The sequence below is a fragment of the Rutidosis leptorrhynchoides genome, chromosome 3, assembly GCF_046630445.1.
Source record: "Rutidosis leptorrhynchoides isolate AG116_Rl617_1_P2 chromosome 3, CSIRO_AGI_Rlap_v1, whole genome shotgun sequence".
In the NCBI taxonomy this organism is placed as follows: domain Eukaryota; kingdom Viridiplantae; phylum Streptophyta; class Magnoliopsida; order Asterales; family Asteraceae; genus Rutidosis; species Rutidosis leptorrhynchoides.
In genome coordinates, this window is record NC_092335.1 from 606,866,018 (window position 1) to 606,938,106 (window position 72,089).

At 32.0% G+C, this 72,089-nt stretch overlaps 1 protein-coding gene across 1 annotated transcript; it reads left to right on the plus strand.

The window, feature by feature from the left end:
• Positions 1-29,667: 29,667 nt before the first annotated feature.
• Positions 29,668-31,665, plus strand: LOC139898858 (uncharacterized). Its single transcript, XM_071881659.1, has 3 exons — positions 29,668-30,195; positions 30,517-30,732; positions 30,889-31,665. Exons 1-3 carry the CDS (start codon positions 29,808-29,810, stop codon positions 31,404-31,406), a joined length of 1,122 nt encoding a protein of 373 aa, XP_071737760.1. The 5' UTR covers positions 29,668-29,807; the 3' UTR covers positions 31,407-31,665.
• The last annotated feature ends 40,424 nt before the right edge of the window (positions 31,666-72,089 follow it).

Consider the following 72,089-nt stretch of genomic DNA (forward strand, 5'->3'; position numbering starts at 1 on the left):
CCGTCTCTATCTTCCCCGGATCCACTTGAATGCCGTCTTTGTTCACAATGTGGCCAAGGAATTGAACTTCCCTTAGCCAAAATTCACATTTGGAGAACTTAGCATACAACTTCTCCCTTCGTAACGTCTTCAAAACTTCGCACAAATGGCGTTCATGTTCGTTCATACTTTTTGAGTAGACAAGTATGTCGTCAATGAACACAATTACCGACTTGTCCAACATAGGTTGGCACACTAGGTTCATAAGATCCATGAATGCTGCCGGTGCATTCGTAAGACCAAAAGGCATAACTACAAACTCAAAATGCCCATAACACGTTCGAAAAGCCGTTTTCTCAATATCTTCCTCACGGACCCGCATTTGATGATAGCCGGACCGTAGGTCAATCTTTGAGAAATACGTCGCACCTTGGAGTTGATCAAACAAATCATCAATCCGAGGCAATGGATAACGATTCTTGATCGCCACCTTATTCAACTCCCGATAATCGATGCACATCCGCATACTACCATCCTTCTTTTTCACGAATAAAACCGGAGCGCCCCATGGCGAAGCACTCGGTCGAATAAAACCCTTCTCAAGCAACTCTTGGGTTTGATTTAACAACTCTTGCATTTCCTTTGGTGCTAAACGATAAGGAGTTTTAGCAATGGTAGTAGCTCCCGGAACCAACTCAATGCGAAATTCAACTTGTCTTTCCGCCGGAACACCCGGTAACTTGTCCGGAAAAACGTCTTCGAATTCACTAACCACCGAAATTTCACGAATGGGTGGTGGCTCATCACGAGTATCAACAACATGGGCAAGAAAAGCCATGCCACCACTAACAAGAAAACGACGTGCCCTTGCAAAAGAACATATCGGCATAAGTCTTCTTCGTTTATCGCCGTGAATAATTAACTCTCCCCCACTTGGGGTCTTCACACGGATAAATTTCTCATGGCATGCAATATTGGCTCTATTTCGATCGAGCCAATCTATACCAACAACGATATCAAAGTCGCCCAAAGTCATCGGGATGAGATCAATTTTAAAGTTTTCCGCACCAAAAACAACGTCACAATTCTTACACACATCAACCACTAGCACCGTCTTGCCGTCTGCTATTTTGACTTCTACCGGACGACTTAACTTAGCTAACGGTCTATCAAGTTTAGGCACAATTTTTGGAGACACAAACGACAAATTTGCACCGCTATCAAAAAGAATCCTTGCCGGATTAGAATTAACCAAGAAAGTACCTGAGACAACTTCGTTGGATTGCTTGGCTTCGTCGTTAGTCATCAAATAGTTTCGCCCTCGAGCTGTACCCGCTGCCTTCTCTAGCCTTTTAACATTATCGTTGTTCAAATCGGGACACTCTGACTTTCGGTGTCCTTCTTTGTTGCAATTAAAACAAGTGAGCTTGTTTGTTGAAGATGGCTTCGGACAATCTCGAGCCATATGTCCACGTACCCCACAATTGTAGCAAGTAGGGACAAAGTTCCTAAAACCACCGGTAGCGCCCTTCTTCACACTATTGACACTTTCGGAACCCTTCTTGTTCTTGTTCTTTTTATTTGAAAAATTCGAATGACTCGAACCTTCAAACTTTCTTTTTGAAAAAGTGAAATCGCTTTTTCTTGGAACCTCCGGCTCAAAACCCCGAGCCAACTCGAATAGCTCTTCAAAAGTCTTATCCATTCCCCGACTAATCTTACCCTTGAACTCGTCATTCAAGGTACGGTAGAAATCTTTCATTAGCTTGTGATCGTCACCAACATACTCCGGGCAAAAACGAGTCTTTGCCAAAAAGGTAGACTTGAGAGTAACCAAGTCCATTGAAACTTGTTGCAAATGATGCAACTCGTCCCAGATTCTATTAAGGTCGGAAGAAGTTCGGTATTCTTGGAAGAATTCCTTCTTAAACTCCTCCCATGTCAAGCTCATGCATTATTCTTCACCATATAAATTGATTTTATCGTCCCACCACAACTTGCCTTCTTCACATAGCATGCTAGACCCATATCTCGTCTTCTTCTCGGGAGGACACTCCGCGGTACAGAACGCTCCCTCGATATCAGAAATCCAACAAGTGCTTTTCAATGGATCCCTCACCCCATTAAACATCGGAGGTTGAGTATCTTTGAAGTTTTTGTAGTGGAAGTATCGCCTTCCTTCACCTCCTTCACCACGAGGATAAATGTTTCTAGCTTTAAGAGCCTCAACTATTGCGGCTTTCATTCGATCATTGATCATTTCGGTCACTTGTCCATCGACCGACTCTTGGAAGACCTTTCGGACATCGTCAAGAAAATCCTTCTTTAGCCTTTTTAAGATGGCCTCAACCTTGGCCGTGAGTTCAACGTCCTCACTCGTACTTCCGATATCATTATCGTGTTCGTTTCTCGTCTTCATTCTATAAAACAAAAAAGGTTAAACCATGAACGAAAAGGCATAACACGTAAGTATATACATACGTACCACACTACCCGATCTTGCTCAACAATCGTCGTACATTACTTGTTTGACACGATTTGCACCCGTAACAACGGTAGCTAATCGTTGTTACGCGAGCACGTCGCATTAACTCGCTAGTACAAAGTCCGTCTTGCTTGATGATTGCTAAACCTAGCACAAAACATTTAGCACAAGGTTAGCTCACATAAACCAAAGCACTAACAATTCCCGATTAGACACAAAGTCCTACAAGTCCCGCATAAAGTGCTCACACAATAAAGCCTAAGTCTAGGAACCTATCTCAAGTTGCCTAAATCCCTTAGACCATGCTCTGATACCACTTGAAACATCTCAACCCGTATTCCATACGATAAATTTATTTTTTTTATATAACACACATTTACGCGCCAATTAAATATGTAAACCATTCCACAAGTTCCATTTAAACGTACATCAATTTAAATGTTTACAAAAGGCATGAAGGTCATTAATTAAGTTTAATACAAGTTTGACCCACTACAATGATAGTTTATAATCCAAACTACACTCGAGCATGGTTTGGGGATAAACTACCCCAAAACGTTAGGCCAACTTCAAAAAGCTAACACCAAAAGCACCCCCCGACAACATAAGCGGGAGACCACTAGTCCAAACGTATGCCCTTACCCTTGTCCAAGCCGGAACCTATAAAATGGTAAACAACGAGAGGGTAAGCAAGGCTTAGTGAGTGCAACAATTATACATACATATATATAACCTACTTACTTGCAAACACTTACCAAATCCGCATACATGCTAGTTACATAATTAGCATACCTTTCCCATGTATAACGCTAAGTATCACGATAACAAGGCTAGTATAACAATAGCATATAACACAACAATACAATATGCTAAAACACAAGTATAACGATGATGTTCACAACATCCATAGTACTCAAGATCTCAAGGCTAGCCCTACGAATGGTATCGTCAACATCGAACTTAAATCCCATTCGCCTATATTAATGTGGTATCTTCAACACCGAACTTTAAACCCACAAATGAGGTATCGTCAACAACGAACTTTAAACCCTCCTCAACGTCACTATAATAATCGTATGGCATCGTCAACATCGAACTTAAAGTCCATACGTATGAGGTATCGTCAACAACGAACTTTAAACCCTCATCCACAACATAATATACTCTAGGGTATGGTATCGTCAACATTGAACTTTAACCCATACCCCACAAGCAAATAAATCATATACATGCATATATAATTATTCCACTCACCTTTACACTTTGGTGGTGTTTTAAATACTTCCGTACACTTCGAGCAAAGTACCTAATACATAGGTACACATTCAATACACAACTAATGGCTTTTACCACATTACTTATACTTTGAGCATTTAATGACCCATTAGCATTTATTAGCTCACTTACACCCAACACCGCCCATAAATGGCCAAGACTCATGTTAAATCACTAAAGCTAGTGATTTAAAGTCTATTAACATTAACTAGCACAACCTAGGGTAATTCATACCCATCTCACCCAAACTAGGTCAACATTACCCATTTTGACTCATTTTAACACTTTGACTCACAAACTAGTCATACTTAGTTCATTAACTATTTTCATCATCATTAACAAGTGTATTAGTGACAAAGAACCCATTTAACACTTTCAACTTCAAATCTTAAGTCCAAACCCTAGATTATAGTTACTTAGGGTTTCCTTTCATCAACACAACCCAAGTTCACCCATTTTAACCCCAAATGGGTCACATAAGTTCCAAATGAACCAAAACCCTAGCATAACTAATTAAAACTCAAAACATAGAGTTAGAACTTACCAAGACTATCTTCTTGTAGCTAACAACAAAGAGAACAACTTTAATTCTTGCTCCTGGGTTTGATTCACAAATCTTCACCTTCAAATCTCAAGATTAAACTAAGTGGGTTTTGTGTTTTGGGAGAGAAATTGGAAAGAAAAGAGAAAAGGAAATGAAATAAATGGATAAGTGGTTGTGATTTAATGCTCCAATCTGATCTACACGCAAAAAGACCAAATTACCCCTAAAACCCTTTTAAATAGAGTAGAAATCGGAGTCAGAACAGCAGAGATGCCGCGGCGCGGCCCATTTGTCGCGGCGCGATGTATCGAAGGAAAAACGACCCCTGTTAACTTGACTTCTGATCTGGAATTGCTTTATGTATCGCGGCGCGGCCCAGTTTGTCGCGGTGCGGCATTAGCCGTCACCTGGACACCTCGACAACCTTAAACAAATTTTGATTTTATTTAATTCGTACACTTAAATCCCTCTTCCTATATTCGCCTAACCTTCAACAATGGTCTCACAAGACTTAACGCTATCAAAACCCATGTATAAACTTGTATATGCACCCATTATCAAGTATATATATATATATATATATATATATATATATATATATATATATATATATATATATATATATATATATATACAATTACGCATAATCTAGCGAGTTACAAACGTACAATGATTAAGTATGTACCTTTCAATATGTACGGGAAAAACGGGATGTTACATAAAGATTTAAAATAATATTATTAAATATATTTTAATAATTAACGAGAAGCAGAAACGACGGTCTAAAGACGTTAATGGTGAAAGGACCCGTTCATATACATTATAAACGATTCACAATAGTTGATTACATCGCGAGGTATTTGACCTCAATATGATATATTTTACAAACATTGCATTCATTTTTAAAAGACAAACTTTATTCATATCTAAAGTTGACGGCATGCATACTATTTCATAATACATCCAACTATAATTGACTTAATAATAATCTTGATGAACTCAATGACTCGAATGCAACGTCTTTTGAAATATTCCATGAATGACTCCAATTAATATCCTTAAAATGAGCTAATGCACAGCGGAAGATTTCTTTCAAACCTAAGAATAAACATGCTTTCAAGTGTCAACCAAAAGGTTAGTGAGCTCATTAGTTTATCATAATCATTCATTTCCATTATCTTAATAAACCACAATATTTTTATTAAACATAATTCCAATAGCAGAATCCGCTCGTCTGCATAAAGGTAAAACCATTTCCAATAATATAATAGACCACAAGATTTTCATTTTTCATAAACATGATCCTCAAGCAGAATCCTCTCTTCTGCATTAAGGTAAAAGCATTCATATTGTGAACACCTGGTAACCGACATTAACAAGATGCATATAGAATATCCCCAAAACAGAATCCTCTCGTCTGTATAACAGAATCCTCTCGTCTGTATAAAAATTGAAGTACTAAATCATCCGTACCTCGGATGGGGTTTGTTAAGCCCATAGATCAATCTTTAGGATTCACGTCAATTAGGGGTACTGTTCCCTAATTCTTAGGCTACCAAGCTAAAAGGGGCATATTCGATTCAATAATCCAACCAGAGAATGTAGTTTCGATTACTTGTGTCTATTTCGTAAAACATTTATAAAAGCAGCGCATGTATTCTCAGTCCCAAAAATATATATTGCAAAAGCATTTAAAAAGGGAGCAAATGAAACTCACAATACTGTATTTTGTAGTAAAAATACATATGACGTCATTGAACAAGTGCAATGTTGGCCTTGGATTCACGAACCTATATTAATTATATATATATTTATATGTTTGATCAATATCTGTCTAACAATTTAGGTCAAGTCATAGTGTATCACAATCCTAATGCTCGAGACTAAATATACAAAAGTCAACAAAAGTCATATTGACCAAAATGTCTTCCAAAATTTATACATGATTATTATATAGTTTAAATATAGTCGTTTTATTTATTTAAATATTTTTAATAGATTTTATTAAAGTAAATAATATAGTTCTTTTATTAATAAATAAAATTTTATATTAAAATTTATATAATAAAAATATACATTTATATATCTTAAGTAATAAAATTTATAAAGTTCATTTAATATCATAAAAATAATATAATAGGTATTATTAATGTAATTATATTTTACGTAGTAAAATATCTTTGTATCACATATTTATTTGATAAAATAATATTGATAATAATAATAATAATAAGTAAAAGTTGTATTATTTTGTAATAATTATTATTATTCTACTAATAAAAATAATAATTATTATATTTTCTAAAAATGATAAAATGATAATTTTTATTAACAATAGTACTAAAATGATAATAATAATGATATTTCATATTAACAATGATATTTTTATTAAAAATAATAATTTTAGTAAAAAAGATAGTTTTAATATTAATAATACTTTTAATAATAATAATAGTAAAATAATGAAAACGATATTTTTCCTTTAAATCAATATCTTACAATATATTAATTTCATCATGATACTCATACTCATTATTTCCTAATCGCTTCGTTTAATAGCTTTTAGTCGTCTTTGTTCATATTAATAATAATAATAATAATCATAATAATTAGATGTTACTAATATTAGTTTTAATTATAATAATAATAATAATAATAATATTAATGATAATACTAATAACTATTTGAATGATAATAATAATAATAATAATAATAATAATAATAATAATAATAATAATAATAATAATAATAATAATAATAATAATAATAATAATAATACTAATTATAACCTTAACGATAATAACGATAGTAATAATAATAAAAATAACAATAATATCTTTTATTAATAACGACAATGATAATAATAATAATAATAATAATAATAATAATAATAATAATAATAATAATAATAATAATAATTAGATTATAACGACGATAATAACGACGATAATACTAATCAGTTTTAATAATAATACGAAAATTCAATTGACTATAACTTCTAAACCGTTCATCGAAACCATTCAATATCTAAATGAAAAGTTCTCAATTTTTCGCTAGCTTTCCAACGACATGCATATCATATACCCTATCTTAATAGCATATGTATTTAATTCAAGATTTAACATAACCTATCTAACGACAATAACGAACGTATAATCATGCATAATCCTATATACTCGAGCACTAGTCAGGGATACACTAATAATATATAAAAGTTAAGTTATGAATGCTCACGTATCAATATTGAGATTCAATATTGCAGAAAAAGTACGTAGACGCAACGGAGATGATAAACACTAGTTTGACTCACGAGCAATACTCCTGAACCATACCCATAACCTCCATAGCTATAACCCATAATTTCCTTAGCCTTATCCCGCTCGAAAAACAATTTCGAAATCACTCGGACAGCACTCCGTCGTAATATTTTATGTATACTAATAATATCTTGAAATAATACGGAATAAATATATATATGTAAATCGATTTAGAGAGTTTAGAGAAAAATATTTTCAAGTTTCTATGAAATAATGAAACCTATTGAATTCTATTTATAATAGATTTTTGAATTATTAAAGTGAATTATTAAAGTATGAATTATTAAAGTGAATTATTAAAGTAATTATTAAAGTGAATTATTAAAGTATGAATTATTAAAGTGAATTATTAAAGTATGAATTATTAAAGTGAATTATTAAAGTATGAATTATTAAAGTGAATTATTAAAGTATGAATTATTAAAGTGAATTATTAAAGTGAATTATTAAAGTTAAAATAAAGTAAAAATAAAGTAAAAGTAAAGTTTAAGTATAATAAAAGTATAAAACTATGTACGTATAATACGCGTATAAATATATATAATATTAATTTAAATCGTTATATATATTTAATAAAATGAAATATAAATATCGTTATCTTTTTCATACTGGTTAAGTAATGAGTTGTCAAAAGTGGTTCTAGATATTTATAAAAGTTATATACGTTTTAATAATAAAGTTCTTTTTAAACTGAAAACGTTTTTGTACGTTTGAAACTAAATCAAATAAATATGATAATTTTGTTTTCCAAAACTAAATATATTTAAGAATCATTTTGTTTAAAGGTTAAAATAATGGAAATCATTATATCATAAAATGTTTTAGAAAAGTAGAATCATATATATTCATAATAGGTTTCATGTTTTTAAATTACAGTCTGTTGGTGAAGCATGGGAGAAAGGTTAAAGGTTAAATAAACGTATGAAATCATCCTAATGAAAAATGTCGAGTTACTTAACTTGTCGATATCCAACATCTAAGTTATTTACACTCCACGTTCTTACTTACAAATTACTTTACCAATTTTCGAATGTTGTCAAAAAGAATAGATTTCTTAAATCACAGTGGACCTCATAACATAGACCCGTAATCATATCACAATGTATCTGATAAATCAATCATTTGATATTATCTTCTAATTCCATCGATAAACATATTGAAACAAATACGTTCATGTAAAGTATTATACGTTTAATACTTTATTAATATTCTCAAGTTATAATATATATATATACATATATATACATATTTATTTATATATAACGGTTCGTGAATCGTCAGAATTTGGTCGAGGTTATAATGAATGTATGAACACAATTTAAAATTCTTGAGATTTAACTTAACAAACTTTGCTTATCGTGTCGGAATAATATAAAGATAAAGTTTAAATTTGGTTGGAAATTTTCGGGTTGTCACAGTACCTACCCGTTAAAAACATTTTGTCCCGAAATTTGAATGGGATGGTCATGGCTGACAATAAGTATGTTTTCATGATATATACGAGCTAGAAATTAGAGTTTTATTATCATCAAGTAATATAGTTAAAGAAATTTAATTTTTGTGAAGAGTACGAGTGAAGTTATCACAAAAGAATGAAATGAGTAAATGCACGTTCTTTTTAACCAATGACATAGTCACGGTTGATTTCCGGAATTCAAGGAATTTAGAGAAAATATTCGTAATAAGATTTGGTTCTTGGGTAATTAAGGAAGTTAGGATCCGCTTTGATTAAATGCGATAATCTATTTTGATTGCTCTGTCGGATATTTTACTATATATCCACCCCCTTCGTTTCCTTATTTCCACAACTCACACCTTTTATTCTTTCTCCCCCAATTCATACTTTATAGCATTCGCTAATATGCTCCATCCAGTTCTGATTCTTGATATACTCCTAACTTTCATATCTGTCATTCTTCTTTTTCATCTGCCACCGAAAGAATCTATTTACTTCTACTATACTCTTGGTTTTATAGTGTTTTTAGTTCTCCCGTGTCTTTATATTGCTATATGCATCGATATATGGTTTGTAATTTCTGGGTTATTGTTGGGTTTTATATCTTCCCTTATACTTCAAAGTCCCTGCTTCTGTCTTCTATAATCATTGTCATCCACAGTTAATACTCCCTCCTCTTTGCTGCAATTTATACTCCAATTTCTATTTTGGAGCTTTGTCATTTCGTTTCTTCTTCTTGCGATTAAGCATCGCTTGTAATGGTCCATAATTCGCAGATATAAATTTCGAAATGAACATTGTTAATGTTCTAAGAAGGAAATGATAATGGCACGGTCTTGATTTGTTAAATTACCAGAATACCCTGGAAAAGACCGAATCATCAAGAAATATTTTCTTAATATGTTAGAGGTTAAATAGAATACAAGAGTCGTGTAACATGGCACATGATGCTGTTATGATCTGTGAATCATCACGTTCCATTTAAAAACTCAGCATGACTTACTGTAATATAATCACGTTGATCAAGTGTCATTATATTATACTAACTCATGCTTCAGTTCCCAACACTACTTCAATAGTATACATATTTTAAATTCGAATTTTTTTCAGAATTTAGAAACTAAAATAGTTTCTTTTATGATGTAACACAGATAGCGTAAAGTGATAAATGATTTCGAATAACAATAGTTATGAAGATATCTTCAGAAACATTGAAGATATTTATAATAAAAGATATGATGATATCTTAGAATATCTAAGATCAGAGGATGATGAAGAATATTATTCATAAGGGTTTAGAGTCAGGAGTAAGGTATTTGATAATAATTTCAGCAGACACTGAATCATTTAGATTCTTTGAAGCCAGCTTTAGTCTTTGTGATTTGTCCACAACCTCTTTCATGGTTTGCTTAATCCGTTTTCCAGTTCCAAACCTTCTCTTTTTATGAGCTTTTCCAACACACTATTCTTTATTATCAAACTTTTTACTGTTAAGGTCGTTTACAGTTTTTACTGCTTCATCAGCATTTTCCAAACTTCGGAGAACTAGTTCCCAGTGTAGGTTGTTTTTCAGAAACTTCACATTCGAAGTATATAATTCTAGGAGATAGACGTTATATATACACCTATAACCGTTGGCGGAGACATGCTGCAAGATTTCAAAATACTGATTGCTGATTCCCAGTAATTGGCATGACAATTCTTGTTACAAGATGCGGATGAGTAAATGATGGGGTTTCGATAAATATAATGATTTTTCAGAATGTCAAAGATCAGTGAAGTTGTTGGTAAGTTTATTGCTAATGTGTTGAGACATAAAAGGTTCTCCGGTAACGATGACGAAAGGGCAACGTCTATATCAAGGTTATAATAAGAATGTTTCAACTGAAAAGTCGAAGTTGACTTGCTGGAGCTGTGACAAAACTGACTAATTAGAAAAGGAATCGCAAAGTTATTTTTGCTAATAAATGCCAAAGGGTCTGACACGGATACGTGTTAAATTATGACTCTAGTTTTGAGAGCTTTTCAGATGCAAGACTGTGGTTAATATGTGGTTAGATCATCATCTCGATTGTTCTTTATTTGAAGTGTCTTCAGGAATTTTCGAAGGGTTTTGAACACAGATCGTAATCGTTAATATACATATGATGTTCTAACACAGTTTTGAAGTCAAAGTATAGCTTGTGAAAGATGTAAGGATCTAAGAGTGATGATTTTGGACATATCTTGAGTTGAATTCTGAGATTTCAAAATCAGAATATGTAATTAAATTTTGAAAGAGTATGGTTGTTTTGATTTCTATAAAAAAATGTATATTGTTGTGAAAGTAGGGAGTATAATGGATGATTTGCTGAATCAGATTCAAAGAATGTAACATATTAATTGTGAATTTTTATATCTCTCGGGTATTACCTACCCGTTTAAAAAAAATTCACAATTAATATTTTGTACAAAAGAATTTTATTACAGTCTTTATGAAAATATATATATGTATATTTTCTTCAGATGTAACATAGATTTAATGAGTTAATGTTAAATTAAACTCATTTGATTTACGATTGAAACTAGAATTGAATAATCCCTAAAGGCTTTAAAAACTACATAACTTTTACGGAGTATTTCTTTAATGACATTGAAATTATAAATCAATACTTCGTTATTTGTTGATGTATGATGTTCGGTTCGTAGAATTCTTGTGAATTTCGCAAAGTACGAATGATGTTATTTGAAAAGTTTCGAGTACATCGATGATGAAAGTGTAAAATCAAACATATATTTGAATAATACACTTGATTTATTATGAGATGGAATTTATTGAATTAAAACAGAGATTGTAGTTAACGATGGTTAAGTTGTTAAGGAAGGATGTACATCTTAGCATATTAGTAATATGAATTTAATCGAGTAGTATCTACCCTTATTTAATTCATACATAATAGCTTAGTACGAAAGATTTATTTTGATCTCAAAATTTATATATATATATATATATATATATATATATATATATATATATATATATATATATATATATATATATATAATATACATATAATTTCTTCAGAGGGAATGAGTTAATACTTCATAACTCGTTGATACAATATACGCGTTATTGATTCGTAATGATGTCCACGGTGATTCTTGAACTAACGGAGTTTGTGATGTTATAGGTGCTGCTGATTCTGATGACACTGATGGCACTGACTATGATGGTGGTGTTACGGTACTGTTGATGCTGTTGGTAAAACAAGTCAAGCTTATAAATCGCGCATCATTCTTGTCAGGGTTTCTACTCTTCCTTCTATCATTTTGATTCACTCATCTGATTTATGGTAAGGGTTAGAATAGATAATCTCTAAGAATTTAGAGATTACATAATCACTGCGGAGTGTTTCTCCAATGAAGTTATGAATCAATACTTCATAGTTTGTTGTTGTTGATATTCCTTGGTATCTACAGGGCGTATGACATTGGTGCTCGTGGGACAGATTGTAAAGTTGAGGTTTACGACGCGGTTGTGGTTGGGGGTAGTAATGGTACTGTTGGCATTGATGATGGTAGTACTGGTTATGCTGTTGGTGCTACTGCTGGTGTTTGTAACCTTTGCACCATATTCTCCAAAGCCACTACCCAAGCGCGAAGCTCGTTGACTTCTTCTATTACACCGGGGTGATTGTCGATTCGGACGAGCGGATAAATAAAATCTAGAATTTGATGTAGTATATAATCGTGACGAGATACTATGGAAATGAGAGAGAAAATGGTGTTTCGGACAGGTTCGCCGGTAAGTGCTTCAGGTTCTTCGCCAAGAGGGAAATGTGGTGAATGGAAAGGATCGCCTTCTTCTTGTCTCCAATGATTGAGGAGGCTATAAACCCATCCCCAATTCATCCAAAATAGATTATGGCTGATTGGTTGATCCATTCCAGTCACACTGCTTTCGGAGCTTGAGTGAGATTCCATATCGGAATTCGAGGGACTTGAACTAATGACGAATTCCATTTCGTTCGATTGAATAAAGGATTTTTCGATATGAAATGATTTTCCGGCTATCAGGTGGTATTCTAATTACATAGAATATCTATATATATAGCGCAAAAGATTTTGTAAATTACGGAGGAATTTACGGGATATGTCAGGCAAAGTTTACAGTAACAGATACGCTAAGATATGAATTTTGTCTATACACTATTCATGCAATCAATGCAGTAAGACGTGTCTAGACTAAGAATGATAAGCAGGCAATTTCCGACAAAAATGATAAGCAAAACTTTTGACAATGCAGACACGGTCGAAGTCCAGACTCACTAATGCATCCTAAAGACTATCAGTTAGACACACTAATGCAGACCTGATTCGCTAAGATCACCGCTCTGATACCAACTGAAAGGACCCGTTCATATACATTATAAACGATTCACAATAGTTGATTACATCGCGAGGTATTTGACCTCAATATGATACATTTTACAAACATTGCATTCATTTTTAAAAGATAAACTTTATTCATATCTAAAGTTGACGGCATGCATACCATTTCATAATACATCCAACTATAATTGACTTAATAATAATCTTGATGAACTCAATGACTCGAATGCAACGTCTTTCGAAATATGCCATGAATGACTCCAAGTAATATCCTTAAAATGAGCTAATGCCCAGCGAAAGATTTCTTTCAAACCTGAGAAGAAACATGCTTTCAAGTGTCAACCAAAAGGTTGGTGAGCTCATTATTTTATCATAATCATTCATTTCCATTATCTTAATAAACCACAATATTTTTATTAAACATAATTCAAATAGCAGAATCCTCTCGTCTGCATAAAGGTAAAACCATTTCCAATAATATAATAGACCACAAGATTTTCATTTTTCATAAACATGATCCTCAAGCAGAATTCTCTCGCCTGCATTAAGGTAAAATCATTCATATTGTGAACACCTGGTAACCGACATTAACAAGATGCATATAGAATATCCCCAAAACAAAATCCTCTCGTCTGTATAACAGAATTCTCTCGACTGTATAAAAATTGAAGTACTAAAGCATCCGTACCTCGGATGGGGTTTGTTAGGCCCATAGATCTATCTTTAGGATTCGCGTCAATTAGGGGTACTATTCCCTAATTCTTAGGCTACCAAGCTAAAAGGGGCATATTCGATTCGATAATCCAACCATAGAATGTAGTTTCGATTACTTGTGTCTATTTCGTAAAACATTTATAAAAGCAGCGCATGTATTCTCAGTCCCAAAAATATATATTGCAAAAGCATTTAAAAGGGAAGCAAATGAAACTCACAATACTGTATTTTGTAGTAAAAATACATATGACGTCATTGAACAAATGCAATGTTGGCCTTGGATTCACGAACCTATATTAATTATATATATATTTATATGTTTGAACAATATCTTTCTAACAATTTAGGTCAAGTCGTAGTGTATCACAATCCTAATGCTCGAGACTAAATATACAAAAGTCAACAAAAGTCATATTGACCAAAATGTCTTCCAAAATTTATACATGATTATTATATAGTTTAAATATAGTCATTTTATTTATTTAAATATTTTTAATAGATTTTATTAAAGTAAATAGTATAGTTCTTTTATTAATAAATAAAATTTTATATTAAAATTTATATAATAAAAATATACTTTTATATATCTTAAGTAATAAAATTTATAAAGTTCATTTAATATCATAAAAATAATATAATATGTATTATTAATGTAATTATATTATACGTAGTAAAATATCTTTGTATCACATATTTATTTGATAAAATAATATTGATAATAATAATAATAATAAGTAAAAGTTGTATTATTTTGTAATAATTATTATTATTCTACTAATAAAAATAACAATAATTATATTTTCTAAAAATGATAAAATGATAATTTTTATTAACAATAGTACTAAAATGATAATAATAATGATGTTTCATATTAACAATGATATTTTTATTAAAAATAATAATTTTAGTAAAAATGATAGTTTTAATATTAATAATACTTTTATTGTACAGATGAGAGTTCCTGTACATTTATACAGATGAGAGGTCCTGATATTTTGGGGATATTCTATATGCATTTTGTTAATGTTGGTTATCAGGTGTTTATTCGTATGAATGGATTTTGCAGATGAGAGTTCCTGCACATTGTTTATGAAAATGAAATCTTGTGGTCTATTAAAATTATTGAAATGATTGTTTATGATAAACCTATGAACTCACCAACCTTTTGGTTGACACTTTTAAGCATGTTTATTCTCAGGTATTAAAGAAATCTTCCGCTGTGCATTTGCTCATTTTAAAGACATTACATGAAGTCGTTTTTGGCATATTTCAAAAGACGTCGTATTCAAATCATTTGAGTTCAAAAAGATTGTTATTAAATAAATGATAGATTAGTCAGTTATATTTTGGGAAACATATTTATATCATTGGTATAGAGTGGATATATTTTGAAATGGTATGCATATTCGTCAACTTTCGTTGTAATGAAAGTTTGTCTTTTAAAATGAATGCAATGTTTATAGAAAGTTTCATATAGAGGTCAATACCTCGCAATGGGACCAGATGTTGATGTATTCGTCCATATGAATTTGGACGGGTCGCTTCACTGTCAACCATTACCCAAATCATGTCATTCCCTTTTCTTTAGGTTCGGGAAAATTTAGATATAAAATTCATCATTATACCTTCCATTTTCCATCAAGTATCCCAATCATTGCAATAGTTCATACAAATCTTGATATTCCACTATCACCGGAGCATTAATAGTCATGTTTCCTCTAAAATGTGCTATATCTATTTCATTATATTCCATTAAGACTACATTTTTCTACTCACTACACACTTTTATACCATCAAGTAAACAAATTATTATTGCTATCAAGTTTTGAACCTCATGATACCCGATTAGTGAGATTCTTAATGATCAGACAGTGATACTGGATCTTCCGCCTGAGTTAGCAGGGATACAAAACACTTTCAACGTGTGTTACCTACGTAAATGCAAGGTTGAAGATGGGACACAAGTCGTACCGTTGGGGATCTAAAAGTTGACTTAAGCAAGAAATTACTCGAGGAACCAATACGTATAGTTGATGCATGCGTTACAATACATCCTTTTACCCTTTAAATTTATATTTGACTTAAACACTACAATCAAGCACACAAAACTAACGAGCACTTAAAACCCAGTTATTATAGCACTTTAATGTAAGTATTCTTATCAAGTTCATCCCAAGGGAAGCTGTGTAAGTTGGTTATTTGAACTAGTAATTGTCCTAGGGTTTGTTTGATTGAGGGGTTTCGATTGATATTAACTAACAACTAAAACTTGTGCAATTAAACAAACCTAAATTAACAATTAAACAAGAATCGAGAAATAAGTAGCAAAATATGTAAGACTTAAATCAATTAACTAAGACGTGTTCACTTATCCAATCCTCTCTATGCTTGGCTTGCCCCGTTTTGCCTATTTTGTTATCTCATAAGCTGTTGAACTATTAAATGTTAGAATCACTTCTAAACCTCAAATCAAATGATACTACACGAATTCACATAAGCTTTGTATCCTAAGATCGAGTTAAGCATGATTTGGTCATTAAGATTGAGCTTGAGTTAAAATCACTTAAAACTCCCAACTATCGAAATCACTTAAGATAATCGGCACTACTATGTTGACTAAAGGCCAATTAAAAACCAACCTAGATCAAGAACACAATCACTTGCAATTCCCTAGCTAGTTGTCTAGATCACCTAAGGTGTTGAAGCACACATTGACTCACTTCTCAAATCACTAAGAGAGCTACTCAACATATGTAATCAAAGTCAAGCCTAAAACAAACTCATAGCAATGGTTCTTTAGCCAACTTAACAACACATGATCATGTAATTCATTCAAACAACAATATTCAATTGATTTGGGGCAAACACTAGCATTAGAGATTCATAGATAAGCAAACACAAGAGATTTAGCCAATCATGGCTAAAACCAAACTAATAATAAGCATAGAAATGTAAATCATCATCATATTCAAGCTATTACAAGTAATCAAAGCAAAGTATAAAGAGTAAAGTGAAGATTACAACTAATTAGTGCAAGATATATAAAGCAAAGTAAATATTACAACCCAAAATGTAAAGAAGATGAAGATCTAAGCTAAGTGATGATGAATCTTGAGCAATCTTCCTTGAATCCTCCCTTAATCTCCAACGGATGATGAAATTAGGGTTTTGTGTGTGAAATTCAGACCCTAGGCAGCTGCTCTCAAAGATGCATATGAAAAATGACCTAATCTCGTTCCTTTTATAGTGATGAAAATCTGGGCTGAAACAGTGTCAGGAGCGCCACTTTTACTTCAGGAGCGGCGCTTTTGGCTACTCAGGAGCGGCGCTTTGACATTAAGAACGCTGCTTTTGGCCTTGAACAGGGGCGACGCTTTTATTGAGGGGCGACGCTTTTTGGCTGATCAGGAACGACGCTTTTAGCTTGAAGAACGGCGCTTCTGCTCATTGATGAGAAATAGAGACAAATCGTGCATAATAGTGGCGCTTTTAGTCCAGGAACGGCGCTTTTGGTCCTTCAGGAGCGGCGCTCCTATACAGGAGCAGCGGTTTTTGAGCTGTTTCCTGCACTTGTCATTTTCTTAGCCAATTTTGCCCAAGATTTGGTAAATTTTACACCAAATCAACTCCTTAGCCCATTATTTACCAATTAGCTCAATAACACACTAAATAGGCCCCGAGATAGTCAAAAACCGAGCAAAGTGAGGTAGATATCGTGAGATAAACATATATAAATTGAGTGATATCAATAGTTGACAGAAAGATCACCAAGTTAAGAAAGAAACAAATTTGAATGGTACTGATATAGTGGAAAAACAGTTTGGGTGCAAACTTGGCGCGGGAGACAGAAGAGTTAATGAAGACTCGTTACCCTCACATGTTTGACCAATACCAGATTCCGAAGACAGAATCTCTTTAAGCATGGACTTTTCGTTTATTTAGACTTTTGCTTTAAGGCTCTGATGTAATTATCTCTTTAATTTAATAAAAGTTGATGGATTTAAAAAAAGTACAAGTATAAATATAATATATAATAGGTTAAATTATAAAAAATAAATTTAAAATTTTATATTAATTACTAGGTGATTTTATAGTTCGTTATAAAATTGAATGATTAAGCGCTGTATAGTTTTAATAAAAAAGAATCAAAAGTTATCAATGAATGTCGTTTGGAATGACAAATATTTACTAGGTTGATAATCATTGTGAATAGACTTCTAAATGAGGCATAATTATCCTATTAAAATTAATGAGATGATAGCTCAATGGTACTGCCTATTTTTGAGCATGAGATTTAGAGGATGTAACTCAGGCTCGAATCTCATCAGGGGGTTTTCTCAGTTCGAAATACGCGGTCCGGATTCGAATATATATATATATATATATATATATATATATATATATATATATATATATATATATATATATTTGTGGGTTTTCTCCTGATAGGAGTTCCGAATATGAGCAAGTGGGTGGTTACATGTGATGACCCGGAAATTTCTGACCAAATTTAAACTTAATCTTTAACGTTTCTGACAAGATAAGCAAAGTCTATGAAGTTGAATCTCAAAATTTTGAACTATTCAATTATTCTTTGACTATTCTCGACGATTCACGAACAATATATATATATATATATATATATATATATATATATATATATATATATATATATATATATATATATATATATATATATATATATATATATATATATATATATATATATAACTTAATGTGCATACATATATATATGATTTAAAGTTATTTAGTAAACGATATTAACATTCGATTATTGATTCGATTAATATTTAGATAAGTTAACTAAAATGTTTAAGATGAACTAGTAAAACACTAATTTGCTACAGTATTTTCAAATTGCTACAATACCCGAAAAGCTACAGTATTTTCGAAAATCACTATTTGCTACAGTAAAAAAAACCTTTGCTACAGTAACTTTGCTACAGTAAAACACTATTTCGAAATGAAAATGTATATATTATATATATATATATTAACAAATAGCGAGACGATGATTTATAGAAGTAAATGACCAAAACACTCAAATGTATAAGTTATATCTCGAGTGGTATAGTTTATGGATAATTTAAGTCTAATTATTGACAAAGGTACGTGTCGCGAAACGTAAAGAGCGAATTTTCTCAGCGTACGAAGGGACACTCAAAAAACCGGAACCGGGACATAAGTCGCGTAATGACGTACGACTTATCGGAACAAAAATTACAAATTAACTATGCACGAGAATATAATATAATATATAATTAATTAATTTAAATTATATATTATATATATTATATTATAATATGTCGACAGACTAGAAGTTAAAAGGTATGTGAGCTGGACACAAGGGCCATGCGATCGCATGGCCAGTGCCCTTCAAAACCATGCGATCGCATGGAGGGGATTATCAAGCCACATTATAAATGCTCGACGAATTCTGAGTTATACACACACATACATTATATTACTCCCTCTGTTCTTATTATTTATATTATTATTATTTTTATTTTTATTATTATTATTATTATTATTATTATTATTAAGATTAATATTAATATTAATCTTATAGTTACGAGTTGTATTATTAGTATATACATAAAATACTACGACGGAGTGCTGTTTGAGTAATTTAAAAATGAGTTTTACGAGCGGAATAAAGCTAAGGAAATTATGAGTTATAGCTATGGAGGTTATGGGTAATGTTCGTTGGTATTGTTTACAAATCAAACCTAGTGTTTATCATCTCTGTTACGTCTACGTACTTACCTACAATATTAAATCTCAATATTGATACGTAAGCACTCATATTTTATCTTTTATATATTTATACATGCTTGTATGCTAAATTTCATCGCTAAACAGTTTATAATGAATCACGAATTAAATACATATAATGCTGGTAAAAGGTATATGATATACATGTTTTTGGAAAGCTGGCGAAAAATCAATAACTTTTCATTTAGATATCGAATAGTTTCGATAAACGGATTAAAAGATATGATCAACTGAATTATGATTGAAGTAAATTGAAATTGCTTTTGAATCTGCAATTAAGATTTAAACAACTTGTTTACGAGATTGATAAAATAGATTTTTAAATATTACCAGCCGAGTAAATGAATTCTTATATAAGACACGTCTCGTTTTATTAAACAATTGTCAAAACTGATTGTTTTATCATATTTTAAAGCCTTATAAAAACTATAGTTTAATTTTACAAGAATTGGAAAACTATGTGAAATATTAAAATGATTCGATTGCCATGATCATTCAAATATTGTATTAAGTCAGAATGACTTTTTGAAATGACTTTTGATAAACTTTTGTATGTCGATCTCGAGCATTAGGATTGTGATACACTATGACCAGACCTAGCTTGATAGACATTTATTTACCAACATATGTTCTCTAGGTTGAGATCTACGATTATTTGATATTCCGAGTTTCGGTCACATTACGATGAACAACTTATTATGCTGCTAAGGTGAGTTTCATTTGCTCCCTTTTTAATTGCTTTTGCAATCTATATTTTTGGGCTGAGAATACATGCACTTTATTTTAAACGCAACGGATACAAGTACATACTAAATTCTACACCGAGTTTGAACCGAAAATCCCTTAGCTTTGGTAACTAGTAACTGCCAGTTATAAGAACTGGTGGGCACGAGTAGTTATATATGGATCCATAGGGCTTGACATCCCCGTCTGTTCCAGGTATAGAAACCCTAGCCTGAACTATAAAATAGACGTATGCTATTTGAGTTTAGTACACATTGGTTTGCGTGTATTGTACATGTTGGTTGCATGTATGTTAAAACAGGGGTACTTATTATAACGTTAAAGCTTAGTTACCAGGGTGCTCAATCTTGTAAAATATTTTGATAAACGTTTCTGGATGAAACAACTGAAATCTTGTGATCCACTTTTATATACAGATTATGCGAAACACTAAAAACTCTGAACTCACCAACCTTTGTGTTGACACTTGTTAGCATGTTTATTCTCAGGTTCCCTAGAAGTCTTCCGCTGTTTGCTTATATGTTATACAAGCTATGTGCATGGAGTCATACATGCTTTATTCAAGAAAACGTTGCATTCACAAAATCATCATGTATCTATTTGACTGCATTGTCAATGGAAGTACTATTGTAAACTATTATTTACGGTTATTGTCAATATGTAGAAATCATCAGATGTCGAAAACCTTTGATTTAAATATTCATTATTGGTGTGACTTTTCAAAACAATGCAATGTTTACAAAACGTATCATATAGAGGTCAAATACCTCGCAATGAAATCGATGAACGTGTTCGTCCATATGGATTTGGAGCGATCGTCACAGTTGGTATCAGAGCGTTGGTTCTAGCAAACCAGGTCTTGCATGTGTGTGTCTAACTGATAGTTGTTAAGATGCATTATTAAGTCTGGACTTCGACCCTGTTTGCATGTTAAAAGTTTTGCTTATCATTTCTTGTCGGAAATTACCAGCTTATCATTCCTAGTCTAGACACGTTTTACTGCATTGATTGCATGAATAGTGTATAGACAAAATTCATATCTTAGCGTATTCGTTACTGTAAACTTTTCCTGACACCTTCTGAAAATTTGTCCGTGATTTATGGAATTTGATATTATATATACATATGTAAATTATGTATTGAAGAATACCAAACTAAATTCAATAATCTAATTCATATCAAAAATCATCTCCCTAATTATACAAGATGGATCCCGTATCTAGTTCAAATTCCTTAAACTCCGACAGCTATTCCGATATGGATATTCACCTGAATTCCGAAGACAGTATAACCGGAATGGATCAACCAATTAGCCATCATCTATTCTGGATGAATTGGGGATGGGTTCGTAGTCTACTTAATCATTGGAGACAAGAAGAAGGTGATCCCTTCCATCCACCACATTGCCCTCTTGGCGAAGAACCTGAAGCACTTACCGGCGAGCCTGTTCGAGACACCATTTTCTCTCTCATTTCCAGAGTATCTCGTCACGATAATATACTATCTCAAATTCTGGATCTTATTCCTCTGCTGGTACGAACCGCCAATCATCCCAGTGTAGTAGAAGAAGTCAACGAGCTTCGCGCTCGGATAGTGGCTTTGGAGAATATGGTGCAAAGGTTACAAGCACCAGCAGCATCACCGGCATCAACAGTACCACCGACAACAACACCAACAGTACCATTACCACCACCAACAACATCCGCATCGCAAACCTCAACTTCACAATCTGTTCCACGAGCATCAACGTCATAGGCACCGTAGTTACCAAGAAATACCAGCAACAATAACCGACGAAGTATTAACTCATTTCCCCTGAAGAAATTTTATGTATATTTAATATATATGAATTTTGAAATCAAAATAAATCTTTTCGTACTAAGCTATTACGTGTGAATCTTAACTGGTAGGTACTACTCTGTTAGTTCATATTACTAATATGCAATGATGTACATCCTTCCTTAACAACTTAACCATTGTTAACTACAATCTCTGTTTCAACCCAATGAATTCCATTTCATAATAAACCAAGTGTATTAATCAATTACATAATTGATTTTACATTTACAATTTCGATATACTCGAAACTTTCCAGAAAACATCATCTGTGCCTTGTAAGGTTCACAAAAATTCCACGAGCACCAACATCCTTCACCGAGAAATATCACTAAGAATAAATAATGAAGTGTTGATTTTATTAGTGAAAAACTCCGTAAAGATTATGTAATCTTTAATGTTTTAGAGATTAATCATTTCTAAGTCAAGCCAAAAATCAAATGAGCTTAATATGATATTAACTCATTAAATCCATATTACATCTGAAGAAATATACATAAATATATTTTCATAAAGACTGTAATGAAAATTCTTTTGTACAAAGTATTAATTGTGAAATCTTTAATGGGTAGGTAATACCCGGGAAATATATAAGTTCGCAATTAATATGTTACACTGTACATTCTTCAACTTTGATTCAAAAATTATTAACAATGCTCACAACGATATACAATCATTTTCACACAAATTCAATTACATATTCTGATATTGACGGATCAGAATCCAAGTCATAACTCTGAACCGGTGACATCATTCTTAGATCTCTACATCTTTCAAAGCTATACTTTGACTTTAAATCTGTGCAAGATCCATTAGCATTGTTTTTACCGAAAATAACCTTGCAATTCCTTTTCAAAGTATCCAGTATTATCAACCGTTCAGCCAGTCAACGACGACCTTTCAGACTTGTAACTTTGGCATATACGTTTTTATTACTGGGGAACCTTTCATGTTCCACCACATTAACAGTAAATGTACCAGCAAATTCATTAATCTGTGACTTAAAGTCTCTCCGAAAAACCATTATAATTGTTCATTGAAACCCTATCGTGTACTCATCCACATCTTGTAACGGTAATTGCCATACCAACTACCAGGAATTAGCAATCAGTATTACGAATTTCGCAGCAATTCTACGCCAATAGTTATTTATATACATATAATGTCTATCTCCTAGACTTATTTACTTCGAAGGTGAAGTTTCTGAAAAACACCCAAACTGCGAAACTAGTTCTCCGAATTTTGGAAAAATGCTGATGAAGCAGCAAAAACTGTAAACAACCTTAACAGTCAAAAGTTTGATGATAAAGAATAGTATGGTGGTAAAGTTGAGAAAAAGAGAAGGTTTGGAACTAAAAATGGATTGAGCAGACCATGAAGGAGGCTGTGGACAAATCACAAAGACTAAACCTGCCTTCAAAGAATACAAATGATTCAGTATCTGTTGAAGTCATTAACGAATACCTTGCTCCTGACTCAAAATCCGTTACGAACAAATCTTCTTCATCATCCTTCGATATTAGAAATTCTAAGATATTATCATATCTTTCATTATAAATATCTTCGATATTTTTGAAGATATCTTCATAACTATTATCATCCGAAATTTATCTCTTCACGCTATCTGTGTTACATCATAAAAGAAACTATTTTAGTTTCTAATTTCTGAAAATTTCGAAAAATGGATGTTTTTGAAGTAGTGTTTGGAATTGAAGCATGAGTTAGTATAATATAATGACACTTGATCAACGTGATTATATTACAGTAAGTCATGCTGAGTTTCTAATAGAACATGATAAAGGTTCACAGATCATACCCTCATCATGATCCATGTTACATAACTCTTTCATTCTATTTAACCTCTAAACATATCAAAAAAATATTTTTCTTGATGATTCGGTCTTTTTCGAGGTATTCTAGTAATTTGACTAGTCAGATTGTGCCATTACCGTTTCTTTCTTAGAACATTAATTATGTTCATTTCGAAATTCATACCTACGAATTCTGGACCATTATTCGCTTGACTTAAAGTCGGGAAGAGAAAACGAAAGCATGAAGCTCCGAAATATAATGGAAAATATAAAGCCCGAAAACAAACCCGAAATAACAAACCGTGTATGTCAATGCGTATAGCAATATAAAGACACGGGAGAATGAAAAACAATATAACCCCTAGGTAATAGTAGAAGAAAATAAGCTCCTCTGGTGGCAGATGAAAAAGAAGAATGAATGATATGATAGCCAAGAAAATATCAAGAATCAGAACTGGATGAAGCATTTTCACAAATCTTTTGTAAGTATGAAATAAGGAAGAAGATTATAGGAGTGGTGAAAATAAATGAAACGGAAGAGGTCAATTTATAGCAAAATATCAGACATAGCAATCGAGGCAGATTACGCATTTAATCAAAGGAAATCCTAATTTCCTTAAATTCCGAAGAATCAAATCTTATTTAAATTATGAAGATTTTCTATTCCTTAAATTCCGGAAATCAATCGTTACTATGTCAAGAGATAAGACGAATCTATATTCTCCATTCCATTCTATTACGATAACTTCTCTCATACGCTTCGAGTAATCGGATTGTTTTATCCGTATTATTCAATGGTGATAAAATTCTATTTACCAACTCATATTCGTCATGAAAACATTTTTATTGTTAGCCATGACGACCTCACTCAAATTTAGAGACGAAATTTCTTTAACGGGTAGGTACTGCGATGACCCGAAAATTTCTGACCAAATTTAAACTTAATCTTTAACGTTTCCGACAAGATAAGCAAAGTCTATGAAGTTGAATCTCAAAATTTTGAACTATTCAATTATTCTTTGACTGTTCTCGACGATTCACGAACAATATATATATATATATATATATATATATATATATATATATATATATATATATATATATATATATATATGATTTCAAGTTATTTAGTAAATGATATTAACATTCGATTATTGATTCGATTAATATTTAGATAAGTTAACTAAAATGTTTAAGATGAACCAGTAAAACACTAATTTGCTACAGTATTTTCGAATTGCTACAATACCCGAAAAGCTACAGTATTTTCGAAAATCACTATTTGCTACTGTAAAAAAACCTTTGCTACAGTAACTTTGCTACAGTAAAACACTATTTCAAAATGAAAATGTATATATTATATATATATATATATATATATTAACAAATAGCGAGACGATGATTTATAGAAGTAAATGACCAAAACACTCAAATGTATAAGTTATATCTCGAGTGGTATAGTTTATGGATAATTTAAGTCTAATTATTAACAAAGGTACGTGTCGTGAAACGTAAAGAGCGAATTTTCTCAGCGTACGAAGGGACACTCGAAAAACCGGAATCGGGACATAAGTCGCGTAATGACGTACGACTTATCGGAACAAAAATTACAAATTAACTATGCACGAGAATATAATATAATATATAATTAATTAATTTAAATTATATATTATATATATTATATTATAATATGTCGACAGACTAGAAGTTAAAAGGTATGTGAGCTGGACACAAGGGTCATGCGATCGCATGGCCAGTGCCCTTCAAAACCATGCGATCGCATGGAGGGGATTATCAGGCCACATTATAAATGCTCGACGAATTCTGAGTTATACACACACATACATTATATTACTCCCTCTGTTCTTATTATTTATATTATTATTATTATTATTTTTATTATTATTATTATTATTATTATTATTATTATTATTAATATTAATATTAATCTTATAGTTATGAGTTGTATTATTAGTATATACATAAAATGCTACGACGGAGTGCTGTTTGAGTAATTTAAAAATGAGTTTTACGAGCGGAATAAAGCTAAGGAAATTATGAGTTATAGCTATGGAGGTTATGGGTAATGTTCGTGGGTATTGTTTACAAATCAAACCTAGTGTTTATCATCTCTGTTACGTCTACGTACTTACCTACAATATTGAATCTCAATATTGATACGTAAGCACTCATATTTTATCTTTTATATATTTATACATGCTTGTATGCTAAATTTTGTCGCTAAACAGTTTATAATGAATCACGAATTAAATACATATAATACTGGTAAAAGGTATATGATATACATGTTTTTGGAAAGCTGGCGAAAAATCAATAACTTTTCATTTAGATATCGAATAGTTTCGATGAACGGATTAAAAGATATGATCAACTGAATTATGATTGAAGTAAATTGAAATTGCTTTTGAATCTGCAATTAAGATTTAAACAACTTGTTTACGAGATTGATAAAATAGATTTTTAAATATTACCAGCCGAGTAAATGAATTCTTATATAAGACACGTCTCGTTTTATTGAACAATTGTCAAAACTGATTGTTTTATCATATTTTAAAGCCTTATAAAAACTATAGTTTAATTTTACAAGAATTGGAAAACTATGTGAAATATTAAAATGATTCGATTGCCATGATCATTCAAATATTGTATTAAGTCATAATGAATTTTTGAAATGACTTTTGATAAACTTTTGTATGTCGATCTCGAGCATTAGGATTGTGATACACTATGACCAGACCTAGCTGGATATACATTTATTTACCAACATATGTTCTCTAGGTTGAGATCTACGATTATTTGATATTCCGAGTTTCGGTCACATTATGATGAACAACTTATTATGCTGCTAAGGTGAGTTTCATTTGCTCCCTTTTTAATTGCTTTTGCAATCTATATTTTTGGGCTGAGAATACATGCACTTTATTTTAAACGCAATGGATACAAGTACATACTAAATTCTACACCGAGTTTGAACCGAAAATCCCTTAGCTTTGGTAACTAGTAACTGCCAGTTATAAGAACTGGTGGGCACGAGTAGTTATATATGGATCCATAGGGCTTGACATCCCCGTCTGTTCCAGGTATAGAAACCCTAGCCTGAACTATAAAATAGACGTATGCTATTTGGTTTGCGTGTATTGTACATGTTGGTTGCATGTATGTTAAAACAGAGGTACTTATTATAACGTTAAAGCTTAGTTACCAGGGTGCTCAATCTTGTAGAATATTTTGATAAACGTTTCTGGATGAAACAACTGAAATCTTGTGATCCACTTTTATATACAGATTATGCGAAACACTAAAAACTATGAACTCACCAACCTTTGTGTTGACACTTGTTAGCATGTTTATTCTCAGGTTCCCTAGAAGTCTTTCGCTGTTTGCTTATATGTTATACAAGCTATGTGCATGGAGTCATACATGCTTTATTCAAGAAAACGTTGCATTCACAAAATCATCATGTATCTATTTGACTGCATTGTCAATGGAAGTACTATTGTAAACTATTATTTACGGTGATTGTCAATATGTAGAAATCATCAGATGTCGAAAACCTTTGATTTAAATATTCATTATTGGTGTGCCTTTTCAAAAGAATGCAATGTTTACAAAACGTATCATATAGAGGTCAAATACCTCGCAATGAAATCGACGAATGACGTGTTCGTCCATATGGATTTGGAGCGATCGTCACAGTTGGTATCAGAGCGTTGGTTCTAGCAAACCAGGTCTTGCATGAGTGTGTCTAACTGATAGTTGTTAAGATGCATTAGTAAGTCTGGACTTCGACCCTGTTTGCATGTTAAAAGTTTTGCTTATCATTTCTTGTCGGAAATTACCTGCTTATCATTCATAGTCTAGACACATTTTACTGCATTGGTTGCATGAATAGTGTATAGACAAAATTCATATCTTAGCGTATCTGTTACTGCATTGCTTTTTTTAACAATCCACATCCAATCATAAGAGATAATATTATTTGTCATTTTATTTAAAAGTGTAAATCAAAATATAAATGTAGAATGCCTAACTTTTATACTTTCTCGTACTCAATTCAAAATAATTAATTAAAATAATTTAACTATTTAATTTTAATAATTAAAATAATTATTAATAAGATTAATAATAATAATTAATTAATAAGATTTAATTTTAATTCAAAATTATTTAGATTAATGACATCACCTACCATGCTTAGATTTTTTTCTTTTTCTTTTTGATTTTTTCTTAACAAAGGAATTAACCTAATAATGACATCATCATTTTAGCAATATAATAGAAACTATAGATTAATTAATAAGATTTAATTTTAATTTAAAATTATTTAGATTAATGACATCACCTATCATGCTTAGATTTTTTTCTTTTATTTTTTGATTTTTTTAACAAATGAATTAGCCTAATAATGAAATCATCATTATAGAATTTTAATAGAAACTATAGATAGATTATAATCATTTGATATTGTTAGTGATATAATTTAGAAACGTTCTCATAAAAAATGAAGGTGATAATAAATTAAGAGATAATCTAAACTCTGAATGTTTTTCGTACCTAATTTTATTTAATTCAACATCACTTATCACTCTGAGATCAAAAATAAACGTGAATATATATACCCCTTAAATAATGTTGAATTGTGATTTAATGCCGAATTATTTCATTACGGGCAATGAAATGCATCTTTTAATGCATACCCCTTAAATAATTTTAAGGGGACAAAAAAAAAAAAAAAAAATCATTATGTTTATGGACAATTAGCTCTATTATTTTGACTGTATTCATGCGCATGCAATTAGGGTTATGTATTTATCGACACATGTATATATTGGTTACGGTTCATTTTAATTTTGTTAAAAGCATTTAATTTAATAATTTATTTATGGTATCGGTATTCTTAAAGTTGATCTACCTTCCTTCCTAACTCCTACCTTCGAAGTAATCAATGTCGGTATAATCCATCCTTCTATTTTTAAATATATTATAAAATAATAATAGTAATATAATATTTAAATATAAATATATTCCTTTGTCACATAAAGTTAAAATACAACTCAAATCAAAGACGATCTTCTTCCTCTCTAAAAATTTTCACAACCGACATTTGACAAACGATATTCATACACAGTCAACCAACTCATGGTGTGATCGGAATAAATTCTAATATATTTTAAATAATTATATTTCGGAAATTATTAGGTAAAGAAACTCAAACCCAAAAGGGTTTTTGCTTGCTTCAATTCTTTACAAAAAAAAAAAGGTAATGCAAATAAGTAGTATTTGTACGGAAAACTGTAGCATTGACGGCCCTTTATTTTTCATTTTGTTGCATCTTTCAAAACTATAAATAACTCTTCATTTTAAGTTGTCATATTTTTTCTTTGATAGCAACCTTTATAGAAGTCTGTGTGTATGTTAAGTTTTTTCAGATATATATAGCAAAATTATTAGTTATTTCATGTGCTTTATAAAGGTGGCGAATACTTCTAAAGATTCTGGCGATTATGCCAACGTTGATCGTGATCGAAACGAAGGTGACAGAGGATCAACTCCTGATCCTCCGTCACCTTCCTCATCAGATATGTTTAATTATGATGAGTACAGTATGTCTGGCGAGTTATCTGCTATGGTGACGGCTTTGACTCATGTTGTTTCTGGACAAGCTTCGGGTCCTATAATCGATGTTGATTCGCCTTCGTCGTCAAGTTCTGGGTCGTTTGTAGGACAAAAACGAGTTCGTAATCAAGACATAAGTGCGGATCGATTTCAAGAACAGTTTCAGCAAAGATATTATGGGAGTTTTGCGGATTTTAGAGGTGGTGAGTCGTCTTCATCTTCATCAAAAGGTTTGTTTCATTTCATTTTATCTTCATAGTAACAAATATACAGAATTATAGATAAAAAAAAAATTATTAGAATATAATATTGTAACGTCAAAAGATATAGAAATTCAATATCAACAAGTTAAACTCGTCGAATAAGAATTTGTCCAAGTTTTTTTCTTGTCTTTTTGTATTACACAATGGAATAAGGTATTTTAAATGTGTTTTTAAGATATACCGTTTCAATTATATTTATATTATTTTTAGAAAATCAAACTAAAATATAAAATATACATGCAGTCGTAGATTGACATTCTATTGCTAATATTCAATACAATGCAACAGTGAAACAAGAAATGGCACAACCATCAACAACCACCATCACAACAGTTCCTGTACCAACCGTCCCTGCAACAACAGTACAAAATCCAGCAGATCCAATTAACCAATCAGAACAAACAGGGGAAAGAAGAAGAAAATACAGGGGAGTAAGGCAACGCCCATGGGGTAAATGGGCCGCCGAGATCCGGGACCCACACAAAGCTGCTCGTGTTTGGTTAGGTACTTTTTTTAAAATTCATATACATATGTTGGATGGTCACGAAAAATTATAGGAAACAGTCACGTTATAACTCAGTTTAGTGGTTTATCCGTTCGTGTCCCATGTTGTCTCAATTAGAAGTTAAAAGTGACACCATAGTGAATTTTTTCGTTTAGGTACATTTGATACAGCTGAAGCAGCTGCAAGAGCGTATGACGAAGCGGCATTAAGATTTCGAGGGAACCGAGCAAAACTCAATTTCCCCGAAAATGTCAGACTGATACCACAACAACACCAACAACGACCTGTCACCCAACTCGCCATTGCAAGTTCTCCAACGAACCAATTCACAATTACCCAACAACCTCGAATGCCACATCACCAGTTTCAATTACCCGACTCTACGGCTGCCCGTGATTACTGGCACTACTCGCAATTACTACAGAGCAACGCTCCACCACCGCAAACAAATTTGTTACCACAAATTCATAATGCATCTACAATGGGTTCATTACATTCACAAACTTCATCAACTTCTGCAATTAGTACTAATCCCCAATTGTTTCCGAATCGTTCTTTGGGTTATTTGGATTTTCGGCAGCCGAGAAACCGAAATGAAGATGATCAAGTGGATTTGCCGGAGGACCCATCGCCGTGGCCCGGTTATGATCGTTTCCCACCACCTCAAAATTGATTTTTTGCATGGTTTGAAAAGGTCATACGTATTTTATGGAGCCGAGTTGTACATTTTGTACTTCTCTTTCTTAAAAAAAATTATTTGAATCATTCCATACAAAATGTTTATGTTTATATGAACTTTTTTAAGAAAGATGCTCCCTAAAACTTTATCCAAAGTTCATAATTAAATTTACGTATGCACAAACCATGGGTTTCTGTCTCCATCATTATTTTATTTATCACAAAAATGATATTTTATTGATTTATTATTGTTATTTATTACTCTGTATTGTTTTTCTTAAAGACAAAACTTTAGTCTATGAAAATTGTACTCGAATCTTCTACTATAAATTCTCAAGTCACCATCACAAAGCCCCATGAAGTGTAGTTCACTTAGCTTTTTATCTTCTTGTTTTGGTTGAAGCTTATATTTGTTATTTTTATTTTTATTATTTGAATCAAAATCAAAATCAAAATGAAGAATCTGGAGACTACAACAAAGTATATGGATAATTATTTAGATTAGGTTGAGTTTGGTACGATGTCTACGATTTGATATGATTTTTATCTAAAATATCGTAAATTATTGAAAGCATGAACGTGTTTGTCGTCTTGTGTTCGATGGCTTCTATGGTTCCTGTTTGGTATAAAACTGGCCATATTTATTTTAATTAATAAAATTAGAGCATAATTTACACGTAATGAAATAGTGAATAATTGTTTGATTTGATGTTATAAACGAGGACAAAAACTCGCATTTCGTTAGCGGGGGTTTTGCCCGTTAATTAAAGGGATATGGTTAATTGATTTTGGTCAATTCACGATTGATTAATTTAACGTTTAGAAAATAGAGGAAAAGAATAACGAAGAAGAAAAAATAAGTGGAAAAAAGTATTGAAAAAAGATATAAAAAAAAGGTTAAATAACAAATGACCATTTTACTCTCGAAATTGAGGGTATTTACGGGTGAATAACAACCAGAGTTGGCCTTTTAGTATGGGGGATGATTCTCACACACTGTTTTTTGATCCTCACACACTCTTTTACCCTATTATTAGGGAGGAGTTCAAGTAAATTGGTGTGTGAGGATCAAAAAACAGTGTGTGAGAATCATCCCCCTTTTAGTATACATATATAATATAATATAATATTAATATTATTAATATTACATATTAATACTGAATCCATGTCTACTTCTAGCCTCATATAGTCAATTAACTAGTCCGGACCGGCCCGCGCGTTGCGGCGGGAGCTTTCGGCCTGCGTATTCATATTTAACGTAGTGTTATGTATTTACAGAGGGGAAGACGGCCCATGTGTTAAGCGCCATTTTAGATGTCCTTGTGTTAAGCGTTTTTTAAAAAGTATCCGTTTAGAACGTAGTTAGTTTTGTTTTGTTCAATAAATTTTTTCGAGTGTAACGGTGCTATCGAAAAAATTAAACTCGCGGAGAACAGAAAGAAATGTATTGGAGATAACTGAAAGGACCCGTCCTAATCCATCAGGACGAATACATTACATTTGGTTACATCGCGAGGTACTTGACCTCTATATGATACAATTTTACAAACAGTGCATTCGTTTTTAAAAGACAAACTTTCATTACATCGAAAGTTGACGGCATGCATACCATTTCATAATATATCCAACTATAATTGACTTAATAATAATCTTTGATGAACTCAATGACTCGAATGCAACGTTCTCGAAATATGCTATGAAAGACTCCAAGTAATATCTTGAAAATGAGCAAACGCACAACGGAAGATTTCTTTCAATCATGAGAATAAACATGCTTTAAAGTGTCAACCAAAAGGTTGGTGATTTCATTAGTTTATCATAATCATTCATTTTCATCATTTTAATAGACCACAAGAATTTCATTTCCAGTTCTCATAAATATACGTCCCATGCATATAGACAAAAATCATTCATATGGTGAACACCTGGTAACCGACATTAACAAGATGCATATAAGAATATCCCCTATCATTCCGGAAAATCCTTCGGACATGATAAAACAACATCGAAGTACTAAAGCATCCGCTACAACGGATGGGGTTTGTTAGGCCCAATAGATTTATCTTTAGGATTCGCGTCAATTAGTAGATCGGTTTACTAATTCTTAGGTTACCAAGCAAAAGGGGCATATTCGGCTTCGATCATTCACCCATATAATGTAGTTTCAATTACTTGTGTCTATTTCGTAAAACATTTATAAAAATTGCGCATGTATTCTCAGCCCAAAAATATAAAGGGTAAAAAGGCAAATGAAACTCACCATACTGTATTTCGTAGTAAAAATACATATAACGTCATTGAACAAGTGCAAGGTTGGCCTCAGATTCACGAACCTAAATTAATTATATATATTTATATGTTGGTCAATATTTGTCTAACAATTAGGTCAGGTCATAGTGTACCACAATCATAATGCTCGAGACTATGCAAAAGTCAACAAAAGTCAATTTGACTCAAAATGATTTCCAAAATTTATACATGATTATAATATATTTTAAATATCGTCGTTTTATATTTTTAAATATTTTTAAAAGATTTAATAGAGTAAATAATATAATTCATTTATTAATAAATAAAATTTTATATTAAAATTTATATAATAAAATATACTTTTATATATATTAAGTAATAAAATTTATAGAGTTCATTTAATATCATAAAGATAATATGATAGGTATTATTAAAGTAATTTATTACACGTAGTAAAATATGTTTGTATCACATATTTATTTGATAAAATAATATCTATAATAATAGTAAGTAAAAGTTGTATTATTTTGTAATAATAATTATTATTATAAAAATATCAATATTTATAATTACTAAGATGACATTATGATAAAACGATAATTCTAATTATGATAACTTTAATATTTACGATACTTTTTAATATTATTTTTTTAAAATAATAATTCTATTTAAAATGATAATAATAATGATATTTTATAGTAACAATGACATTTCTATTAAAATGATAATTTTTGTTAAAATAACAGTTTTAATACTAACAATACTTTTAATAATAATAGTAATAATAAAAATAATAAGAACGATATTTTTATCTAAATCAATATCTTATAATATTTTAATTTCATCATGATACTCTTACTCATTATTTCCTAATCGTTTCGTTTAATAGCTCTTAATCATCTTTTATATCGTGTTCATACTAATAATAATAATAATAATAATAATAATAATAATAATAATAATAATAATAATAATAGTAATCAAAATAATTAGGTGTTACTAATATTAGTTTTAATTACAATAATACTAATAATGATAATTACTATGACATTATTAACGATAATACTAATAATTATTTTAATGATAATATAATAATAATAATAACAATAACCATTTCTAAATAATGATATATATATATATATATATTAATAATGATAATAATAATAATGATAATAATAATAATAATAATAATAATAATAATAATAATAATAATAATAATAATAATAATAATAATAATTAGATAATAATAATAATACTAATTATAACTTTAACGATAATAACGATAGTAATAATAATAAAAATAACAATTTATAATGATAAATCCTTTTATTGATAAAGATAATAATAATAATAATAATAATAATAATAATAATAATAATAAGATAAAACTAGAACGACGATAATAACGACGATAATAATAATCATTTTTAATAATAATACAAAAATTCGATTGACTATAACTTCAAATCCGTTCATCGAAACCATTCGATATCTAAAGGAAAAGTTCGTAATTTTTCGCTAGCTTTCCAACGACATGCATATCTTATACCTTACCTCAACCGCATATATAACTAATTCAGGATTCAACATAACCAAACTAAAGGCAATATCAAAAGTACAAACATGCATAATCCTATATACTCGAGCACTAGTCAGGGATACACTATTAGTAAGTAAAAGTTAAATTATGAGTACTTACGTATCAATATTGAGATTCAATATTGCAGGAAAGATACGTAAACGCAACGGAGATGATACACACTATATTGACCTCACGAGCATACCCATGAACCATACCCATCACCTCCATAGCTATAACCCATAATTTCCTTAATCCTATCCCACTCGTAAAACCAGTTTTGAAAACTCATTTTGAATCACTCGAGCAGCACTCCGTCGTAGTATTTTATGTATAATACATAATAATAATAATAATAATAATAATAATAATAATAATAATAATAATAATAATAATATGATTAGTAATAATATTAATATTAATAGTAATAATAATGATATAAATAGCATAAATATTACGGAGTATTATAGACAGAGAGATAGATATATTATTTGTGTGTGCAGAAAATGAATTCGTTCGACTTTTAAGGACCTGACCTGACTCCCCTAGCCATGTGATCGCATGGCTTGGCCATGTAATTCCCATGCGATCGCATGGGAAGCTTTTCCAGCTCACATGCACGATTTAAGGAAATTGTAATGGCACGATCTTGACATGTCAAATTACCAGAATACCCTGGAAAAGACCGAATCATCAAGAAAATATTTTCTTGATTTTTTTAGAGGTTAAATAGAATACAAGAGTCGTGTAGCATGGCACATGATGATGTTATGATCTGTGAATCATCATGTTCCATTTAGAAACTTAGCATGACTTACTGTAATATAATCACGTTGCTCAAGTGTTATTATATTATACTAACTCATGCTTCGGTTCCCAACACTACTTCAAAAATATTCCTATTTTAAACTCGAATGTTTCAGAATTTAGAAACTAAAATAGTTTCCTTTATGATGTAATACAGATAGCGCGAAAAGGTAAATGATTTCAGATAAGAATAATTATGAAAATATCTTCAGAAATATGAATGATATTTATAATGAAAGATACGATGATATCTTAAAATTTCTAATATCAGAGGATGATGAAGAACATTGTACGCAGGGGTTTAAAGTCAGGAGCAAGATATTCGTTAATGACTTCAGCAGACACTGAATCATTTGGATTCTTTGAAGGCAGGTTCAGTTTTTGTGATTTGTCCACAGCCTCCTTCATACTTTGCTCAATCCGTTTTCCAGTTCCAAAACTTCTCTTTTTCTGAGCTTTGCCAATACACTAATCTTTATCATCAAACTTTTTACTGCTAAGGTCATTTACAGTTTTTGTTGCTTCATCAGCATTTCGAGAACTAGTTCGCGGTTCAGAGTGTTTTGCAGAAACTTCACATTCGAAGTATCTAAACAAAGTTGTAAGGTTTTTCCCTGTTCGGGTTACCCGGGAAGGGCGAGTAATCCGACCCCATACTCTAGTGTACGCAGCCCATCAGGAATACTCCCTGGCTGTTTCCAACCCTTCCCTGGCCACCCCAAGAATTGGACCTGAGACCTCTTGCAAGGATCTCAGGGCCCCAACCACTTGGGCTACCTTGAGATGGTTTCGAAGTATCTAAACCTTGGAGATAAACGTTATATGTATAACTGTTGGCGTCAACATGCTGCGAGATTTCAAAATACTGATTTCTAATTCCCAATGATTCGTATGGTAATTCTCGTTACAAGAGGCAGATGAGTAAATGATGGGGTTTGATAAATATAATGAATTTTCGGAAAATCTCAAATCATTACAGTTGTTGATAAGTTTACTGCTAATGTGGCGAGATATGAAAGGTTCCACGGTAACAATGGCGAAAGGGCAACATATATATCAAGATTATGATAAGGCTACTCCGAATGAAAAACCGAAGTTGTCTTGCTGGAGCTGTGATAGGATTTGCTACTTTGAAAAGGAATTGCAAAGTTATTTTTGCTAATAAATGCCAAAGGATCTGACACAGATATGTGTTGAATTATGACTTTGGTTTCGAGAGCTTTTTAAGTACATAACTGTGGGTAATATGTGGTTGAATCATCATCTCGATTTCTCATTATTTGAAGTGTCTTCAGAAATTTTCGAAGGGTTTGAACACAGATTGTAATCGTTAATATACATTTGATGTTCTAACACAGTTTTGAAGTGAAAGTATATCTTTGAAAGATGTAGGAGTCTAAAAGTGATGGTACCGGTTATATCTCGAATTGAATTCTGAGGTTTCAAAATCAGAATATGTAATTGGGTTTGAATGAGTATGGTTGTTTTGATTTCTATAAAGGAATGTATATTATTTTGAAAGTAGGAAGTATAGTTGATAATTTACTTAATCTGATTCGAAGAATGTAACATATTAATTGTGAATATATATATCTCTCGGGTATTACCTACCCGTTAAAAAAATTTAACAATTAATATTTTGTATATAAGAATTTATTACAGTCTTTATGAAAATATATATGTATATATTCTCCTCAGATGTAACATAGATTTTAATGAGTTAATACTAAATTAAACTCATTCGATTTACGGTTGGAACTAGAATTGAATAATCCCTTGAAGGCTTTAGAGATTACATAAGTATTTTTTTAATAATATTGAAATTATGAATCAATACTTCGTTATTTGTTGAGGTGTGATGTTGGTTTTCGTTAAATTCTTGTGAACTTTGCAAAGTATGAATGATGTTATCTGAAAAGTTTCGGTTACATCGATGATGAAAGTGTAAAATCAAATATATACTTGATTTATTAGGAATTGGAATTTGTTGAATTGAGACAGAGATTGTAGTTAACGATGGTTAATTTGCGGGCGAAGGACGTACATTTTTTTTTTTGCATATTTGTAATATGAATTAACCGAGTAGTTAAGATTCACACACAATAGCTTAGCACGGAAAGATTTATTTTTATTTCAAAATATATATATATATATATATATATATATATATATATATATATATATATATATATATATATATATATATATATATATATATATATATATATATATATATATATATATATATATATATATATATATAAAATATACATATAATTTCTTCAGAGGGAATGAGTTAATTCTTCATAACTCGTTGATACAATATACGAGTTATTGATTCGTAATGATGTCCACAGTAATTCTTGAACTGACGGAGTTTGTGATGTTATAGATGTTGTTGATTCTGATGCTGACTGCACTGACGATGCTAGTGACGCTGACTGTACTGTTGATGTTGTTGGTAAAACAAGTTTAGCTTGTTAATCACATACCATTTTTGTCAGGGTTTCTACTCTTCCTTCTATCATTTTGGGTTGCTTAACTGATTTATGGTTAGGGCTAGATTAGATAATCTCTAAGACTTTAGAGATTACATAATCGTCGCGGAATGTTTCTCCAATGAAGTTATAAATTAATACTTCTTCAGTTATTGTTGTTGGTACTCCTTGGTATATATGGTGCGTATGACGTTGATGCTCGTGGGACAGATTGTGAAGTTAAGGTTTACGATGCGGTTGTGGTTGGAGGTGGTAATGGTACTGTTGGCGTTGATGATGGTGATACTGGTTATGCTGCTGGTGCTGCTGCTGGTGTTTGTAATCTTTGCACCATATTCTCCAAAGCCACTACCCGAGTGCGAAGCTCGTTGACTTCTTCTATTACACCGGGGTGATTGTCGGTTCGGACGAGCGGATAAATAAAATCTAAAATTTGATGTAATATATAATCATGACGAGATACTCTGGAAATGAGAGAGAAAATGGTGTTCCGAACAGGTTCGTCGGTAAGTGCTTCAGGTTCTTCGTCAAGAGGGCAATGTGGTGGATGGAAGGGATCACCTTCTTCTTGTCTCCAATGATTGAGGAGGCTACGAACCCATCCCCAATTCATCCAGAATAGATGATGGCTGATTGGTTGATCCATTCCGATCACACTGCTTTCGGAGCTTGAGTGAGATTTCATTTCGGAATTCGAGTGACTTGAACTAACGACGAATTTCATTTCGTACGATTGAATAAAGGATTTTTTGATATAAAAATGATTTTTCGGCTATCGGATGGTATTCCAATTACATAGAATATCCATATATATAGAACAAAAGATTTCGTAGATTACGGAGGAATTTGCGGAATATGTCAGGCAAATTTTACAGTAATAGATACGATAAGATATGATTTAGTAGATATGCTAAGTTATGAATTTTGTCTGTACACTATTCATGCAATCAATGCAGCAAGACGTGTCTAGACTTAAGAATGATAACCAGGTAATTTTCTACGGATGATAAGTAGATGATTTCCGACACAAATTGATAAGCAAAACTTTTGACATGCAGACACGGTCGAAGTCCAGACTCACTAATGCATCCTAACGACTTATCAGTTAGACACACTAATGCAGACCTGGTTCGCTAAGACCACCGCTCTGATACCAACTTAAAGGACCCGTCCTAATCCATCAGGACGAATACATTACATTTGGTTACATCGCGAGGTACTTGACCTCTATATGATACAATTTTACAAACAGTGCATTCGTTTTTAAAAGACAAACTTTCATTACATCGAAAGTTGACGGCATGCATACCATTTCATAATATATCCAACTATAATTGACTTAATAATAATCTTTGATGAACTCAATGACTCGAATGCAATGTTCTCGAAATATGCTATGAAAGACTCCAAGTAATATCTTGAAAATGAGCAAACGCACAGCGAAAGATTTCTTTCAATCCTGAGAATAAACATGCTTTAAAGTGTCAACCAAAAGGTTGGTGAGCTCATTAGTTTATCATAATCATTCATTTTTATCATTTTAATAGACCACAAGAATTTCATTTCCAGTTCTCATAAATATACGTCCCATGCATAGAGACAAAAATCATTCATATGGTGAACACCTGGTAACCGAAATTAACAATATGCATATAAGAATATCCCCTATCATTCCGAGAAATCCTTTGGACATGATAAAACAACATCGAAGTACTAAAGCATCCGCTACAACGGGTGGGATTTGTTTGGCCCAATAGATCTATCTTTAGGATTCGCGTCAATTAGTAGATCGGTTTACTAATTCTTAGGTTACCAAGCAAAAGGGGCATATTCGGCTTCGATCATTCACCCATATAATGTAGTTTCAATTACTTGTGTCTATTTCGTAAAACATTTATAAAAATTGCGCATGTATTCTCAGCCCAAAAATATAAAGGGTAAAAAGGCAAATGAAACTCACCATACTGTATTTCATAGTAAAAATACATATAACGTTATTGAACAAGTGCAAGGTTGCCCTCGGATTCACGAACCTAAATTAATTATATATATATATATATATATATATATATATATATATATATATATATATATATATATATATATATATATATATATATATATATATATATATATATATATATATATATATATATATATATATATGTTGGTCAATATTTGTCTAAAAATTAGGTCAGGTCATAGTGTACCACAATCCTAATGCTCGAGACTAATATGCAAAAGTCAACAAAAGTCAATTTGACTCAAAATAATTTCCAAAATTTATACATGATTATAATATATTTTAAATATCATCATTTTATATTTTTAAATATTTTTAAAAGATTTAATAGAGTAAATAATATAATTCATTTATTAATAAATAAAATTTTATATTAAAATTTATATAATAAAATATACTTATATATATATTAAGTAATAAAATTTATAGAGTTCATTTAATAGCATAAAGATAATATGATAGGTATTATTAAAGTAATTTATTACACGTAGTAAAATATGTTTGTATCACATATTTATTTGATAAAATAATATCTATAATAATAGCAAGTAAAAGTTGTATTATTTTGTAATAATAATAATTATTATTAAAATATCAATATTTATAATTACTAAGATGATATTATGATAAAACGATAATTCTAATTATGATAACTTTAATATTTACGATACTTTTTAATATTATTTTATTAAAATAATAATTCTATTTAAAATGATACTAATAATGATATTTTATAGTAACAATGACATTTCTATTAAAATGATAATTTTTGTTAAAATGATAGTTTTAATACTAACGATACTTTTAATAATAATAGTAATAATAAAAATAATAAGAACAATATTTTTATATAAATCAATATCTTATAATATTTTAATTTAATCATGATACACTTACTCATTATTTCCTAATCGTTTCGTTTAATAGCTTTTAATCGTCTTTTATATCGTGTTCATAATAATAATAATAATAATAATAGTAATCAAAATAATTAGGTGTTACTAATATTAGTTTTAATTACAATAATACTAATAATGATAATTACTATGACATTATTAACGATAATACTAATAATTATTTTAATGATAATATAATAATAATAATAACAATAATAATAACCATTTTTAAATAATGATATATATATATATATATATATATATATATATATATATATTAATAATGATAATAATAATAATGATAATAATAATAATAATAATAATAATAATAAAAATAATAATAATAATAATTAGATAATAATAATAATAATACTAATTATAACTTTAACGATAATAACGATAGTAATAATAATAAAAATAACAATTTTTAATGATAAATCCTTTTATTGATAAAGATAATAATAATAATAATAATAATAATAAGATAAAACTAGAATGACGATAATAACGACGATAATAATAATCATTTTTAATAATAATACAAAAATTCGATTGACTATAACTTCAAATTCGTTCATCGAAACCATTCGATATCTAAAGGAAAAGTTCTTAATTTTTCGCTAGCTTTCCAACGACATGCATATCTTATACCTTACCTCAACCGCATATATAACTAATTCAGGATTCAACATAACCTAACTAAAGGCAATATCAAAAGTACAAACATACATAATCCTATATACTCGAGCACTAGTCAGGGATACACTATTAGTAAGTAAAAGTTAAATTATGAGTACTCATGTATCAATATTGAGATTCAATATTGCAGGAAAGGTACGTAAACGCAACGGAGATGATAAACACTATATTGACCTCACGAGCACACCCATGAACTATACCCATCACCTCCATAGCTATAACCCATAATTTTCTTAATCCTATCCCACTCGTAAAACCAGTTTTGAAAACTCATTTTGGATCACTCGAGCAGCACTCCGTCGTAGTATTTTATGTATAATACATAATAATAATAATAATAATAATAATAATAATAATAATAATAATAATAATAATAATAATAATAATAATAATAATAATACTAATATGACTAGTAATAATATTAATATTAATAGTAATAATAATAATATAAATATCATAAATATTACGGAGTATTATAGACCGAGAGATAGATATATTATATGTGTGTGTGTGTGCAGAAAATGAATTCGTTCGACTTTTAAGGACCTGACCTGACTCCCCTAGCCATGCGATCGCATGGCTTGGCCATGTAATTCCCATGCGATCGCATGGGAAGCTTTTCCAGCTCACATGCACGACTTAAAGGCTGCCGACACTTATATTTATATTATATACTTATATATATTTATATATATTTATTATAGGTAATTATTTATATAATATATTATATTTACGAGTATGGTAAAAATGTTTTTTTTACTTAATTGACCTGGACGTTGTCACTCGACTCATGTACCACTTTCGGTTTTTCGAATGACGTTTCGTACGCTGAGAAAACTAGCCTTTTACGTTTAGTGACTCGTACCCTTATCAAAATATAGTCTTAAATCATTAACAAACAATATTACACGAAGTAAAACTTATGTATTTGAGTGTTGTGGTCATTTGCTTCTATAAATCAAAGTCTCGTTTGTTTATTAAAATACATTTAATAATATTGAAACATTTTAAATTATACAATAACGTGTTTGTAAAATATATATATATATATATATATATATATATATATATATATATATATATATATATATATATATATATATATATATATATATATATATTCTTACTTAAGAATATAATTTTTGTATATCTTATATATAATTGAAATATCTATCTAAGTATATTTCAAAGTTCAAAACGTTTAAGTAATAGAAAATATTATATCGTATCATGTTTTACGTTTTTAAAATTATATATATATATATATATGTATATATAGTGGTAGGATCAAGAGGGAAGTAACCATTCGGGGGGAAGCGGGGGGAAGCAAAAACTTTTTTTTTTCGTTTTTTGAAAAAACTTTGTTCATGAACATTATAGATGAGATGAAAATATGAACATTTAGTAGAGACACTTTGTGATAAATGTTTTTATTTTGGCGAGAAAATGCTCGAAGAAGTAATATATAACAATTATCGTGTTTTTCGAGCGTATTTTGAGGTTTTAGCTATTGGGGTTTAGATATTAGGGTTTAGATATTAGGGTTTATAGGTTTTAGATATTAGGGTTTAGAAATTTAGGGTTTAGGGTTTAGATTTAGGGTTTAGATTTAGGATTTAGATTGAGTTTTTAACACGAACGGTTTAGAGTTTAGGGTTTAGGGTTTAAGGTTTAGGGTTTGGTGTTTTGGGTTTATGGAATAAACCCAAAACATCAAACCCTAAACCCTAAACCCTAAACCCTAAACTCTAAATCGGACTAAATTTTACTTCACAAAACATGAAGAAAAAAAACGTTCATATTCTTCACGAACAATATTATCTTGAATGTTATTTTTGTCGATCGTTTTCCCGCCTAAATAATAATATTCATCACGAAGTGTCTCTTCTAAATGTTCATATTTTCGTGTGATCTTGATGCCGAAAAAAAATATATAAAAAAACGACAAATTTTTTTTTTTGCTTCCCCCCGCTTCCCCCCAATTGGTTACTTCCCCATTGATCCTGCCCTATATATATATATATATATATATATATATATATATATATATATATATATATATATATATATATATATATATATATATATATATATATATATATATATATAATTTATGATACAAAGCTTTAATTAAGTTTCTTAAAACTTATGAACAATTTATCTTATAAAACGTTTCACTAATAAAGTTCTTTAAAAAAAATGTTTTTGTACGTTTGAAACAATATTAAATAAATATAAAAACTTTGTTTTCCAAACTAAGTGTATTTAAGAATCATTTTAATAAAAAGGTTATATTAGTAGAAGTTGTTATATCGTAAAACATTTTAAAGAAGTAAGATTAAATATACTTTTCATAGGTTTCAAGTTTTTAACATTTGTTGGTGCAACGTGATATAAAGTCTAAAGGTTAGGTAAATGTATAAAATCATTTTAATGTAAAACGTTAATTTACTTAACTTGTCGATATCCATCTTCTAAGTTATTTACATTCCACATTCCAACTTTAAAATGATAGTCATACTAGTTATCTTATTAGCATCACGAGAAAAATGTTGTAAGGTACGAATTGAAAATCAAATAGGAATCTTCACTAACTCTTGTCTAGTTCTCGTTAGTTGACACTTTGTTCTTATTTGTAAAATCATTTTACCATTTTCCGAATATGGTTAAAAAAGAAAGGTTTCCTAAATTAAAGTGGACCTCCTAATAGGGACTCGTAGTCATATTTCAATGTATCTAATAATTCAATCATTTAATATTTTCTCTTAATTCCGTCGATAATTATTTTAAATATATTTTAAAACAACAACGTTCATGTAAAGTATTATACGTCTAATACTTGTTAACGTTTTCAATTTATAATATATACATATATACATATATAATCATATCCGTTCCTATAATGGTTCGTGAATCTTTGGAATTTGGTCGAGGTTAATTGAATGTATGAACATAGTTTAAAATTCTTAACAAACTTTTCTTATCGTGTCGGAATAATGTAAAGATTAAAGTTTAAATTTGATCGAAAAATTTCGGGTCGTCACAGTACCTACCCGTTAAAGAAATTTCGTCCCGAAATTTGATCGTGGTCGTCATGCCTAACCATAAAAATATTTTCATGGCGAATATAGGTCGATAAATAGAGTTTTATCTTTATTGAGTAATGTGGGTAAAACAATTTGATTATTCAAAGAGTATTAGTGAAACTATCGCAAAAGAGTGAAATAAGAAAGGTAAAGTTTCGTCATATCTTTTGACATAGACAGGTTGATTTCCGAAGTTCAAGAGATTTGGAAAAAATCTTAGTAACAAGATTTGATTAAGGATATTAGGTGTAGTGACCCGAACTTTTCCATGTTTATATATATTAATTGAGATTGATATTTACATGATTAAACGTTTCCAACATGTTAAGCAATCAAACTTTTTAAGACTTGATTAATTGAAATAGGTTTCATATAGACAATTGACTACCCAAGTTGACCGGTGATTCACGAACGTTAAAACTTGTAAAAACTATATGATGACATATATATGGTTATATATATAGTTAACATGATATTATGATAAGTAAACATATCATTAAGTATATTAACAATGAACTACATATGTAAAAACAAGACTACTAACTTAATGATTTTTAAACGAGACATATATGTAACGATTATCGTTGTAACGGCATTTAAATGTATATATATCATATTAAGATATATTAATATATCATAATATCATGATAATATAATAATTTAACATCTCATTAGATATAATAAACAATGGGTTAACAACATTAATTGAGATCGTTAACTTAAAGGTTTCAAAACAACACTTACATGTAACGACTAACGATGACTTAACGACTCCGTTAAAATGTATATACATGTAGTGTATTTAGATGTATTAAAATACTTTTAGAAGACTTCAAGACATATATCGAAACACTCATACTTAACGAAAATGGTTACAGTTACTTTCCCATTCTTTTCTTTCATCAAGAATTCTAGTCGTATTCTTACCCGTATTATACACAGCTTCAAAACGTACTTACTATGGGTATATACCAATAGGAACTAGCATGGGATTCCACTCTTGATTATGTCATGTATGACTAATCAATTTTAACTTCTACCATGAGCTAGTCAACTAACTAGAACTCCTTTTAACCCCACTCACCACTCACCAATTAACACTCATCATTCACTCCATTTCACTTCCAAATCTCTTTCTAATTCTCTCTCAACACACCCACACTATTATGAACGTATTTTTCCAGTAGTTAATCATCATCTTCATCAAAAATCACTTCAAGAATCAAGCTATAATCATCATAGGAAGAACACTTCAAGAATACTTCAAAAATCCCTTCAAGTTTACTAATTTACTTCCAAGCTTTCTAATCCATTCCAAGTAATCATCTAAGATCAAGAAACCTTTGTTATATACAGTAGGTTATCTTTCTTATTCAAGGTAATATTCATATTCAAACTTTGATTCAATTTCTATAACTATAAACTATCTTAATTCGAGCAAAAATCTTACTTGAACTTGTTTTTGTGTCATGATCCTACTTCAAGAACTTTCAAGCCATCCAAGATCCTTTGAAGCTAGATCATTTCTTGTCACTTCCAGTAGGTTTACCTACTAAACTTGAGGTAGTAATGATGTTCATAACATCATTCGATTCATATATATAAAACTATCTTATTCGAAGGTTTAAACTCGTAATCACTAGAACATAGTTTAGTTAATTCTAAACTTGTTCGCAAACAAAAGTTAATCCTTCTAACTTGACTTTTAAAATCAACTAAACACATGTTCTATATCTATATGATATGCTAACTTAATGATTTAAAACCTGGAAACACGAAAAACACCGTAAAACCGGATTTACGCCGTCGTAGTAACACCGCGGGCTGTTTTGGGTTAGTTAATTAAAAACTATGATAAACTTTGATTTAAAAGTTGTTATTCTGAGAAAATGATTTTTATTATGAACATGAAACTATATCCAAAAATTATGGTTAAACTCAAAGTGGAAGTATGTTTTCTAAAATGGTCATCTAGACGTCGTTCTTTCGACTGAAATGACTACCTTTACAAAAACGACTTGTAACTTATTTTTCCGACTAGAAACCTATACTTTTTTTGTTTAGATTCATAAAATAGAGTTCAATATGAAACCATAGCAATTTGATTCACTCAAAACGGATTTAAAATGAAGAAGTTATGGGTAAAACAAGATTGGATAATTTTTCTCATTTTAGCTACGTGAAAATTGGTAACAAATCTATTCCAACCATAACTTAATCAACTTGTATTATATATTATGTAATCTTGAGATACCATAGACACGTATACAATGTTTCGACCTATCATGTCGACACATCTATATATATTTCGGAACAACCATAGACACTCTATATGTGAATGTTGGAGTTAGCTATACAGGGTTGAGGTTGATTCCAAAATATATATAGTTTGAGTTGTGATCAATACTGAGATACGTATACACTGGGTCGTGGATTGATTCAAGATAATATTTATCGATTTATTTCTGTACATCTAACTGTGGACAACTAGTTGTAGGTTACTAACGAGGACAGCTGACTTAATAAACTTAAAACATCAAAATATATTAAAAGTGTTGTAAATATATTTTGAACATACTTTGATATATATGTATATATTGTTATAGGTTCGTGAATCAACCAGTGGCCAAGTCTTACTTCCCGACGAAGTAAAAATCTGTGAAAGTGAGTTATAGTCCCATTTTTAAAATCTAATATTTTTGGGATGAGAATACATGCAGGTTTTATAAATGATTTACAAAATAGACACAAGTACGTGAAACTACATTCTATGGTTGAATTATCGAAATCGAATATGCCCCTTTTTATTAAGTCTGGTAATCTAAGAATTAGGGAACAGACACCCTAATTGACGCGAATCCTAAAGATAGATCTATTGGGCCTAACAAACCCCATCCAAAGTACCGGATGCTTTAGTACTTCGAAATTATATCATATCCGAAGGGTGTCCCGGAATGATGGGGATATTCTTATATATGCATCTTGTTATTGTCGGTTACCAGGTGTTCACCATATGAATGATTTTTATCTCTATGTATGGGATGTGTATTGAAATATGAAATCTTGTGGTCTATTGTTACGATTTGATATATATAGGTTAAACCTATAACTCACCAACATTTTTGTTGACGTTTTAAGCATGTTTATTCTCAGGTGATTATTAAGAGCTTCCGCTGTCGCATACTTAAATAAGGACAAGATTTGGAGTCCATGCTTGTATGATATTGTGTAAAAACTGCATTCAAGAAACTTATTTTGTTGTAACATATTTGTATTGTAAACCATTATGTAATGGTCGTGTGTAAACAGGATATTTTAGATTATCATTATTTGATAATCTACGTAAAGCTTTTTAAACCTTTATTGATGAAATAAAGGTTATGGTTTGTTTTAAAATGAATGCAGTCTTTGAAAAACGTCTCATATAGAGGTCAAAACCTCGCAACGAAATCAATTAATATGGAACGTTTTTAATCAATAAGAACGGGACATTTCATTAGGATCCGCTTTAAATGCGATCATCCATTTTGATTGATCTGTCGGATATTTTACTATAAATCCACCTTCTTCGTTTCCTTTTAACTCATACCTTCCATTATTTCTAACTCATACTTTAAAGCATTCATCAATATGCTCCATCCAGTTCTGCTTCTTGATATATTCCTAACCTTCATATCGGTCATTCTTCTTTTTCATCTACCGCCGGAAGAATCTATTTACTTCTACTATACACTTGGTTTTATAATGTTTTTAATTCTCCCGTGTCTTTATATTGCTATATGTATTGATATATACGATTTATAATTTCTGGGTGGTTGTTGGGTTTTATATCTTCCCTTATATTTCGATGTCCCTGCTTCTGTCTTCTATAATCATTGTCATCCACAGTTAATACTCTCTTTTATTTGCTGCGATTTATATCCCAATTTTTGTTTGATTTATTTAAACGTGAAGATCTTCTAAAGTTAGTATTCATGACAATACAATTTGACCAAAATTATCTGTTAACTTAGGTTTTGAAGTTAATCAAGGATTATGTTTGTTATGATGCAGAATTTCAAATTTCGAATTTGAAAATGAGATACCAACGGATAAAGAAATATTTTGTGTTGTACTTTACTTTATTGGTAACACGAATTTACATCCATAATGTGTAGGGATTAGAATATGGTATATTTGGTTTGAAAGTAATCACAATTTCTAATAAAGTGATAACTATTTTTATTAGTGTTTAGTTGTTTATTATACATTACTTAAGTCAATTGGTTAGTAACAATAGTGCTGTTAGTAATACAGTAATTTAAAAGACAGAAAATTAAGAAGAAGAAATGTGCCAACACTGATATCATAATATAAAGAGGCATCTATATTAATATTACGGGAGTAATTTGCATAGTTGTTACAAATTTTTTTTTTCCCATAATACTAACATAAATGTAATTTTAGGGGAAAAAACACAAATCTAATTAAGACCATATTGATTTACAAAAAGCTTCAACTCATAAGCCCAAAAGCACGACATGCATTCTGGTTTCTTTAGTTCAAACCCATTTCTTTTTGGTAAATAATCATTGTGGCCGGATATAGGGCACCTGGTTTCCACGTCAGCAAAAGGATGGCGGTTCATTCTCCAGGTTTGATGTATAAGGTCATAAACCTTTGTTCTCACAGCAACCACATCATCCGGTATCGGTGGGAATGTCTGATTAAGAATTTTTAAACCGATTTCCTTTTCATTTACATCGTGAGAAGCAAACATAACCAAACCATAAACATAAATAGCCTCTACTAATTGGCAGTTTGATGCTTGTTTTAAATAACGAAGGCCATCTTGGATGTATGTTAGGACCCCGAAGTTGTATAGTGTTAATGTGAAATAAGCTTAATTGATGGTTCTTTAGAAGAGGGCTACATAAGGAACCTAAGTAGTCCTAATTAGATAGCCATTACATTGTAACTGAGTTCTAGAAGATGTGGAATGTAAATCTTGTTAATTCTCTCTAATACCGAATCTCCTTCACACTTACCGAATCTCATTCTAACTTGTCTTTTCTTCTAATCTCAACATGATCTGACCTATCATTTGGTATCAGAGCTTCTAGGGAGTGATATTACATCACTAGATCGATCCATAGATAGAAGATTATAGAATCTGAACACTCTCGGTATATTGAATCAGATTCGGTATAATCGAATCTGATAATTTGACGTTCAGATTCCTGTGATAAGTTCAGCGAAGGTGTATTAGGTTGATTAGAAAGAGTTTTAATCATCATTACAGCTTTCTAACATCAATTATGGAGAACCAAGTTGATTTTTAGAGTTCGTGGCTAAAACTCTCGGTATTCAACAATTATAGCTTGATTATGTAGTTAAGTAAAGATTTGAGATTTCAGTTGTGATCGTGAGGTGTTTAATCACATTTCTGACGGTTTAATTTCATCAATTCTTCAAGTTTTAAAAATTTGATACACATTCGGTATCGTAACTGCCATACCGAATCTACTTCAAAGCTATTAATTCTCATTCAGTGTTGCAGAATGTGGTATGTTTGTGATTCTATCACATTCGGTTTGATCATACGTAGCTAATTGGTGTGATTTGAGAAAGGATTCGTTTGAATTCTAAGTTTTCATACTTAGACTCGGTATTGTCAACTGCTACAATTGACATTCGGTATCCTATACATTCGCTATCTTTGATATTTTGTGTGATACTAACTTGTTTCCTTGTGCAGCAAGGTTACAGAATCTAATTCAAAGGAATTGAATTGTGTTTGAATTCAAATTTATACAGAATCTGACTACCGAGTCAGATACCGAATCAGAATCTCGGTATCACTTAATTCATTGGTTTTAAGTGTTCTCAGGCTACAAATCATGTGGTTAAAGAATCTATACCGAATCTAGGTATGTTACTTGTATTTCTGATCAGTTTCTGATACAGAATCTGGTTTACCGAATCTGCTACAATACAGAATCGGTACCGAATCTGCTACAGTACCGAATCAGTTACCGAATCTGACATTTGTGTTAGATTGTTGTGATTTTTCATCGTAGATTTGAGTAATACCGAATCTTTACCGAATCTACCTCATTTTCAAGATGTCTACTTGTAATAACCCGACCTTAACCATAAGGACGAATACAATAACATATGATTTCATTGCGAGGTATTGACCTCTATATGTGACGTTTTTCAAAAACTGCATTCATTTTTACAATACAAACCATAACTTTTATTACAAATACAAGGTTTAAACAAGATAATAATGTTATCGTTTAGCGATAATCTTAGACTTACAAACTTTACATGTGATAATAACAATACGACTTCCAACATATTTTACATTACAAATCCTCCGATATGCAGTTTTATTTTTGACACAAATATGCATACTCAAGATCTTGCTTAAATTCAACATGTTGCAGCGGAAGCTTTTAGTTATCACCTGAGAATAAACATGCTTAAAACGTCAACATAAAGTTGGTGAGATATAGGTTTAATGCCGGCAGCGTTATGAATATAGACCACAAGATTTCATATATAAACGTTTTAATAAAAATATTCTAAGTTGTTGAGCACTTGATAACCATACTTAACATTTAATCAACGTCGCATATTCCCTTTATTATGAAATCTTACTACACCGTACCAAGTGTAGTCACCGAAACGAAGTACTGTGCAACCGTTGAATACTGGTCGTCCAGTCCGGTTGGGGTTGTCAGGCCCGATAGATCTATCAACAGGATTCGCGTTTACAATACCTCATGTAAATAATAGTTACCAAGTTACAGGGAAGTATGCCAGTGGTACAACTCAACGTAGAATATATATTTTTAATCACTTGTGTCCATAACGTAAATCATAAAATGCATGTATTCTCATCCCGAAATCTTTAGAGTTTAAAAGTGGGACTATATACTCACTTTTGCCTTGAAGGTATTTATCACGACTTGGTCTCCGATAGATATCACGAACCTAACCATATATATAATATATCAACATATTTTCTTTTTAAGTAATCGTTACATATATATATATATATATATATATATATATATATATATATATATATATATATATATATATACTTTTAATACTTTTAATATTTTCTTAGTCCGTAGTTAGCAGTCCGATGTTAATGGTCCACAATTAGTTGCTCAATAAAATAAATAAAGACCCCATCATATTCGTATTGATCAGAATTAATCTTGACCCATGGTACCATGTTGTCAAATGACGTGTTGCGTACATAAAGTACCGTGTTGTCAAATGACGTGTTGCGTACAATTATGAGGTCTTATGATTAATCTTCTCGTGTTGTTTACGGGTGGTCCTGAAATATATAAAATCAAATCATAAGTAAATATATATGAAATATCATATTAATTAGAATTATATGATTAATTTAATTTTTCTCCAAATATTTTCGTAGCTAAACTAGCTTAGCATACCCGATCTTGTTTTAGTCGTAGTTTCTTCATTACAACTCCGTTTTTGTTGGTTCAACCTGCCACTTCCTTGGATCGAGTCAAATTTTAAGAATATGAACTGAAAATACCTTAGGTTGTATTCGAAATCACAGGTTATAGGTCAAACTTTGGTGAAACTTATGAAAGTGATCATTTTCCATCATAAAAACAACATTTAATGATCATTTTTCTAAAAATACTTACACTTTGAGTTAAATCATGAAATTTTTATGTGTTAACATATTCATAAGAAATATCGTTTTTCCAGAATATGAACTTCCAATTCAAAGCTTAAGATGGTTTTTAATTATCCAACCCAAAACAGCCCCCGGTTGCACTCCGACGACGTAGATTCAGTTTTTAAGGTGTTCTTTGTAAAACCAAGTTATATCTTGTTAAGTTAGCATATCATTATGATATATTACAGGTCTTGAAGTATTTTAAAAGTTAATTTAGAAGGATCTATTTAGTTTGCAAACAAGTTTGAAATCATTCAAACTATGTTCTTGTTGTTAAAATTTTACAACACAAAATAAGAGAGCTATATAAATATGAATCGAATAAGGTTATGAACAAGGTTACTACCTCAAGTTACTTGGACAAAGTTACTGTAAGAGATGAGAAAAATCCTATAATCAAAAGAGTGGTGGAGTTGGATTGAAAGGTTGGAAGTAAACTTGTTTACTTGGAAGGATTATTGAAGTGTTCTTGAATGGATTTTCTTATGATGATTAAGGGTTGTTTTTGAAGCTAGATCTTCATGGTTATTTGCTGAGATTATGAAGAACACTTAAGGTTCCTAAGAGTGTGTTTTTGGTTAGAGAAAATGTGTAGTAAAAATGAAAATGGAATGGAGTATAAATGGTGGTGAAAAGATGTATAAATTTGTAATATTGTGTAAAAGTCTTGTAATATGCCAAATTGATTAATCATGCATGCTAAGATCCAAAATTGGCTGACTCATGGCTGCTAATAAAGTGATTGTGATGTGTATATACTAATAGTAAATACGTATAGGAGCTGGGTATGATACGAGTACATATACTCTAGGTATACATGTAGAAATTTTGAGGAAACGGAACGAGAATTCAAATATAGCTATATTTTGTAAATATACTTATATTGTTTTATGTATATAAGCCCTTTAAAAGTGATTAAATACATATTTATACGATACTTGTATAAGTATTATAGGTTAAAGGTATATATGTCAAATAACGTTACGTATAGTTATCATTTTGAAAACTTAAGTTAGTAGTCTCAAAATATACTTATAACTCATTGTTATTAGTACACAATGAGATGTTAAAACATTCTTAGATCATGTTAAATATATAAAAATACATATATATACAGAAACGTATAATTATCGTATGTTATATAGTTCGTGATATCATCGGTCAAATTGGACGGTCAAACGTTGTGTAAAACTCTTTTTAAAAACATAAATCTCAACAATTTGGATTGCTTATCATGTTGGTAAGGTTTAATTTATGTAAATATTAATCTTATAAGTGTAAAACGATCAGAAAAATCCGGGTCGTTACAGTACCTACCCGTTAAATAAATTTCGTCCCGAAATTTTAAAGTTGTACCTATTTTGCGTTCTCGGGAAACAAATGTGGGTACTTTTGTTTCATCTGATCCTCTCATTCCCAAGTAAACTCGGGACCTCTTCGAGCATTTCAATGAACCTTAACGATTGGTATGTTGCTCTGCTTGAGTCGTTTAACTTCACGGTCCATGATTTCGACTGGTTCTTCTATGAATTGTAGTTTCTCATCGACTTGGATTTCTTCAAGAGGAATGGTGAGATCTTCCTTTGCAAGACATTTCTTGAGGTTTGAGACATGAAATGAATTATGTACTCCGGCGAGTTGTTGCGGTAACTCGAGTCGATAAGCTATCGGTCCAATGCGTTCGATGATCTTGAACGGGCCTACATACCTTGGGTTCAGTTTACCCCTTTTACCGAAACGTATTACACCTTTCCAAGGTGACACCTTTAGCATAACCATGTCACCGATCTGAAACTCTAATGGTTTCCTTCGGACATCGGCGTAGCTCTTTTGGCGACTACGGGCTGTTTTCAATCTCTCCTTGATTTGTACTATCTTCTCAGTCGTTTCGTGTATGATCTCGGGACCAGTTAATTGTCGATCTCCAACTTCATTCCAACAGATAGGGGATCTACACTTCCTTCCATACAATGCTTCGAATGGTGCAGCTTTAATGCTCGCATGATAACTGTTATTATACGAGAATTCTGCTAATGGTAGATATTTATCCCATCCGTTTCCAAAATCGATCACACATGCCCTGAGCATGTCTTCAAGAGTCTGAATTGTTCTTTCACTCTGCCCGTCAGTTTGTGGATGATATGCAGTGCTCATATCCAAACGAGTTCCCAGGGCCTCCTGTAGTGATTGCCAAAACTTTGATGTAAATCTACTATCACGATCGGATATAATGGAAATAGGTATTTCATGCCTTGAAACAATTTCCTTTATGTATAATCGTAATAGTTTCTCCATTCTATCCGTTTCCTTTATAGGCAAGAAATGTGCAGATTTGGTGAGACGATCAACTATTACCCAAATGGTGTCATAACCCCAGGCAGTCTTAGGTAACTTTGTGATGAAATCCATGGTAATACCGTCCCATTTCCATTCTGGGATTTCTGGTTGTTGAAGTAACCCTGACGGCTTCTGGTGTTCTGCTTTGACTTTGGAACAAGTTAAACATTCCCCAACATATGTTGCAACGTCTGTCTTCAAATTAGGCCACCAATAATGCGTCTTAAGATCTTGATACATCTTTCCAACTCCAGGATGTATCGAGTATCTTGTCTTATGTGCCTCATTCAATATCAACTTCCTTAATCCACCCAACTTCGGTACCCAAATACGGTTTGCAAAATATCGAATTCCGTCTTCCCGCATAACGAGTTGCTTCTCATACTTCTTCATTATTTCATTTCCTATGTTTTCTTTAGTAAGAGCTTCTCGTTGAGCCTCTTTGATTTGTTAGTTGAGATTTATGCGAATTTTTATGTTCATCGCTCGTACTCGAATTGGTTCCCGTTCCTTTCTGCTTAGAGCGTCGGCCACTACATTCGCTTTCCCGGGATGATAGCGAATCTCACAATCATAGTCGTTTATCAGCTCGACCCACCTACGTTGCCTCATGTTCAGCTGTTTCTGATCGAAGATATGTTGAAGGCTTTTATGATCGGTAAACACAGTGCATTTAACCCCATATAAGTAGTGTCTCCATATCTTCAATGCAAACACTACTGCTCCCAATTCTAAATCATGCGTCGTATAATTCCGCTCATGAATCTTCAATTATCGGGATGCGTATGCTATAACTTTCTTCCGTTGCATAAGGACGCAACCAAAACCTTGTCGCGAAGCATCACAATATATCTCAAAATCATCGTTCCCTTCAGGTAACGATAAAATAGGTGCTGTAGTCAACTTCTTCTTCAGTAATTGAAATGCACTCTCCTGCTCAGAAGTCCATTCGTACTTCTTCCCTTTTTGTGTTAACGCTGTTAATGGTTTAGCTATTCGGGAAAAATCTTGAATAAACCTTCTATAATAACCAGCTAAACCCAAAAATTGGCGTATCTGCGTTGGTGTCTTAGGAGTCTCCCATTTTTCAATGGCCTCAATTTTAGCTGGATCAACCTGAATTCCTTTGCTACTAACAACGTGGCCAAGAAATTGCACTTCTTTCAACCAAAATTCACACTTAGAAAATTTGGCGTATAACTGTTCTTTTCTTAACAATTCTAATACCATCCTTAAATGCTGCTCATGCTCTTGCTCACTCTTGGAATAGATAAGAATATCGTCAATGAAAACGATAACAAACTTATGTAAATACAGACTACAAACTCGATTCATGAGGTCCATGAATACAGCTGGCGCATTCGTTAATCCAAACGGCATGACTAAAAATTCATAATGACCGTAGCGTGTTCGAAAAGCAGTTTTCGGAATATCTTCTTCTTTGACGCGTAGTTGATGATAGCCCGACCTTAGGTCGATTTTCGAGTAAACACATGATCCTTGCAATTGATCAAATAAATCATCAATTCTCGGTAGTGGATACCGATTCTTGATAGTTAACTTATTTAATTTACGATAATCAATACACATTCGGAAAGATCCGTCTTTCTTCTTGACGAATAAAATCGGAGCTCCCCACGGTGAAGTGCTCGGTCAAATGAAACCACGGTCCAGTAATTCTTGTAACTGGCTTTGTAACTCTTTCATCTCAGATGGTGCAAGTCTATATGGAGCACGAGCCACTGGTGCAGCTCCCGGTACTAGATCTATTTGAAATTCTACAGATCTAAATGGAGGTAATCCTGGTAACTCTTCAGGAAATACTTCAGGAAAATCACTTGCCACAGGCACGTCGTTGATGCTCTTCACTTTTTCCTTCGTTTCGACCTTATTAACATGTGCTAAGATAGCATATCACCCTTTCTTCAAGCACTTTTGAGCTTTCAAACAACTAATGAGTTTTAGCTTTGAGTTACCTTTCTCTCCATAAATCATTACTGGCGTTTTATCCTTACGAGGAATGCGAATTGCCTTCTTGGCGCACACAACTTCAGCTCCTATTTTGGACATCCAGTCCATGCCGACTATTACATCAAAACTTCCTAATTCTACGGGTATCAAATCAATCTTAAATATTTCTCCGGCTAAATTTATTTTACAATCACGAAAAATTTTATCGGCTTTAATTAGTTTACCATTAGCTAACTCAATCATGTACTTAGCATCTAGAGGTAATGATGAACAATTCAATTTAGCGTAAAAGTCTCTACTCACGTAACTTCTATCGGCACCAGTATCAAATATAATAGATGCGGATAAGTTATTAATGGTAAACGTACCCGTAACAAGTTCCGGGTCTTCGCACGCCTCTCTAGCATTAATAACAAATGCTCTTCCACGTGCAGATCCGTTATTCTTCTCTGGATTCGAGCACTGACTCTTATAATGACCCTGTTTCCCACACCCATAACAGGTAACAGTGTCCAAGGCAGTTCTATTTGCATTAGTGGCAGGAGTCTTGGTGCCATTTGTATTTGTAACAGGAATCCGACAATCTTCGGCAAGATGACCCCTTCGATTACAATTTTCGCACACCACATTACAATAACTAGAGTGATGTTTGTGGCATCTGTTACATAAAGGATTTCGAACCGCTACCCACACCTTGCGTGGTTTCTTGTTTCTTGTTGGATTGTTGATGATTACCTTCCCACTTTCTTTTGTTTCCCGATGTCTTGACATCGGTGTTCTTATCCAGAATAATCTGGTCTATCAACTCGTTCGCCATGGTGATGGCTTCGTGAATAGTCTTGGGTTTCGATGCTGTAACATTTGCTTTGACATTTTTAGGCAAACCATCTTTGTACAGTTCTATCTTCCGTTCTTCGGTTGGTACCAATTCGGGACATAGCAAAGCTAATTCCATGAATCGCTGATTGTAGTTGGTGAGTTCAGTACCAACAACTTTCAGGTTTCGTAATTCAGCTTCCAACTTCCTAACCTCGTTCCTTGGACAATATTCGTTGATTAGCATTGTTTTGAATTCTTCCCAAGGAGTATCATAAGCTACATCTCCTCCTACGGCCTTCACATAGTTTTTCCACCACGTGAGTGCACTATCTTGTAAGGTGCACAATGCATACTTGGTCATGTCCTTCTCAATAAAACTACTGATTTTAAACACAGACTCAATCTTTTCGATCCACCGGGTTAAACCGACCGGTCCTTCTGTTCCACTGAATGATGAGGGCTTGCAACCTTGAAAAGTTTTGTAAGTGCATCCCACACGAGGATTTGGGTTAACTGCAGCACCTCTCGCAGCCTCGACCCATAACATTCTGTCGTCCACTCGCTGATTGATGAGTTCCTCGATTTCTTGTTCCGTCATTCGGTTCAATCGCTCCATAATCTTCAATAAGAATGAAAAAAAATAATTATTCACATGGAATATTATAGATGTAGTATGTATTTACAGTACATCGTAGCTTATTAATAATATGAACCAGTTATTATTATAAAAGCCTTTTCTTCTTATTAGCGTTTTATAATTATATCTAGGGTAGTACCTACCCGTTAAAGTTCATACTTAATAGCTTAGTACAGAAATCAATTACTATCACCCAAATAATACTCAACCATGGAAAATTATTGCATTTCACACTTCACTATTTTACATATGCTTATCTTACATCAAACATTAAGCAAACCACACTAGTAATATTATACAAAACGTTATATGATCCCATGGTTTAAAACAACAGCGCATCATTTAACCCAAAACGTTTGTGTTCAAAGAAATCGCTTATAGGTTATCTTGACTGTCTCCCTGCGTTTTGGCGAAGGGGCTGAAGAATTGGATGCCGGGATAGAACTAATAGGAATAGCGGGAATAGGGGTGGAAGTGTCTGGTGGAGTTGGTGCCACAACATCCTCACTAAACTTGGGATTTGGATTTTCCAATTCAGTAGCCTTTCGTTTCTTTCCTCTTTCAAACTTGTCTTTCGTAATTTCCTGTATTTCTTCCTCCTCAGGATCACTTTCCGGTTCCTCTTCAATTGATTCATCCGAAAATTTTGAGTCTTCCCCAAAGGTATCGTTTTTATCATCGGACAGGTTAATGACTGGAACACCATCTGAAGATTCTGGTTCAGAGTCGCTGAATGTGATAACAAGTTCTAAGCCAGACATCTATCACATAACAACTAGCATGTTAGTACCACATAATATTTACATATTAATTTTTTTTTAACCAACAAGGATAAGCAATAGTTTTCGAAATCAAACACGGTCAAAGTCCAGACTCACTAATGCATCCTAACAAACTCGATAAGACACACTAATGCAAATTTTCTGGTTCTCTAAGACCAACGCACTGATACCACATGTCATAACCCGACCTTAACCATAAGGACGAATACAATAACATATGATTTCATCGCGAGGTATTGACCTCTATATGCGACGTTTTTCAAAAACTGCATTCGTTTTTACAATACAAACCATAACTTTTATTACAAATACAAGGTTTAAACAAGATAATAATGATTATCGTTTAGCGATAATCTTAGACTTACAAACTTTACATGTGATAATAACAATACGACTTCCAACATATTTTACATTACAAATCCTCCGATATGCAGTTTTATTTTTGACACAAATATGCATACTCAAGATCTTGCTTAAATTCAACATGTTGCAGCGGAAGCTTTTAGTTATCACCTGAGAATAAACATGCTTAAAACGTCAAAATAAAGTTGGTGAGATATAGGTTTAATTCCGGCAGCGTTATGAATATAGACCACAATATTTCATATATAAACGTTTTAATAAAAATATTCTAAGTTGTTGAGCACTTGATAACCATACTTAACATTTAATCAACGTCGCATATTCCCTTTATTATGAAATCTTACTACACCGTACCAAGTGTAGTCACCGAAACGAAGTACTGTGCAACCGTTGAATACTGGTCGTCCAGTCCGGTTGGGGTTGTCAGGCCCGATAGATCTATCAACAGGATTCGCGTTTACAATACCTCATGTAAATAATAGTTACCAAGTTACAGGGAAGTATGTCAGTGGTACAACTCAACGTAGAATATATATTTTTAATCACTTGTGTCCATAACGTAAATCATAAAATGCATGTATTCTCATCCCAAAATCTTTAGAGTTTAAAAGTGGGACTATATACTCACTTTTGCCTTGAAGGTATTTATCACGACTTGGTCTCCGATAGATATCACGAACCTAACCATATATATAATATATCAACATATTTTCTTTTTAAGTAATCGTTATATTATATATATATATATATATATATATATATATATATATATATATATACTTTTAATACTTTTAATATTTTCTTAGTCCGTAGTTAGCAGTCCGATGTTAGTGGTCCACAATTAGTTGCTCAATAAAATAAATAAAGACCCCATCGTATTCGTATTGATCAGAATTAATCTTGACCCATGGTACCATGTTGTCAAATGACGTGTTGCGTACATAAAGTACCGTGTTGTCAAATGACGTGTTGCGTACAATCATGAGGTCTTATGATTAATCTTCTCGTGTTGTTTACGGGTCGTCCTGAAATATATAAAATCAAATCATAAGTAAATATATATGAAATATCATATTAATTAGAAATATATGATTAATTTTATTTTTCTCCAAATATTTTCGTAGCTAAACTAGCTTAGCATACCCGATCTTGTTTTAGTCGTAGTTTCTTTATTACAACTCCGTTTTTGTTGGTTCAACTTGCCACTTCCTTGGATCTAGTCAAATTTTAAGAATATGAACTGAAAATACCTTAGTTTGTATTCGAAATCACAGGTTATAGGTCAAACTTTGGTGAAACTTATGAAAGTGATCATTTTCCATCATAAAAACAACATTTAATGATCATTTTCCTAAAAATACTTACACTTTGAGTTAAACCATGAAATTTTTATATGTTAACAAATTCATAAGAAATATCATTTTTCCAGAATATGAACTTCCAATTCAAAGCTTAAGATGGTTTTTAATTATCCAACCCAAAACAGCCTCCGGTTGCACTCCGACGACGTAGATTCAGTTTTTAAGGTGTTCTTTGTAAAACCAAGTTATATCTTGTTAAGTTAGCATATCATTATGATATATTACAAGTCTTGAAGTGTTTTAAAATTTAAGTTAGAAGGATCTATTTAGTTTGCAAACAAGTTTGAAATCATTCAAACTATGTTCTTGTTGTTAAAATTTTACAACACAAAATAAGATAGCTATATAAATATGAATCGAATAAGGTTATGAACAAGGTTACTACCTCAAGTTACTTGGACAAAGTTACTGTAAGAGATGAGAAAAATCCTAGAATCAAAAGAGTGGTGGAGTTGGATTGAAAGGTTGGAAGTAAACTTGTTTACTTGGAAGGATTATTGAAGTGTTCTTGAATGGATTTTCTTATGATGATTAAGGGTTGTTTTTGAAGCTAGATCTTCATGGTTATTTGCTGAGATTGTGAAGAACACTTAAGGTTCCTAAGAGTGTGTTTTTGGTTAGAGAAAATGTGTAGTAAAAATGAAAATGGAATGGAGTATAAATGGTGGTGAAAAGATGTATAAATTTGTAATATTGTGCAAAAGTCTTGTAATATGCCAAATTGATTAATCATGCATGCTAAGATCCAAAATTGGCTGACTCATGGCTGCTAATAAAGTGATTGTGATGTGTATATACTAATAGTAAATACGTATAGGAGCTGGGTATGATACGAGTACATATACTCTAGGTATACATGTAGAAATTTTGAGGAAACGGAACGAGAATTCAAATATAGCTATCTTTTGTAAATATACTTATATTGTTTTATGTATATAAGCCCTTTAAAAGTGATTAAATACATATTTATACGATACTTGTATAAGTATTATAGGTTAAAGGTATATATGTTAAATAACGTTACGTATAGTTATCATTTTGAAAACTTAAGTTAGTAGCCTCAAAATATACTTATAACTCATTTATATTAGTACACAATGAGATGTTAAAACATTCTTAGATCATGTTAAATATATAAAAATGCATATATATACACAAACGTATAATTATCGTATGTTATATAGTTCGTGATATCATCGGTCAAATTGGACGGTCAAACTTTGTGTAAAACTCTTTTTAAAAACATAAATCTCAACAATTTGGATTGCTTATCACGTTGGTAAGGTTTAATTTATGTAAATATTAATCTTATAAGTGTAAAACGATCGGAAAAATCCGGGTCGTTACACTACTCAAGATACTTTGATCATTGGATTAGATTCCCGTCCTCCAGTGTTGTTTGATGGCAAGTACACTCAGTGGCTTCACCGTATCATTCAGTACATAGAATACAAGGGTGAGAAAGCAAAGTACATATAGGCTTCTCTGAGAGATGGTCCAGTTGTAGATTATCATCCGGATACTGGTATGCCAATTCCAGTCTATGAACTTTCTGGTGATAAACATGAGAGAGCTCAGGGTGACATAGAGGCAAAGAACATTGTTATGCAAGCTATCCCGTATGAGTTGTTTGAAAATGTTGATAGCAACACAACAGCAAAAGATATATGGGATGAGATCAAATGACAGCAAGAAGGTTATGACATGTCATATGTTACTAAACTGAATAAGGCTCTGGGATTTTATGAAGATTTCATGCAGGAACCTGATGAACCACTCAAGGATACCTACCTTCATTTCAATGGTGTTCTCAATGAGTTGAAAAGGTGCAAGATCATAAAAGTAAATGCTGAAGTCAACATGAAATTTCTCAAAAAGCTCAATGTTGATTGGCTTCCTTATGGAACCATTGTTCGATCAACCAAAGAGATTGATAAGTTGACTATTCATGAGCTTGTTGGAGTTCTTATACATTACCAACCTGAAGTGTCTAAACTTCAAGAAGGAAGGAAAGAGTCATCTCCAAGTGATCCTATTGCTCTCATTGCCAAAAAGAAGAGCAAATCATTTGCAACTTCTAAAAGCTTGTCCAAGAAAGTGCTTGTTGAAGATTCAACTGATTCTAAAGAATTGAATCTGTCTGATGTTGATGATTCTCACCTTGAATTAGTCAAGATGGCAGCCATGTTCACAAAAGCCTTGAACAAATACAAGTTCAAAGGCAAATCAAGCAATCAACACAAGAATTCATCATCTTCCTCGTACTACAAGAAAGATGATCAATCAAAACAACAACAACGTGCTGATGATTCCAAGAAGAATGATTCAATCTGTTTCAATTGTGGCAAAGCTGGTCATTACTCTAGTGAGTGCAAGATGCCTAAGAAGAAGGATGCAACTTACTACAAGAAGAAAATATTGTTGGCTAAGATTGTAGAAACTGGGGGAGAGCTGAAACCGGTTGATGATACTTGGTTTAACTGGACTGACGATTCAGATTCAGAGGTTGAACATGCAAATGTTTGCAAGGTGACTAAGCTCATCAAAGCTACGGAAGCAATGGAGAATTCTGACTCAGCATCTGATGATGATGAGGTACAATCATCTGAAATTCCACCTGATTTTATCAAAGTGCAAAATTACATGATGAAGAATTTGGTCTCAATGTCAAAAGAAGTCAAAGGTTTAAAATCTGAAAACAAGGTTTTAAAAGATAAAATCAAACTTTTTGAGACCAAACCATCTTCATCTAAATTACAATCGGAATTGCAAAGATTGACTGTCCAACTCAGCTCCACGGAAACTGAATTGGAAGATCTTAAAAAATAAGTTCATCCGATTAAGGTCGAAAGGACAGATTATCATCTAAAATCGGAACGACTTGCAGAAAAAGTTCAATTTCTAGAAAAAGATCTTTCTGATTTGAAAACTCAACATGAACCCACACTTTCAAAGCTAAACAAGAAAATTATTCAATTGAAAAACACCATCATTGAAAAGAACTCGGAAATCTCTTCATTGTCAAAAGAGACTTTTCAAATGAAAGCACAACTTGCTTGATATGAAAAAAAAGTCTATCGAACAGATCAATCCAAAGCTATCATGAATATGGAACTTTCAAAACAAACGATTTTCATGAATAGACCAAAATTAATTCATGGTGACAAGTGGGGGTTGGGTTATGAAGATCCTAAGATCTTAGAAAATGCTTCCAAAAAGATTCCAGGATTATATCATTCTGATTACTTTCAAGCTGGTTTACCATATCATTTTGTGCATGCTTCTGATGCTGATTTTGATGATATTATTGTTAATCGCAAATCTAGGAAATACCATCAAATTAGCTTAATGTATGAGAAAATCAATGCTAAAATGGGTAAATCAAATCCTGATTTCTTGAAGGAACTTGTTGAAACTGAAAAGAATATGCAACGTGAAAATTATGTGCCTAAGCGTAGACTGGTTTATATCCCAACACTCATGCTAGAGAAATATATTTTAGTGCTTGAGAATGAAGTGTTTAACAAATCTAGTTCTAGCATTATTGCCATAGATGAGGTGTTTGATGAACAAATTTTTGATGTGAAACCAATTCTACCAGCTTTGCCTGCATGTTCTGATAAAGTTTTATGTGAAGACCTAGCACATGAACTAACTGTTTTCTTTGAGACAGAATCCCTTGGTCAACCTGATTTAGATGTAAAGGTAGAACCTCAAGATGAACCAAATATTGAAAACATTATAGACTTTGACATAACAATTAATGAATTTTATGAAAACATACCTGTTGTACGAAACTTGAAACGTATATTAGGTATAATTGAAAAGGAAAATGTTGATTCGCAACTTAAGTGTCAATCATTAGAACAAATGCTTGCTTTGTGTGATAAATTGCCTTCACTTCCTAAGAAAAAATGTACTTATGATTTTACGGAACGTGAAGTGCTTGTTTCTGCAGAGGAATTATGTCTTGAAATTAAGCGCTTAAAACAAAAAATAATTCAACTGAAACAGGCTAACACACTTAAACAATCATCTACTGTTGAAACCAATGTGTCTGAATGTGTTGGTGGGATTTATAAGAAGGAGAAGGGAACAACAACATCTACGGATGCAAAACCCATTACTATTCTTAAAAACCCATTACGTTCTCAATTTGGTAAACGTGTTTCAAAAGTTGCACCTTCAACACAATTTGTTGTCAAGAAAGTTCATTCTCAAAATGATTCTGTGTTAACTGAAAAGATTCCTATGATTCCAATATAAAATCAATCAAAGGAAAGTCTTTTACCAAAATCAGTCAAGTCAACACAACACAAGAGTCCAAAACCTGAGTTGAGTGAGTATGATGCAAAGGAACGTAAAATCAAATTGGAAATTTTGCGAAATCAATCATCTCATGTGTCAACTAAAAAGTTTGGACGTCTAACTAACAGAGGTGTTTTTTGTGTCACAGGTTATAATCCAAATTTGACTTACAAGTCTGTATGGGTTCCTAGGTCCACGACTACGAAAGTAGCAACTAAACCAAAGAAATTTGCTAGTCGACCTAGGAAATCATCTCATGTTTTTTGATTTTCGTCTGTGAACAAAACATCTACTTGGAATAAGTTGTGTGTTAAGACTTCTGATAACAATGTAAAACTTAATATTGCATATGAATCTTCATGTAATGTGGTTTTAAATGATGCTTTATTGTCAAAATTGCATGATGCTTTACGTGATTATCTCATTGTTGATCCAAAGTTTATTGTTGGTACTAACCGTAAAGGACCCAAGAAACTTTGGGTACCTAAACTCTAGGAAATTAACGTTTACAGGGTTTTGATGTCTGTGTTTGGTATATTGATTCCGGTTGCTCTCGACACATGACGGGCGATAAATCCTTGCTTGTCAATTTCGTTGACAAATTCCTAGGAACGGTTACTTTTGGAAATGATGAGATTGCAGCAATAACGGGTTATGGAGATTTTGTGAAAAATGGCATAACGATCAAACGGGTCTCATATGTTGAGGATTTGAGGTGCAGTTTATTTAGTGTCAGCCAATTTTGTGACGAAGATCTCAAGGTTTTGTTTGAACCTCGTCAATGCTCGGTGCAATCCACCGATGGAAACGATCTCCTTGTTAGTAAACGTTGTGCTTCACTTTATACTATTGACCTCAATGATGCACCATCACATGGAACCTTGTGTTTGGTCACTCGTTCAACAAAGGAAAATTCATGGTTATGGCATCACCGGATGTCTCACCTGAATTACAAGGGTATTAATCGACTCGTCTCTAAAGACTTAGTTGATGGTATTCCAAGCTTTCAATATGATAAGCATCATGTGTGTCCATCATGTGCAATGGGTAAGCTGAAACGGACTAATCATCCGCTTAAGCAACACCCTAGTACTTCATCGTCCTTACAATTATTGCATATGGACTTATGTGGACCCATGAGGATTTCTAGTGTTGGTGGCCGGAAACATGTGCTTGTCATTCTTGATGATTATACCCGATTTACATGGATTTTCCTTCTACGAACAAAGTTAGAAACCCCCACCATTATCATTGAGTTCATTAAAAAGACTCAAAGCTCTTTTAACAAACATGTTAAGAGTATTCGAACTGATAATGGGACGAAATTTAAGAATGACCTGCTTGATAGTTATTTGAAAGACCAAGGCATTGAACATCAGTTCTCTGCTACACGAACCCCTCAACAGAATGGAGTAGTCGAACGACATAATCGTACGTTGTGCAAAGCAGCTCGAACGATGCTTGCTTACTCCAAACTACCTCCGAAAATGTGGGGGGAAGCCATTTCTACTGCATGTTATACCCAAAATCGCTGCATCATTAATAAACGTTTTGATAAAACTCCTTATGAGTTACTATATGGTAAACGCCCGAATGTCAAATATTTCAGTGTCTTTGGTTGTATATGCTATGTGCTTAACGATTTTGACAGCCTCGGAAAGTTTGATCCTCATGGCGAACAGGTCATATTTCTCGGTTATTCTTCGAACAAAGTTGCCTATCGTGTTTATCACAAACGGATAAAGATGATCAAGGAAAGCATTAATGTAAGGTTCGATGAATTATCGAGAATGGCTTTTGAACAACTCAGTTCAAAACCCAATTCTAACCTGGCTATTACTTCTTCCGCGCAAAACTCAATTTTCTTGAAGAAGGGTGTTCCTACGGTAACAACAGAGGAACTGGATATCTTGTTTGATAATCTTTATGCTCCTCAATGGAATACAAATGTTCAAACCGTACCGGTTACACCATCATAGTCCACTACTGTAGAGACTCAATCAAGTCTTTTTGATGAAGGCTCAACTTCAACCACGGTAGATGTTCCAACGGATACCACTAATGTACAACCTCTTCCACATAACAACCGATGGACTAAAAGTTATTCAATTGATCTTATCATTGGTGATGCATCTGCTCCAGTCTCAACTAGAAGGGTGACTCAGAATATGTGTTTATACACTGCCTTTCTTAGTAAGATTGAACCAACAACGGTTGCTCAAGCTTTACTAGATCCGAACTGGGTAGTAGAAATGCAAGAAGAGATTAGTCAATTTGATCATTTAAAAGTATGGCGATTAGTTCCAAGACCAACGGGTCAACGACCAATAGGGGTTAAGTGGATTTTTAAGAACAAGAAGGATTCTGATGGAATTGTGGTTCGAAACAAGGCACGTCTTGTGGCCAAGGGGTATAAAAAACAAGAGGGTATTGATTATGACGAAATGTTTGCTCCGGTTGCTAGGATTGAGGCTATTCGTCTTTTCCTTGCATTTGCTTCTCATATGAAGTTCACGGTGTTTCAAATGGATGTCAAAACTGCTTTTCTGAACGGTCATCTTCAAGAGGAAGTTTATGTTGATCAACCAGAAGGCTTTGTCGATCCCATTCATCCAAACCATGTCTACTACTTGGAGAAAGCTTTATATGGTCTGAAACAAGAACCGCGTGCATGGTACGAGACCTTAACAAAGTATTTGCTAGACAATGGCTTCTCTCGTGGAACGATTGATACAACGCAATTCATCCGTAAAAACCACAGTCACATTCTCTTGGTTTAAATTTACGTTGATGATATTATTTTTGGTTCCACATCCCCGGCCTTATGCAAAGAATTTGGTGACCTTATGGCCAACAAATTCGAAATGAGCATGCTTGACCAGTTAAATTTCTTCTTGGGGTTACAAGTAAAATAATTACCAAATGGAATTTTTATTAGTCAAACAAAGTATATCAATGATATGCTAAAACGTTTTAAAATGACTAATTTAAAACCAATGACAACCCCAATGAGGACTTTACTGGATACTGATGCTAATGGGGAACCCTTTGATGTTACGCTTTATCGAAGCATGGTTAGTTCTTTAATGTATCTGACTGCAAGTCGACCAGACATTGCACTTGCTGTAACTATCTGTGCCCACTTTCAGTCCAACCCTAAGAAATCTCACTCGAAAGCGGTTGTTAGGATTTTTCAGTACCTTAAAGGTACACCTAACCTTGGGATCTGGTATCCTCATGGATCCGATTTCAATCTCACTGCTTATACTGATGCGGATTATGGCGGCTGCCATGTTGATAGAAAAATCACATCTGGATCAATTAAGATGTTAGGGAATAAGCTAGTTGGTTGGTCATCCAAAAAGCAGAACTGTGTGTCTTTATCAACAGCTGAGTCTGAGTACATTGCTGTAGCTCACTGTTGTTCACAAGTTTTGTGGATGCAAACTCAACTTTTGGACTATGGCTTTAAGATTTCTAAGACCCCAATTTACTGTGATTCACAAAGTGCTATTGCAATTACGAGCAACCCGGTCCAACATTCTAAGACTAAACACATTGATATTCGTTATCATTTCATTAAGGACCATGTAGAAAAAGGGGATGTAGAGTTATACTTTGTGCCTACCAAAGTGCAATTAGCTGACATGTTCACTAAGTCCTTAGATGAACTTAGGCTAAAGTTCTTGATCAAAGAAATTGGCATGGTAGAGTATAGTGCTTGACATTCCTTAGATCTATTGGGACTTATACTTAGGATCTTGTGTTTAGGGGGAGTAGATACATTCTAGGGGGAGCAACTACTTCTTATGCTTTAGATAACATCTTTCAAGGGGGAGCCTTACTTTTAGAATTCTGTTAATTTCATGGGATTAAATTTCAATGGTTACGAAAGGGGGAGGTAACTCATTGATATCATATTTCAAGGAGGAGTTAACTCATTTTCTTGGAAATATATCAAAATGGTGATTTAATTTCTTGTATATCACATTTTGAGGGGGAGAAAAAGGGAGAAAATGAAAAGAAAACTGTTTTTTAATAGTGAATTTTATAAATTCCTTGTTTTTATCTGAAATAATTCACTAAGACTTGTATACATCTCAGTATGCAACCCGTTTTAACAATTGATATCACTGAAGATTTGTACTTTGTATATAATTCCAAAATTTTCTAAGCACAAATCTTGTTTTGATAAAATTCATAAAAATTGGAAAAGATAAAATCCAAAAAGATTTGAATTTTAATGAATAAATGCTAATTTTAGCATTATACCAAATCTGACAACCAACAGTACAGATTCGGTAAGTTCAAAATCTTCAACAATTGTCTCAGAAATATTTTTCATCAAAAATGTGATAATCTTAAATGATTTTTGATAAAGATTTGTCAAAGTTTGAAGTGCAATGTGTCTAAATATAAAAATGGACTGCATTCGGTACTTAAGGCCCATTCGGTAAAGCCCATGTCTTCAAAACATTCGGTATCTATAAATAGTAGGATCAAAGTCAAACTTTCTTTTACTTTTACCTAATTGCATACCGAATCTGATCTAGACTACCGAGTCTGCCTAATCTATCGAATCCGTCTCTATGTATCTTCAAATCTTTGGTATATTCTTGTTTTAATCGAATTTAAGTATCACATGTTGTAGATCTGAGATAATTGAACATTTATAAAATAGAAAATCAAGCAAATAACATGATTGTGACACTTAATTTTGAAAAATGTTGCTTATACCGAATCTGAGTCGTATTTCTTAATTTTTTGATTAAACTCATCTGATTTGGTTGATTAACATGAAATCTTGTCAAATCCATGTTAAATTAGTTGATCTATCAATTGACCGAGTCTGATTACATGTTTAATTGAGTATTTGATAGATTCTGTACATACCGAATGTGTTCTTGCTACAGTACCGAGTCTGTTCAAGTCATTAACATGTTTTTCTGATTTGTTTGAGTTGTTAATTGATTGTGACTATGATTTTGCATGATAAAAGACTGAATATGCATGTTTGGGTGATAATATGTGATTTTTGAAGATACTAAATCTGTTCTTGGCATTATACCGAGTCTGCTATTTGGTACTTTCAAAATTTGAGATTTTCATCTTGATAAATCATGCATGATTTATTTAAGTCTTTGGTATGAAAACTCAAGCTTATTTGATTACAGAATCTCAAGTTTTCATGACTACCAAATCTGCTTGATTTGTGCTTAAAATTGACTAAGTGTTGTTCTGATTCTTTATGTTATATAATTGACTTTGCATGATGACTTTATACTGTGATGAATATCATATGAATGTCATGTTTGTCAATTACTTGTTCATATTTGGAATAAATGATGTTTTTAACTTAGAAAAATCATAAAAATTATAAAATTTAAAAATACAAAGGATTTCAAAGGCAAATAAGAATAGAAATATGTGCTTTATGTTGAATATCTTGTGGTCTTCTATTTCTTATTCATACAACTAAATGGCAAATAATCACTTCATCAACTCTGAAACCAACATTCCTTGCAATTACTGGACTGCAATACTAGAGAGGCATACACTATTACCTGCTCTAAGCTCAACTGTCAGTGTATCTGTGACAGATCTGGAGCTACTCAATAGAACCATTAGGTTTGTGGAGGCTATGATGTATGAAATCTAGTATATAATTTATCTCTGGAAAATGCCGGTTTAAAGATTACTACACACTAACGGGCAGTGTACCCGATCGTGTAATAGTATAAAATTGGTAATCCGAAATCATTCCAAGGACAGTTTAAACGTGAGAATTAAGATTGTACTAATAAAATAAAATAAGTTAATCTACGAAAATTGAAAGTACGAGATAGTTTATTTTGGTGGCTATTTAACGATGAGCCAAATCAAAGATTGATTAAAAGTAAAAGACAATATTTTTGTATTTTTAAGTTTATAAAAATAAATGCTGACTCAACAAAAAGTAAAGATATTTGAATTCAATAGATAGAAGAATGTTCGCCTAGATCTCCTATTCGCAGTGTTGGATGATTTGTTATTAAGCACTAGTTCTATTTATCAATGCACGTAATTACAGAGTCGGTTTACCCAGAGTTCTCTTTTAGCAAACACGTCAGACTTAGATTTATTGGCTTAGGGTTCCCTTTCACCAAAGACCTCTTTCGTTTGTGACTTAGTAATTAGCTAATTATAAGATTAAGATTCAATTGGTTACGCGTTCGCTCCACACAATTCACCCCTATTTTGTTCAATCAATGTTACCCGGTTTACCCCCTTGGTCCAGTAAGCACCCAATCGGTTAAGACAAATCAATTGGAAATTAGATCACTAAATTGAAACAGGGTTCCCTTTGTTCAAACAAGATTCACTAATCAACCTGGTAATAATAATCAACACCCACAAGAATGGTTCTTAATCAAAACTCATAATTATCATGCATTAATTAATAAAACTACATAGTATCATCCAAACACATGCAATTATTCAATCTAGACAAACATTAAAAGTTTAGCCAAAAATCATGGCTAGAACAAAAATCACAATCAAAGTAATAG

What these genes read in the sequence shown, in the direction of transcription:
- LOC139898858 (XM_071881659.1), top strand. Translation starts at nt 29,808, where the DNA reads ATGTGCTTTATAAAGGTGGCGAATACTTCTAAAGATTCTGGCGATTAT. An exon ending in GTCTTCATCTTCATCAAAAG is followed by an intron (nt 30,196 to 30,516) that starts GTTTGTTTCATT and finishes ACAATGCAACAG; the next exon opens with TGAAACAAGAAATGGCACAA. An exon ending in AGCTGCTCGTGTTTGGTTAG is followed by an intron (nt 30,733 to 30,888) that starts GTACTTTTTTTA and finishes TTTTTCGTTTAG; the next exon opens with GTACATTTGATACAGCTGAA.